Source organism: Panicum virgatum, chromosome 5K (assembly GCF_016808335.1).
Source record: "Panicum virgatum strain AP13 chromosome 5K, P.virgatum_v5, whole genome shotgun sequence".
NCBI classification, from domain to species: domain Eukaryota; kingdom Viridiplantae; phylum Streptophyta; class Magnoliopsida; order Poales; family Poaceae; genus Panicum; species Panicum virgatum.
Genome location: NC_053140.1, coordinates 7,038,337 through 7,106,911, shown reverse-complemented (window position 1 = coordinate 7,106,911; position 68,575 = coordinate 7,038,337). Strand labels below are relative to the sequence as shown.

The following is a 68,575-nucleotide window of genomic DNA, read 5'->3' as shown; positions in this document are numbered from 1 at the left end:
GCCCTGTACTCGAATGGTACTAAAAAATTTGGTCATAGCTCAACGAAATGCATGAAACTCTTTGTCTCATTGGCAAGCCTTAAATTTATTTATGTGCAGTCGTGGAGGTTTGAAATGTTTCGGAATGCCCTTGCTAAAGGCAGCCTAAGTAACATATAGCTACGTTTTGCCTCATTGGCAAAGCTTTAAATTTACTCCGGTTGAACTGTTGAAGATGTATTAATTTGAAACGAGTACCTGCTAGAACTGTTTACTCCGGTTGAACTGTTGAAGATGTATTAATTTGAAACGAGTACCTTCTAGAACTGTTAATCTTTCCAGCAGTTGATGTTCTTGGGCATAATAATTAAGGCTATTAAAATTGGCAACGGATCATGTGCAAATCCATCCCTTCGTGCAAACTCTACAAACTTCTAATCTGGTCCACAAGATGTTGATCCAATGGAGCATGCAGGGGAGGAGTGGGAGGGGGGATTTGCAACATGGTGTGGCCCATTGGATTAATATTTTGTGGCTCAGATTTAAGTTTGCACAGAGAGGTTGGTTTGCACATGATCCGGTGCCATTAAAATTGACAACCTTCTCAATTCATGTCCTTTCTTAATACAAATTGGGCAGACACATCAAACCCACATGGCACATGGGTTGGCCTTATAGCTCGTCTAGAAGAAATTTAATTTAATTAATTAGTGGGGTTGTGCATCATCATTGGTGCCAGAGCATCGTTTAAGTTGGGATATTTAGAGGGTGTTTGATCCAAGAACTAATTTTTAGTCTGAGTCACATTGAATGTTTGGATAACAATTAGGAGGATTAAATATGATCTAATTAGAAAACTAATTGCATAAGAAATGACTATTCCACGAGATGAATCTATTAAGCCTAATTACTCTATCATCAACACATGTTATTATAGCACCACATTAGCAATTAATGGACTAATTAGGTTTACCGTCCACGAATTAGCCTTCATTTATACAATTAGCTTTGTAACTAGTATACATTAAATATTGCTAATTGACAGCCAAACATTCGAGGCGAAAGGGACTAAAAATTAGTCCATGTGATTCAAACGGGCCTTAACCATCCTGATACTCACACGCACGCCATCCTGATATGGCACATAGCAACCTGCTACTGCGACATGTTCCCAGTCCCACTGGATGGCACAAGCGCTCCTGATCCTGATTTGCTTCGGAAAAATCATGAAGTTGCCACACAATTGTCAAGATACTGTGCCTACTTGGTGGCATTTCATCCAGAGTTTCTTCCGGAGCACAGCCTGACGACGATGGTTCTGCTTCAACAAGTCTTGAAGGAAGCCAAAGATCTATGGGTCTGCCCCGTTTTACACCTCCGACCTTTCCGACGGGTGGATCCGGCATGAGGAGTACGGTGGAGAACAAAATATAAAAAAGGTCAACCAATCATAGAATAAATAGATTATGTCAAGCCCTATCTCTTTCTCACCGGATAGTTGTCAATGTGTAAATTGCAATTGAATCGGATTGAGTAGGAACCTGTGTTGCAGCAAGGAGGAAGGCAGCGGCTCGGCGTCCGCGAATCGGATTGAGTAGAAACCTGTGTTGCACCGAAGGAAGGAGGAAGGCAGCGGCTCGGCGTAGTGGCTCTCGCGTTCGCCGATGGCAAGCAAAGCGGCAGCCGAGACGGCGGCCGTGCGGTGGACTCGCCGACTCGGAACTCGGAACACGATTCGACGACTCCAACCACAAGGCCGGTCCACCGACGGAGAGCTGATATGCGTGCAGCGTGCGTGATGGCTGATCGCTGATGGGCCTGCCCTTGTGGCTGTTGGCTGCACTACGTGATTTTCTGCTGGGCCTGCATGCTTTAGAGAGGCCACTACTACTTGATGAGATATTGATTATTGGCTGGTTTAATTAGTGGGCTGATGGGTATCGTGTGGCCAGGGGGGGGGGGGCGGAAATCTTATATATTTTTTGAAAGATTTTTTCTTTCCCACCTTACAGTGTTTGAGATTCGTACAAATTATCTCATTCATTGCATCATCTTAACCCTATCTTCTTCCTCCTCCTGGTCCCTTTTCATCATGCCGCCGCCATCCAAGCTTGCTGCGCCGCCGCCCCTCGACGCGAGTGCTGGGCCCGCCTGCGGGCCGCGCGCTGCCGCCGCTGCGCTGCGCATGCTGCTGCTTTGCTGCTCATGCTTTGCTGCACATTGCATCCTGCTGCGCCGCGCGCCGCCGTCGCCGCTCCCCGCGCGGAGCCGGAGAAGATGGATTGAGAAAAATATTGATCTTTGTTGAATCTATGTTCTTGAGATGTTGAAATAGTATGTAACAAATATTGAATCTACTATTTTCAAATGTTAAACTATTTTTCTAAAATATTGAAACTAATTTAGGCCTAATGAGCTTTATAGATGTATAGGTTATGTATTTTACAGAAGTTATATAGGAGCCCGGGGGAGGGGGGTGGGGGGAGGCCCCTGCTCGCCCCCTGTCTCCGCCCCTGCTAGAAAACAATCTTTCTTTGAGTAGTTAAATGTCAAGGATGTAGCTCCTTGAAAAAGAAAGTACATATGAGGCACTACATTTAGCATGTCACAAATTGAAATAAGCAGAGAGCATAGGTGAATAAGTACATGTCTGACTCTCAACACCACTTGAAGGATAATGTGCTTACTCACCTTGGTGGGAGCTCATAGCTTCATGTAGCTCAATAAGCTTATAGCATCCAACAAGTGATTAAGAACATCCCCTCAAATTTTCGCTCGTATCTCTCATTTTCCTGTGTTTATCTCATATTTCAACATGTCATTCTCTTGTATTTATCTCATTTTTGTGTTTATTTATAGGAGTTATCTACTCTTATGAGATTCTTGACAGTGCTCAAAGGGCAATGTGTTTATTCACTATGGAGAAAGCTCCCAACTTACAACATTCATCAATTGCACTTTATCAAGTACCATCATTCATCCATGTATTGACCAAACTACATAGCAAATTCACAATGTGCATATAATCTAGCCAATTCATCCATTGTGTATACATTCATTCATATCATTTATCCCAAGCATATTCTACCAGGTATCCACATAAGTGGACACAAACTAACGTCAGGACCAGGAAGAGGTTAATGAGGGGAAGCCGACACTACACTACAACACATATGGGTTTTTTTGACGTATAATTTATGTCATAGAAACATGTTTTCTCATCATATGTCAGGAGGACAGGACAGGAGCGGAGGTGTTGGTCGGGGTCAGGGAAGGTGAGGCTCCAGTTGTGTTTCGACGGAGGTGGGGAAGGAGGGGCATCTATCTGGCAGAGAAGGGACGACAGTGTTGGCCATGGAGAAGGGGGCCAGCGCCAGTTGGGGTGCACGGGATGCCGGCTCTAGAGGAGTAGCCATGGGTGGCGAGCACCCCTTAGTGGTGGAGCACGGGAGTGATCTTCCTTTAAGGTTGCACACAAGCGAGTAACATTACATGACTTAGGCTCTATTTGGATCAGTTTCAGTTTTTAAAAATTTGGTTTCTACATATGGTTTCTAGTAGTTGTTTTATAAGAAAACTAGATAGGGATGTTTGGAGCCTAGTTTAGAAACTATAAACCATCCTTTTTGAAGTTTCGAACATGCTCTTACGTTTGATTGCGCAAGACAAGAGGAAAAAAAAGGTGGTGTTGGCAAACCTTGTAATTTTTCCTTTTTTTAGGGCAGTGGGTCTTTTGCCGGATAAACCGATAATCTAATTTTTAAAAATCAATTAAAAAACAAGCTTGTTTAGAGGCCCTTCAGTTTCTAGAATCCAGTTTCTTAAAATTTTAAGGGCAAAATAAAGTAGAATCCTAATGAGGACCAGTAGTGGTCACCCCTGGTGTGATGAGTGATTGATAACCGTTGCGTGTTGATGCTTGTCTTGGTTGTGAAGTGCAGGTGCAGGGTGCGACGTGGCGGTCGACGGCGCGTGGTGAAGGCCAAGTGAAACGTTCGGGAGTGAACGCGAGTAGACTTGGGCCGAGGGACTCGAAGATGCCGGGCGGAGTCACGGGCGGCCCACATAGTGCACGGATCGATAAGAAAGCATGAAGGAAGGATGCGGCGATGTGGGCCGAGTCGGCGAGGACGATGGCGAGTCAAGTTGGCGGCCCGTGCAGCGAGAGCGCGCGAACGACTCGAAGGCGTGGTCAAGGCGCGGCGGGAGGTCCGACACGTGCCGGCATCAAAGAGGACGCGTGGTGGCCAAGCGGAGCTGGACGGTTTCTATGATTTGGGCCTCAAAACCATCCCGGTGGTAGGTTTCCCGGTTTCGGCCGCAAAACCGGGGGCGGACTTGGCGCGGTCAAAGTCCGGGCGGAGGGCACGCGGCGTCATCTCCGAGCTTGCTTCGAGGCGAAGGGAAGTCGAAGAGGAGCCTAGCCCGTTCGATGCTTCTACAAAAATCTGGATCATTTTGCCCCTGCGTGGGTAGTTATCCTAGAAATATCTATAGGGGTAGTTTAGTTTTTTTAGATGGAGAATTAAGGGGATAAGAAAGGGGTGGCTGCATTCCCTCCCTCTCTTTTTTCCTTCCCGTCGCCCCCTCCCCCTGTCGGTTCTTGGTTTTTTTGTTTCTTCTCCTCCCCTTCCTCTCCTCTCTAGATCTAGGATCTTTTGAGATGAAATTGTGAGCTATTTGTACTGGATTGAATCAAGGAATGGAGGCCTCATCCTCCTGTGCCCGCTGGGGTTTTTGATTCGAGTTGTTTCGTGTTGATCTTGTGATTGGATTCGAATTATTTTCCATGGCCCTTCTTCTGTTCTTGTGCTTCTCAGGCCGGGAGGGCTTGGTGTTCGCTTCGTTGGCCGGCAGGCAGCAGGCGACAGCGCCAGGCATCTGCTTTGAGTGCGTCGGAGGCAGCGCTGTGCTAGCCCCTGCGTGGCAGGCAGGCCACCAGTGGCAGCAGCCGGCGGCGGCGCTTGCCGCGGCAAGCAGCAGAGGCAGGCCGGGTCGGCCCCTGCCAGGATCGGCAGCGCACGCGGCGTCCAAGCGCTGGTGGCACGCGCGCCAGCCCCTGCAGGGAGCGCTGCAGCGGCGCTCGAGTCGACGAGCTCGCGTCGCAGGGCAGCCAAGGCATCCGCAGGCTCTGGACTCGTGCAGCGATCCGCAGCGGGCTGCCCGACAGCGGCAAGCACGCGGCGCAGAAGCGGAGCTCTCAGCGGGCGGCAGCTGCACACTGAGCAGCAGCTTGTGCGGCACAAGGGAGCAAGGGCACGAGCAAACATGCAGCCAGCAGTGGAGCAGGGCGCACTGCACCCGTGAGTGTATTGCAGGGAATTGATTTGTGTGCACGAGTATGCCTGGTTTTTGGTTGTTTTGCAGGCTCTTGGAACTAATGTGCGTGTGGGAAATTCAGGCCTGGTTCAGTTTCCTTCAAAATTTTAAAATTTTATAAAATTTCCCATCACATCGAATCTTTTAACACACATAAATTATTAAATGTAGCTAAACAAAATAACTAATTATACAGTTTTTCTATAATTTGCGAGAGGAATCTTTTGAGCCTAGTTAACCCATGGCGGAACAATAATTACTAAATACAAACGAAAGTGCTAAAGTGTTTTACACCCAAAACTTTATGCATCTTGGCCTCAAGAGTGGAAAGCAGGTCGTCCACAGCAAGGATCATCAATGCCCATCAGGTGGTTGTAGTAATGCCACACAAGTCTTTCCCCTCTCATTTATTTTCTGCGTGTTAGTGCTAATTTTGTTCTAGCTTTGTTAATTAGCTTGTGTTAAGGATAAGTTAAATTCAAGAAAAGCAAAACAAAAATTAGTTTAGTTGTTCTTGTGTTAGCTAGATTTAATTTCAGTTATTCTAGTCTTTGTCTTTATCAGTGCACTAACATCCTGTCTCGAGTTGATGAGTTGCTTGGCTTCCCGATGGCGTTTTTGCTCGTGAGTTTGTGCGTCTGAGGTTCGTTCGAGTTTTCAATGCCTTACTTCTGCTGTGTCAAGGGTTCCTAATCATTCCTAGGATAAGCATGTCACCAATTGACTCGTGTTATCCTGGCGATTAGAAGAGAGGGCTTCTGGGATGTGATTTGGAGTCAGCTTTTTCGTTGTGTTTTTGAAGGCTCACATTCACCCCTCCTCTGGTCGCATGTTTCGGTTCCACACCTAATATAAGAGAAAAATAGAAAGCAGTTGTGCATGTGTGTTACGAGCGACGAGCTACAAGGACCGTCACCTATAACATGTCATAGGCAATAGGATATAGTTGGGCCCTCCAACACCATGCCTTGGTGGTAAAACACATTTCCTGTCTATCGGTCGGCTGATTTTTTGCCCACAATCGACCACCTTCACGATTTGTGTGCAAGAGGCATTCCACGGTCGGGATTTCTTCTTTCTAAGTCGCACACCTTCTCCGCCGCACTCACTAGGGTTCGTGCACTGAGACACACGCCAGTGCAAACACACTGCCCAGCGGGCGGCGGTGCTCCAAGCCCTCCCGTGCGGCGGCCCTCGGAGCTCGGTCGCGATCCCTGTTGACGCTCGTTATTCTCATGATTTTAGTGCCATTTGTGTAGAGTTTTTGGACTAATCACGACACCAACAACCACTTTGCATATAAAATAACATTGTTTTCGCATGTGTGTATGCTTTTGGGAGATTTGTGTTTACATAGGTTTTTGGGTGAATTTTGGAGCAATTGTGAACAATCATCAAACCCAACCATGTGAAGCAATAAAGCCCATGGGCCAAAAGGAGTCCTAGGCCTGTCAGAGATCAAGGATATGGAAGGAATCAACCCACAATGCCCAGCAACTGAAGATAAGGTAGGAGAATTCTAGAATCGGGGCAACCGACGAGAGAAGGAAAGGGCTCAAGCAACTCGCGCAAGAAACCGATGTTCCACGGGCTTCCAGAGCAGGAAACAGAGTCATGAAGCTTCTACAAGTCGCGCGGCCAAATGAGAAAAGGGGGGCTGCCATATGGAAAGAGGTCGGCCAACCTTTCCCCATATAGGTCGGTCGGTCTTTCCCCTTTTGGTGCTACCTCGTCTTTTCCTTTTTACATGATGGACTCTAGAAGATTCTATGTTGATTACCATAAGCATATGCGCATGGGACTCATATAAATACCTCTTGAGGCTCGTCCAACTCGTGCAATTCAAGAGGAGATACAGAAACTCATCTACAACTACCATTGGACGCCAGAGCCCAAGAAATTAAAAGGTGAGGCTGGTTTTCCTATTTTTTTTCTTTCATACCCTCTTTTTCTTCTTCCTTCTCCTTTTCTTCTCTTCCTCTTCATCCATGGTATAAAATTGTAAAGGGGGCTCAAGAGGGCATACATCCATGGACTGCATGGAGTAGGAGGGCTCCAGCCCCCACACTGAATCCATCCCTGTCTATAGGCAAAACCATGTTCTTTTAGTGTACTGGACATAAATAATGCCCGAATTAGACTGCCATTTGAAACATGGATGGCATATGTGCATGAGTCCCCTTGGTACACGTACAGGGGCGGACAGAGGCCACGGTCCTAGGTCCAAAATTCTTCTTATACTGTGTATAATTTTCTATAGCTCAAAATGCTCTTTTGTAGATTGACCCTATGCGCGGCCCAGCAACACCGCATTGCCTAGACATCTAGCTTGTTTAATTGCTAATGCAACACATTAAACTAGTCCTGAAATGCTACATACTAAATCAGCCTAGGAGCGGAATGCCTCCTCCCTCGGCCCTCGCGTTGTCCCCACTCACAGCCTCGCGCAAGCTATTCCTGGAGTTAATTCCCTCAATGCCATCAAAATTTAAGCCAATATCTTGAATGCCATCAAAATTTAGGCCATCCCTTCATTGCCACTGAAATTTTACTCCAATCCCCTCAGTGTCATTCCGTGAGTGTGCTGTTAGATTGACTGTTAAATAAGGGAAAAAAGACGTTAGTACCCCTGTAAGGCATGGATGAAATATTTGTAACGCCATCCCTTCTATGCCATTGCAGAGAATTAGAAATGTATGTACATATCCTCATTGATGATAATTTTTTTGATAGAAAACAGCATATATAGTAATACATATATAAGTAACCAGTCAAAGCAACTATTAGTACACATATAACCATTAGTGCTGTCCATAAAAGCAGCCATATAGGTAGACATTGATGTCCATACATACATATTCCCATTAACCATGGCTGTCCATAGGAACAGTCATATATGCAAAGTGCTAATATCTCTCACAATACCTAGCAAATGAACAAAGAAGTAGCAGCAACCAGTAGCTGACATTGGTTCGTCCGGTGTAAGATGCCAATGCCATCCAGCATAAATCATGCTCCTGCAAAGCTACAACCAGTGAATCCATTACTCACTCGCTAACTCCATCTATGTTGCAAATTGCATCGAGTATATTAGCTCATTCAGTTAACTGTAACACGGTGTCAACTCTCCCTCAGTCTTCCTCGACTGAACCGCCATCATCAGCACATCAACTCCTCCTCAAAGCAATGATCAAGAGGAGGAGCGGACGGTGACAGATGATAACCGCTACCGACTCCATAAGCCGAGCCTGTGTCCGGGCGCCATGCCGAGACCGAGTAGACAGGCCACGACCTCCAGCACAGGAACAGGCATCCCCTGTGCTCTCTGCTCTCGCATCCCCCCACGCCGCACCTCCCCAGCGCGTCCACCCCCCGCCTCAGCGCGGCGTAGCTCAGCGGCACGCCGAGGAACCCGGCGGCCTCCATGCGCCGAGCCCACTGCTGCAGCCGGTCGTGACGCTCGCGCCAGCGGGCGCCCTCCCGCAGGAGCACGTCCCGGACCTCCTCGCCCAGCACCGCACGCTCCACCTCCGCACACTCCGCGGCGGGCCGCCGGCGCGCCGCCGCCGCCGCGTCCAGGCTGTCGTAAGCCGCCGCGTAGTAGCACAGCGCCTCGGCGAACCGCTTCCGGAAGGAAGCGCCGTTGTGGCCGGCCTCCTGCTCCGCGAGCACCACGATCTCGGACGCCGCCTCGCTGGGGGCCTGCTCCTGGCGGCGCCCCTCCCGCTGCTCCTCCTGTAGGCGGGGGCACAGGCCTCGCAGCCTCCACTGGGTCCTCGTGCGGCGCCCCTCCCGACGGGCGCAGGGGGCTCGTGAGTCGCCCCTCCTGGCGGCGCGGGGGGTTGCTGTGCGGCGGTCTGGGAGGGGAGGTGGGGTTGGGAGTTAGGGATAGGGTTCGTGGGGGTAGAATCAGAACACAAAAATTGTATAGATCGAAGTTTAATATTTGTGAATAGTTTTTTCACGGTAACTGTTTGGAATCTAACGGAAATGGCACTAAGGGGATTGAAGTAAAATTTCAATGGCAATGAAGGGATGACCTAAATTTTAATGGCATTCAAGGAATTAGCTTAAATTTTGATGGCATTGAGGGAATTAACTCCTATTCCTGAGTCACGTCCTTTGTCTCGTTCGTGTTTGGTTACTAGCCAAAAAAATTTCGTGAAAAGAGAATCTTTCATGCATGGAGTATTAAATGAAGTCTATTTGCAAAACTTTTTCACATATAGGTGTAACTTTGCGAGCCGAATCTAACGAGCCTAATTAATCCATGATTAGATACAGTAATGCTACAGTAACCATACTCTAATCGTCCTCCAATTATGCAGTCAAATATCTCATTAGCTACAGTATTGCTACAGTATCCATAGCTGTGGAGGTGCTTCTGTGATTAGATTTCATTTAATATCTCTAATTAGTAGTCAAAGATGCAAAAAGTTTTCGCGAAAATTTTTTCACACCTAACCAACACACAGCCCTCGTGAGTCGCCGCAATCCCTAGCCCCGCCACTAACCAGCGATCGGTCGACCGCCGACGAGCCTGCACCACTGCTCGCTACCCCTCTTAGGCCTTCAAGATTAGTCGTGGTGTGCAGCCGCTCTTGGGCATGGGTGCACTGCGCACGCCGTAACGCCCAACCGGCCTGAGCTTGGTCGGCGGGCGGCGGCTGCGCTACCTTGGTGCCAATAACTTCTCCAAGCTCTAACGCTCTTGAAATGGCTGGGTGGTGTGGTATTTATAGCTCCAAGTCCAAAAACTAGTCGTTGTGAGCAAAGCTGCAAAAACTCGGTGAGGACCAACTATTGTGGTGCTAGTAATTCTAGGAACGCAATAATCGTTCTCCACTTTCCATTGAACTCCAACAGACACTGACAGTGAAGTACCGACTATTGCTCTGATTACTTTGTAGTAGGACTGCAATAGTCTGTCTGTGCAGTAAGGTTTTGGCATTTTTCAATGAAGGATTGACTATTGCTCTGCTGACTTTGTGGTAGTACCGTTATAGTCTGTCTTCTCAGCAAGGTAGCACCAACTGTTGCTCTGCTAGCCCCGATTGTTGTTGTGCTAGCACCAATTGTTGTTGTGATCCAATATTCCATGTTTTTGTATTGTTTCTTCGTGCATTCTTCTTGGGCTTCATTTGTATGATGTCTTGAGCTTGTTTAAGGTCTTCTAAAGTCTTCATCTTGTACTCTTAACCATGTTTGATCTTCCAAGTCCATCTCCTTGCATCCATGACATTAAATCCTTTTATACTAGCAAACGTTGTTTGTTCAATAGGTTGTGTTGCCATACAATCCCCAAAATCACTAATGGCCTATTGTAGGTTCATTTTCCTTTCACGGTGTATAGTACACTCAGCGTAGTTTTTGGCGTACAGGTTACACAGGGAGTTTTGCAAGTTGAAGTTGGACTCCTCTACATGGTGTTTAAAACATCAATGGGCGCCGTTGTTTCAAGATATGAAGGGATCTAAGCAGTACAAAATGGTCCTACTATTTAAATACACTTTGATCTGACTTGGGAGTTATACACCGCCGATATATACACGGTTTTGAAGTCCACCATTCCAGAGATGGAGAAGTGGTTATCTTTAGTGAACACGTGATTTTTAGTGGATAAAGGGCAAGCTATACTCTTAGTGAGTGCTTCAATATAAATTAGGGGGGCAACTCCTCGATTTATTTTAAGCATTTACAACCATGCAGTTCTCTTCACTTCCCCCATTTATTTTAAGCATTTACAACCATGCAGTTTCTATCTAGGATCTTGCTACTATAATCTTGTTAAGGATATATCTTATTGTTTTCTTAGCGTTCCATTTCTATCTTGAGTTATAGGTTTGAGTAACACTAAAATTCTATGTTAAGGTTGTTTTCCTTGTTCTAGAAATTGAAAAAGTCACAATTCAAACCCTTTCTCTTGTGCAATTGATCCTTTCAAACATAGACCTCACATATATCCGCACTCACCTCTACATACACAAAATTTGGCCGGGTGGGGAAAGACTGCCCCACCGGTATTAAGCTAAGAAGAAGCCTCGGCTTCCCCGATCAAGAAAATCCCCGAACCCCAGCCCCGCCCTGACACTGTGAACCATAACCCCTGGGAATTGCCTGGGCCATACACGGTCCTCAGGCCGACCTGGGCCGGCTCTAAACCAGTGCTTTGGCACACGGGACCGGCGAGAGGATTTTTTTAACCACAACCTGAAATTCACTCCCACGAGGATTCGAACTCAGGACCTGTGGAGTGCCGCTCGAGTGTCTTAACCGCTAGGCTAAGCACCCTTTGGCCTCACCTCTACATACATGCATGTAAACATTACTGTTATGAGTACCTCCAAAAAAAAACTGGGCGGCAAATCTCAAGATTGGTGATGCGTAGTTGTCAAAGGGTTAATTCCTAAAATAAATCTAAGAAAATGTCAACGTTTGTACAGAGTTAAGAACCCGGCACCAACAGATCCACCACAAGAAACCTTACCAACCAACCTAATCCTTAGTTCACTACTCTTATGCATCTCATATTTAGTTTCCTCTTAAAATTACACTAGTTAAGTACCCACGCCTCATGTTCGCTACTCTAGTTAAATTCATAGACTCCAAGTATATCAATTGACAATTGTTCACCGAATGTGGCTTGTCCTGTTGTGCATCAGATATCTTCCCCTTCATACATACATATCTAGCTCTAGCTGCATAGCTAAACTAACTACTGCGTACTTCAGAAGCCAAAGTCGTGTTTCCCATTGTCCTAGAGAGATATATATACATATAAATTAAGCCAGTGTTGGCTTCCACATCACGTTCACATTTTTTTTTGAAGGTCACCGGGGGGAGAGGGTCCCCCACCTGAAGTTCACATTACAAGGTACTGCCCAGTAAGTTGTAACTACCACATGTATAGTGCCACTTTGTCAAGGATGTGCATCTATGTAACTGTATAGAATTAGAATAGCAGAGCCCCACTGGTTTTCCCCGTTCAGAAACGAAAACGAGGCCAGACTTCAGACTGGCTGCATGATCTCCTTTCGTCTAGAAACTGCTCTGCATAGGAACAGTAGTTCAGTAGTTGGTGGGTGCACATACCTGTCAGCTGATATACGCTGCACCGGATCAATAACTTCAGTTTTAAAAAAAAGATCGGCGCACACATAATAGCTCCTGTGAGGATTATCCATTTATACAATTATACGTAGCCGGTCTGCGTCTCTGCACTGGTTTCCGGCCGGTTGCGCCATATATCCGATCCTTCTTATCGAATCTCTCCAGCTATCTAGCCTCACCTATCCAATTAAGGTCGTGGAAGAGATGTACGTGTAGCCCTTCGATCTGAACGAGATTATTTGCTCGAATTATTTGCAGGTAACATGCCATAACTGCCAAGATGTGATTGTATAATGGGTATGCGCTCGCGGACCGACACCTTTCTTTCCTCCATGATTCGCGCGGTGGCCATGTGACGCGACGGACCTCGCGACCTAGCTCCTCCCCTACCAACGCGGGCCAGGCACGCTGTAACGAACATGACCCGATTAGGTCATTCTTTTGTGATTTTGGTGATCGATGGACAATGCAATTAATGAGACTAATGAATTTGTCAAGCGAATATTTCTAGATCCCAGAGATGAAGCAAAAAGTCCAAACAAAACAAAACAAGAAAAAAGAACTCAAAGAAATGTCGAATTGGACGAGTTCTACACAAAACAGTAGCACCGGTTGAACCGGTAGGCTTTGGATACACCGGTGCTCTATCACCGGTACAATGGGCCATGCAATGCCCAGCCAAGTGAAGAAGTCTAAGAGGCACCGGTTGAACCGGTGGTGCCAAGATGAGGCATCGTTGTAATCACCATACTATCTTTCAGAGACGATGTCGAGCAAGGAAAAGCAGTTTCTTCAGCACCGGATGAACCGATGGGACACCGGAGCAAAGCACTGGTGCAATTCCACGTCAGCTGAGAAGAAGATGTTCAGGACTGGTTGAACCGGTGCACCACCGGTGCAACTCACCGGTCTAACCGGTGACAGCCACATCAGCTGTCAGGAAGCCCAACGGCTAGTGCCGAGCTGTGAGTGACCGGTTACACCGGTGCCCCCTCACCGGTCTAACCGGTGCACTGCGCAGAAAAGGTTCAACGGCTAGTAACGGCTCTATGGACTTGGTGGGCTATATATATGCCATCCCCCGGGCATTTGAAGATTGCTGGAGTTCAGGAACATCACACCCACACCCAAGAATATTTTCAAGTCATTCAAGAGTTTAGTGATCATATCTTTAGTCCTTAACACATCCTTGAGGGTGTTAGTGCTAGGTTAGCTCCTTAGAGAGTGAGAGAGCAAGGCTTTGTGCCCTTGTGTTGTGGTTTTTTCGTGAACCAACAAGATATCTTGGAGCGCCGGCCCCTTGGAGCTTTGTGGCTCACCGGCAACGTCAACGACCCTCCGACTTGGTGTGGAGCCGCGTGGACGATCTTGTGTGGAGGACGTGGAGACCCCCTTCCTTAGTCGAGAAGCTCCTTAGTGGAACTCGGGATCAAGGTGACCATGGTGACGCGGTGTCCCCGGAAGAGACTTGATTACCGAGAAGCAATACTCTTAGTGAGTGCTTCAATAACGTGGATGTAGTTGTGCCTTTGTGGCCAACCGAACCACGGATAAACATCCGCGTCAAGAGTTTGCTTCCTCCCATCCCGATCTTTACGTTTCCGTATTTCATACTAGCAATTCTTGTGTGCCTTTATTTTCATAGAGTAGTAGTTTGATAAGAAAGACTATATGTTGCTAAACTCCTTTGGATTAGGGGTTTCACACTAGCAAAACCATAGTTGCACATATAGATAGCATATTTTAGTTTAATATTATGCAAATTAGTTTGAGCCATAGGTTAAGGTTTTAACTTGCCTAATTCACCCCCTCCCCCTCTTAGGCTAGAGTACCCGATCCGAGTTTTCAATTGGTATCGGAGCCGGGACTCACTTCTCTCACAAAAAAAACCAATTCCATTGGCAATTTGTGTTTACCGGCTCACTTGATCAGTTAGCCTTCACTGCCTAGTAAGTTAACTCTTTGGAGAAGGGATGGATTCATTAGGACCCCCTCTACATTTCGACAGCACGGGCTTCCAACGATGGAAGATTTTAATGCAATCATATCTCCAAGCAAAGGGCCAAAATGTTTGGAGAGTAACTAGTGAGGGAGTGAAGAGCAATAGTCAACAAGAGAGGCAATATGATGCTATTGCAAAATGTGCTATTTTGAGCTCTCTTACTGACACCGCGTTTAACCGTGTTTTTGCTTGTCAAAATGCTAAGGATCTATGGAAAACTATTAGTGAGAACCATGATGGCACAAAAGATGTTGCAAATAAAAAATATCATGTTCTCATTGATAAACTTAATAGCTTCAAGCAACTTGATGATGAGAATACTGAATCTATGTACTCACGGTTGAATATTCTTGTGAATGAGATTAACTCTTTAGGTGTGAAGCAAATTGATGACACGGAGCTCATTCGCAAGATCTTTCACTCTCTACGAAGGCCGGACTATAATTTGGTAATCACAATTCTTTATGAGAAGGAAATCAACACATTGACGCCAAATCAAATCCTCAACAAAGTGATCATCTATGAGTTACGCCATAACATCAAACCAAGAGTGCCATCTTTTTCACCAACACATAGCGCACTTGCATGCAAGCAAATCAAGAAGTTGAAAAAGATGGCTATCAAAAATAGCTCAAGTGAAGAGGAAGAAGAGGAGGCATGCCAAAACTCCTCAAATGATAAAAAAGAGTCAATAAATCCCAACCTCTACAAGCAAGTCAAAAAGATGAACAAATGCTTGAAGGAAATCAACTCAATGAGGTATATGACATTCCTCAAAGATGGGTCTCATCACCAACACATGAAGGTTGAGAAGAGGTTCAAGAAGAACAAAGAAAAGAAGGAGAAAAAGCCTCAACATGAGTCCTTCGCCATTTTTGGTGAATGGATAAGCGGTAGTGAAGAATCAAGCACAAGCTCAAACAATGAGTCAAACAAGAGATTCACCACCCGCACCAACATGGGTTCATCATCCAATATTTGCCTTATGGCCAAATATATGAAAAGCGATGCAAGTGATGACAAATCCGACACTCCTTCATATGAAGAACTTCTTGAACTAGTTCATGAGCACCAAAAAGTTATTAAGAAGCAATCAAATGAAATTGAAAATCTTAATGCTCTTAATGATCTTAATGTTATTTTCGCTACAAATTATAAAAATTTATTATGCAAATTTAAATTGCTTAGCGAGAAGAATGAAGAGCTCCAGTTGAAAATTGAGAGAATTAATGATACTAATGATTTTTTTTGGAAATGAACCAATCTACCTCTAATACAAGTTCAAATTTTAAAATAGATGCTTCAACTTCTTGCTTTGATTCAATTGATGAATCTAACCCTTGTAATGAGAAATGCTATGAGAATATTATTGTAGAATCATGTGATGATCTCATTGCTAAGGAAAATGATGAGCTCAAGTAAGAAGTGGAAAGGCTCATGAAGGACTTGGCTAGATTAAAGGGCAAGGGCATAGAAAGTAATGTCCAACATTCTCAAGATAACCGTGAAGACATGGTGAAGAAGTTTGAGAAGAGGTCCACCGTGACTTGCTCTAAGTGCCACAAAAAAGGCCACAAGTCCAACAAATGTCCTCAACCAAGAAAGAAGCTTCCGGATGAGAAGAACAAGAAGAAGCTCACAATCAAGAGTTCTCTCATCTACACCAAGCCCAACCGGAGGAACAAAAGTAATAGCACCTCCTATGTGATCAAAAAGAAGACCAATGGCAAGGTGGTCGCTCTCAAGGTTGGGAAGAATGAAAGGAGTTGGAATCACTCCATTTGGGTGCCCAAGGATATCATCACCAATTTGAAGGGGCCTCAAATGGTGTGGGTTCCAAAGGAGACTTGAAGCCCAAGAATAGCTTCGGGGGATTTGGAGGCCTGGCCAACTAGAAGATGACGAATTCAAGCTAATGAAGCCAAGCTCACTCCTTGGATATTTGTTGCCTAACTCCCCCAAAAGATAATGGTAGTTAAATTTTAATTCAAGCATCTTGTAGCTCCATTACTCTTGCTAGGTTGTTTGCATGCATTGCATTCTCCTAGTGTTACATATGGTGTGTTGCTTGTGTCATGATTCTAACCCATGAGTAACTTACACGGTTTGATAAGTGTGTAGAAAGCTACACAAAGTTACCCTTTATAGTACATGGACTTCATGAGGTATGTGTTTCATTTGTGTACCATGAGCACAAACTTTAGGGTAAACTTCTCATTGTTGTCATAAATAATGTGCATACATTTGGCTAGTGATTCAAACACTAAATGCACACATTTAGGGAGAGTCTATCCTATGGTTTGGGATTTTGGGACTAACATGTTTGCAAGTTTTATCTTTTGTAGTCTCTTTTCGGAGTTAACACTCTAAGAGAATATTGTTCACGCTCAATGTAAATTAACAACTTTATAAGAGTGATTAGATAAAGTAGTATGCTTTCATGCATATTGAGTCATGCTCTATTGAACTTAAAATTCCATATCTAAGTTCATAGGCTATGTGCTCATACATTTGCTCACCTTGGTGTACCAAGTATTCTTTAAAAGACTCTCAATTGGTATCTAATTTTGATTAGTATCTGTTGACGTAAATCTCGGTCAACACACGAGAGCACTCGAACGTGCGAGTCGCAAAGGGACCGAAGAGCAGCAAGGCCACACGGACCGGTTAGACCGGTTGAGCAAACCGGTCAGACCGGTTTCTAGGGTTTCGCTGGAATCGGTCGTCTCGAGGGATAAGTATCACACTTACGTGGTGAAGAACGGCAAGGTTTACGAGCAAACCAGCAAAGGATAACCAACGCTCTTACGTGATGAAGAACGACTAGTTTACGAGCAAATTAGCAAAGGCTGTCGAAGCTCTCGCCCGGGAGGGACCCCGTCGGGGCGTGAATGTCGCCGGACGTGCCCTAGGTCGACCAGCGAGCTTAGGACGCCATCAATGGCCGTGGAGATCACGATGGACAGCAAGGGAGATTGGAAAAGACTAGGGTTTAGAGGTAAAAAGTAGATGTATTTTGTATTGTTCGATTGGGTATGTCTCAATCGGCCATAGCCCTTTATATTTATAGAGTGGGAAGGTATGTACCCGTGGGAGGTCAAAAATATATTACAAACCGACCTAGAATCAAATTACAACTCTAATTCGGACTAATATGCTAAAAATCGGTCAGACCGGTCACCAAATCCGGTCAGACCGGACTCCTCGTGCTGCACAGCAGCCAAAACCGATCAGACCGGTCCCCAAATCCGGTCAGACCGGTTTTGCCCAGATAGGCGAACTTCCTGGCGCCATAACTCCTACACCCGGACTCCGAATTAGGTGATCCATATGTCCGTTTCTATCGTCTCGACGAAGGCTTCATCTTGGTGCATTAAAACCCATGATTTGACCTCATCTTGATGCCTTTTTGTGCCCATCTTTGTCTCATTAATGAAATCATATCCAGAATATCCCAAAACGATCTCCATATCCAGCACAATGGTCATATATGCCAAATTTGCAAAATAATAAGAGTTAATATTGAATTGGCTATTTTGGCCTTTATTTTACCTACTTCAGGTCATGCCAATTTTGAGTATCAACATATGCCCCCATGTTTCTTGGTAAAGCTTGCGTACCAAGAAATATTTCGCCAAGCCAAAACTGCACTGAAACAATGAGAAGCACTTATGCACCAATCACATCTTGTCTCTAATGATGAAGGAATCCGATTAACCACATATCTTAGTTTGGCTCAAGACGATGGTTTCACCTTGCTACTCATATTCCTGCATTTCCTGTGAGATATAAGCCTGAGTACACACCACCTCGGCTATGATTGTTTGAAATATAGTTCAAAGTCAATCTCACACTTCAAATGATCATGGATGCACAAATTAACTCAATTACAATGAATAGCAATTGGTCTTTGCAATGTCTTCTAGAATCAAAACTAAGAGCGTATAATGAATATAGATAGCATCCACCAGCTTTTTATCCATGAATCATAAACCTCTTCGGCATCTTGATGGCATAACCCATCATCAAAATATAGCTGAATATGAAATGCCAAACCTCTATACAGCTAGAATTCTGCTAATATCCAACAAATATATTTTCTCCAAACACTAACCTCAGCTGTCTTAATATTTTGGGAAACCATAGCCGATTTAGTGACTTCTGCAGGAAAGCGGTCAGACCGGTCCTTAAAGCGGTCAGACCGGTCTAGGAATCCGATTAGACCGGTCTCAGAAACTGGTTGGACCAGTTTGTTCAGAAGGCATACCCTGGCAACAATAAACATCGGCCTTTTAACACGTAAGTGACCTTTGTGATCATATAGCCTGATGTCTAATGTATCAAAGTATTATCTCTGTCATTGCCACACCCAAATATATGATAAATAATATATTCATGAAGTACAATCATCATATCTAGACGTCTTGCCCCCCGAGCATCAAAGCCATCAATATGACCACAATTGAAATCTTGCTGGGGAATCACCATCTTGGCACGATGACAAAAAACATTCATCGGTTATATATATTGCTAAGGTCGATAATAAAGATACCGGCCACATAGAATCCATCCACAAGAATATGAAATAACCAAAATAATTAGAGAGAAATATTAATGCGAAACTGAATCATAACAATCTCAAAAATATTTCGGCTTTGAATTAATAGCAACATGTTTGCAATTAATATGAATATCAATTTGGTGGCAATCCTCCATTATAAAAAGACCCATATGTCATCCGAGGATCAAAATAAGAGTGTGAGGGATAACCAAACATATTTATGGATGAATTCCAAGATATAGGCGTATATAGTATTTGTGAATCAAATGGATGATGTACTGACCAATAATTTTGATGATTTGATGTAAACCTCATATTTGAAGATCGTCTCTTGGACCTTCTCTTCTTCTTTAATTGCATTTCACCTTTTGCTTGGCCATCATCCTTGTCTTGAATTGGAACGCTCCCTTTAGGAACCCACGCCATGTTCCTTTCTTTCAGCTCTTGGGCACTAAGTTTCTGGAGCTTCCTCTTTTGCCAATTTGATGTACTGAATGAATGGCTCAATTTTGCTTCAATTCTGGACAGCGGTGATCTTCTCTTGACTTTGGGCTTCTTCAACTCACCTTGTCCAGATCTGATGTTCGGAGTATCAATAGCTGAATTTTTCTTTTTATTACCATCAATAGCCGAAGTCTTTAACACATTAATCGGCTTTTCATCAATTGTATTCAAATCTGAACTTGTATCTTTGCGGCCATCTCTTTTCACAACATAAATCTGCTTGACAACCTTTTTCTTCTCATGCACCCTAGACCGATCCTTTGGCTTAAGTCGGTCATTCCTAATATGTGATTGTCTCGCATGCAATGATTCTCTTGGAGCCGCATACTCTACATGATATGGTCTAAGATACGAAGGAGTATGTGCCCATGAACTATCCCACCCCAAAGATGAATAAGGATGAAGACTAGTGGGATGTGGAGCATATGGAATTGGCATTGATGGTCCCAAAGGAGAATATAATGCTGCTGGATAGAAAATTTTCCTTTGCCAATTCCAACTTCCAGAATTATGTTTAGGAGGCATTCTTGATGATTTAACATCATCTGACCGATTAGCACGTTTGGCCTCATTCTCTTTTAGATATTTAGCCAGAAGTTCATCAAAACTGAGCTTCGGCTTTCTGTTCTTGTGCTTATTACGGTCTTCACCTCCATTTATCTTAGGACGCTCTGATTTTAGTATTTTTGGGCGTCCCTGATCAGAACCGGTCTGACCGGTTCGAGCAACCGGTCTGACCTGTTTGGTACCGGTCTGACCGGTTGAGCAAACCGGTCTGACCTATCTTGTCAGCACAGCAGGAGTAATCGGTTCTTGTTTCGATTGTGAAGAACCAGTTTGCCCCCCCCCCAGTATTTTCTAGATTTTTATTAAGCTCATCGTCCTTCGAAACATCTTCAATTTGGATGATGTCTTCTATATCACTTGAGGGCTTAGAATCTTCCTCCTCACCAATATTTTTCTTGTTACATGGACTGGCCGATGTTGGCCAATTTTGTAACTTCTTATCATCAAGACCAATTGATTTCAATTGGTCATTCTCTTGTTCATGAGCAAATTTCAATCGTCCGGAGTTAATGGCCGATTGTATAATTTGGCGAAACATATTGCAATTTTGAATACTGTGATCAAATGAATTATGCAACTTGCAATAATCTCGCTCCTTTGCATCAAGAGATGATAGCAAGACTTTGTGACCAAAAGGTTTAATAAAATTCTTCTCCAGCAATATATCAAATAAATCATCACACAAAGTCAAATCGAAGGTATATTTTATTTTCTCTAACCGGCGCTTTTGTGGAGAAGGTTTTAAGGCTAAGCAAACGAATGGTTCAGATTTCTCATTAATCCATTCGGCTATACCTTTCCTTGTGCTTCTCACATCCGATACTTTAGAACTTATCACTATATCATCATCGGATTTCACAATGCTTTTCGGTTTTGGTTTCTTGTTTTTAATCCCAGAATGACCACAAGTAAACCATGTAGAGAAAAATTTTGGCAACGATGACGGAGCGAGTCTAAATGCCAAAATATTACTATTATCGACATTTCTAATTTTCACAATGCACTGGCCGACACTATCTGAAATTATTTTGTTGCTAGCAAATAAATTACCTTCCTTAATCGATCTTCTAGGATTATTCACAATCATATCTCTAGTTGATGTATCGACTGAAATCATATGATCTGATCTGGAATTGGGTAAATTACTTGAAAAGCGTACCTTGTCAAATATGCTGGAGAGGCAAGGAACCTTTATGTGGATGATATCACGCCTTTCCTCCCGATGACCACCTACAGCACTTCCTGCAGGAACCGGTCTGACCGGTCGACTTGACCCGGTCTGACCGGTTGTTCCAGCGCGACTGGACAACTCTGAATGTTGGCCCGTCAATATCTTGTCAATGCTCCTGAGATAATGGTCTCTAGTATCTTGATGTATATCACCGACCAAACTCCGTTCGGTCATAAATTGTTGCTCACTATTGCACTTGACAAGGCTACTTACAGATATGGGTCTTTTAGCTTCCGAAAAGTCAAGCATAGCTATATTATTGAATTTGGTAGGTTTTTGTACAGCTAGACTTTTCTCTTTTAATACAATAGATTCAGGACGATCTTTATTCAATTCGGTTCTCACCATAACCGAATTGCTACCCATATCGAAATTATTCTTTCTTCCACTACTAACCGATGATGTAACCGGCTTTGTAGCTGCAAATCTCATTTCCTTGAATATATCGTCAATGGATGGTGATTCCATTACTTGAATAAATCCTTGCTCTGTTTGTTGGAAACAAGATTTATACAATCTTATTTGTGTTTCTGCAAATTCTCTAAGCTTCTCCTCAAATTTCTTATCCTTGTTAAATCTTTTAATCACATTATTCTTAAGCTCAGCATGTTTTGCATCCCACAAAGTATTTGGCTTTTGCAATATAGTAGAAACACTGTTCGGTGCAGCCTTTTGTGCAAAATCACAAGCATGAACTTTCGGTAACGAAAAATGAGTAGTACCGAAACTATGTGATGATGCATGAGATGAAACACATGAAGAATTAATCTGTGGAGATGAATGTGATCTTGCTAAATTCTCATTAATTCGGCTATAAGTATTGGAAACATCTGGAACCGAAGTATGAGTATTAGTATTTGTATATGGTGCTGAATTTATACATGCATCTTCCACTCTAGCATATAATGGTTGAGAATAATTGGCCGGATATCTAAAATCAGCATGTCCAATTTTCTCATTCATCGGCATGCTTTGAGTCAAATATTCTGAATTTGTTGCCGATGAATAAGCATTTGAAACACCTTACTGAACAGTATTAAAATCATTAGCGCATGATGTCTCATAAATATTGGCCGAACTCACTATGTTAGTTTGGCCTTGATAATTGTTCATCGGCCTGTGAACTTGTTCTGCTGCCGATGTATGAAAATATGTATGTTGTATGTTGCTAGTAGCATCAAAATTCAGATTATGCATATTATTTGGCATGGGCTGTTGCAAGCAATTTTCTGAATTATAAGCAGCATAATTAAAACTATCTGAATAATTACTATCCGATGCAACATGTATACCACTATTATGACTAGCAACATCAACATGAGAATTTATGGTACTAGCAAAATAATCAGTAGAAACATATGATGTACCTGCATGCTGTACCTCAGGCGTGGTGTAGTAATATTGTTGTGGTACATATGAATAACCCGACATGTATACTTCTTAGTAGGTCTTGATGCTTCTGGTCTTGTAATCAATAAATCCAGATATATTTGATAATCCAAGCAATCAATAACCAACACATTATCCTTTCTTTTGATCTTTGATATACAGCAGCATGCAAAGTAGAGTGCAATCGGCTTGAGCAGCCTGATGCAATACCACAATTATATTTGCAATCGGTCTAAAGAGACCAGATGCAATAACAAGGGCGAACCAAAATAGTAGATCAATTAACACAGGGCTAGGGTAGAAAAATTCGGTTGCTTTAATAACCAGAATTATCTTCCCCAGTGGAGTCGCCAAAATGTGTTGACGCAAATTTCGGTCAACACACGAGAGCACTCGAACGTGCGAGTCACAAAGGGACCGAAGAGCAGCAAGGCCACGCGGACCGGTTAGACCGGTTGAGCAAACCGGTCAGACCGGTTTCTAGGGTTTCGCTGGAATCGGTCGTCTCGAGGGATAAGTATCACACTTACGTGGTGAAGAGCGGCAAGGTTTACGAGCAAACCAGCAAAGGATAACCAACGCGCTTACGTGACGAAGAACGACTAGTTTACGAGCAAACTAGCAAAGGCCGTCAAAGCTCTCGCCCGGGAAGGACCCCGTCGGGGCGTGAATGTCGCCGGACGTGCCCTAGGTCGACCAGCGAGCTTAGGACGCCATCAATGGCCGTGGAGATCACGATGGACAGCAAGGGAGATTGGAAAAGACTAGGGTTTAGAGGTAAAAAATAGATGTATTTTGTATTGTTCGATTGGGTATGTCTCAATCGGCCATAGCATTTTATATTTATAGGGTAGGAAGGTCTGTACCCGTGGGAGGTCAAAAATATATTACAAACCGACCTAGAATCAAATTACAACTCTAATTCGGACTAATCTGCTAAAAACCGGTCAGACCGGTCACCAAATCCGGTCAGACCGGACTCCTCATGCTGCACAGCAGCCAAAATCGGTCAGACCGGTCCCCAAATCCGGTCAGACCGGTTTTGCCCAGATAGGCGAACTTCCTGGCGCCATAACTCCTACACCCGGACTCCGAATTAGGTGATACATATGTCCGTTTCTATCGTCTCAACGAATGCTTCATCTTGGTGCATTAAAACCCATGATTTGACCTCATATTGATGCCTTTTTGTGCCCATCTTTGTCTCATTAATGAAATCATATCCAGAATATCCCAAAACGATCTCCATATCCAACACAATGGTCATATATGCCAAATTTGCAAAATAATAAGAGTTAATATTGAATTGGCTATTTTGGCCTTTATCTTACCTACTTAAGGTCATGCCAATTTTGAGTATCAACATATGCCCCCCTGTTTCTTGGTAAAGCTTGCGTACCAAGAAATATTTCTCCAAGCCAAAACTGCACTGAAACAATGAGAAGCACTTATGCACCAATCACATCTTGGTTGATAAAATATTTCATAACAACATATCCCTTGGCAAAGTGAAAGTAATGATGATATATAATTTTAAACAACCTATGGCCCTGTTTGGGGGGAGCTTCCTGCAGCTTCTGCTACTCCAAGTAGCTGGAAAAGCTAAAAGCTCCCCCAAACGGGGTTGCTTCTCCCACCAACGAGCAAACCCAGAAGCCCATTTTTGCCTAGCGACGAAAAGCTCGGCGAGAGGAGCTTCCCGAGCTTTTGCTCGTCCCGTCGTCCGCCTCCTTCCCTGTTCCTTTTTCCCCTCCGCGCTGACCACCGCCACCCCTCACCTCCCCTCCACGCCGGCCATCACTGCCCCTCATCTCCCCTCCGCGCCCCACCCCTCCCCTCTGCTCCAGCCGCCGCCCCCTGAGTCCTCCGCTCGCCGGCCTCCGCCGTGGCCCCCTCCCTCTTGCCAGCACCGCCCCGAGCTCCCTCCTTCGACGACCTCCGTCTCCCCGAGCTCTCTCCCGCTTGCACGCATCCGGCGGCCTCCTCTCCCCCTCCCTCGAGGTCGCCGCCCCCCAGATCCAGCGCGCAGGGGCTGGCAGGGCCTGAGCAGTGTGGCGGGGCACGGCTCAGCGGTGTGGTATGGCGGGGCTCGCGGTGCTCGGGGCTCGGCGGACCTCGACGAGGTGCAGAGGGGCTCGGCGGACCTCGTCGAGGTGCGGAGGAGCTCGGTGCACGGGCTGCAGTGCCCGCGCGTGGCTGGGCGGGGTGCGGCACGGCCAGCCGGGCCCGGCGCGGCTGCAGGTCCGGCACGGTCGCCGGGAGGTCGGCACGGCGGGCGGGGCTACACGTCGGGAGGCGAGCAGGGCGGCAGAGGAGGGCGAGCACGCCGATGGTGGCGGAGGCCGACGGGCAAGGAAGGAGGGAGGAGACACAAGCTGATGGTCAAGAAGCTCCGCCAAACAGACCTCTCTAGCTTCTCTGAAAAGTAGCTTTTTGAACTAGCCGGTGGAGCTTTTCCAAGTGAAGCTTTTGGAGAAGTTCCAGCTCCCCCAAAACAGAGCCTATACAAGTCTCAGCTTAGCTGCTCTACAGTTCTTTGAGGAAGTCTTTTGTTTTCTAGTTCTCTCTCTGATAGCTTTAGCTGCTGGGGTTTTTTTTCACGTTAGTGCCTATCATTTGTTTTCATGCATTATAAAATGGCTTTTCATCAGGTTCTCCCATCCTTTTGATCCCAATAGCTGTCTGCCCATTTAGCTCTTCCTCCAAACGTTGATCATTTCATCAATGAAAAACATGAACCAAATGATAGAGAACACTTCAAGTGCATTGTAATTGCTAATGAACATATAGCATGAGCAGTACCCTAATTAGTTATTTCCGGGCTTGTTGTAACTCGTCGTTACTTTCACGCTCTTTCCTCACAAGAACTCCACTCAAATCTTCCAGGGTGTCATTTTTGTCTTCCAGCAGCTCATTCCGCTTTGTTAGGGCACAATTCTTGGTTTGCAGCTTCCCATTCCACTTGCACATGCAGTCATTATTGGCATGTAAGTCCTCATTCTGCTTGACCAAGCTGACATTCTTGGCCTGCAGCTCCTCAATCTTCTTCGTCAGGCCATCATTCTTGGCTTGCAGCTCCTCATTCTGCTTCTTCAGGCCATCATTCTTGGCTTGTAGCTCCTGATTCCACTGTGTTAGGCTGCCATTCTTGGCTTGCAGCTCGCCATTCCACTTACCCATTTTCTCTATATTGGTTCTCAGCTCATCATTCTCCTTCACCAGGTCATCATTCTTGGCTTGCAGCTCCTTATTCTGCTTCGCCATGCCGTCACTCTTGGCCTGCAGCAAATCATTCTGCTTTCTCATTCCATCATTGTTGAGTTGCATCTCCAGATTCCACTTGCACATGCTGTCATTATTGGCATGCAAGTCCTCATTCTGCTTCACCAAGCTGACATTCTTGGCCTGTAGGCTCCTCAATCTTTTTCGTCAGGCCATCATTCTTGGCTTGCAGCTCCTCATTCTGCTTCTTCAGGCCATCATTCTTTGCTTGCAGCTCCTGATTCCACTTTGTTTTCTTGGCTTGCAGCTCTTCATTCCGCTTACCCATTCTGTCTACATTGGTTCTCAGCTCCTCATTCTTCTTCACCAGATCATCATTCTTGGCTTGCAGGTCCTTATTCTGCTTCACCATGCTGTCACTCTTGGCCTGCAGCAAATCATTCTGCTTTCTCATTCCATCATTGTTGAGTTGCATCTCCTCACTCTGCTTCCTCAGGCCCTGCATGTCTTTTACCTTGAGAGCCAGCTCAGCTCTCGGCTTCTGATTCGCCTCACAGTATCCAAGCTGTTTCACATCCTCATCTAGTTCAGCCCTCAGGTCTTCGATCTCCTTTGAAATCCTCTGATTATTATCGCATGCCACCTTATGTTCTGCCCATGGGTGACAAGAATTAAAACCCTGGCATGAAGAAAAGTGTTAAATATTTAAGCGTGTTTTCATACCTCCATTCCCATCCAGATTTATCGAATCGTTGGACGTAACTGCTGGTGTCATCTTGTCAATACCAGATTCTATCCCAAGATTCTGATCTGCTGCTGCAGCAAAAAACAAAGAATGCATTTCCCTTCAGCAAGTGTATGCAAGATCGCCCACCACAGGTACAGCAAGGTGAGTGAAAAATCACATTCTGTTCATGGGAACAGTACACATCACGGTTGAACACAAACAAATATTATAGTAAAAGGAATGAGAGAATGAGATAATTGAACACAAAATGATTTTTCAAAAAAAAATCTAAACAATAAGATGTGCCAACAAAACTGATGATCCAAGCAACCAATTAGAGTTGACATATCCTGGCAGGCTGCAGAAACTCTGCATGCTGTATTTTGACTAACTGTCACAGTTGATTTCACTAGAAATTTGCCCTAATTCATGTGCAGTTATTCCTTGGAAACTGCATCACGTCAATATACTCTATTCCTACAAGTCCCCAAGACGACTCAGATAGTCGGATTATAGCACTTGAAGACCGAAAGGCTTGTGCCTCCAACTGAAAAAAGGTCGCAGCTTGTGGGGAAATGAAGCGAAAGAAATCAGTAACCTGGTACTAAACTGAAGGGAAATAGTACTAGGATTTCAGGGGCTCAAGGCGCCCTCGCAAACAAAAAGGAAATAGGATAGGTAAAAGAAAAGGAAAATCATGGCTTCTCACCACCACCATCACTTTGATCGTTGCCATGGCGCATGGGCGCCGTGCCGGACTTTCCTGTCTCGTCGCATCCGACGGCGGGGGGCATGGTTACGGCAGCGGAAGAAGAGCAGTGATGAGAAGAGGGGGGTTTTTATCTTTCTTGCCTCGCTTACTAACGGCAGGAGAATGGACAGGGGGTTTGTGTGCCTCAGTCCTCAGCCCCTTGACCTCCTATAATAATACTAGGAAGATTGGCGCGCAACGCCGCGCCCGCCCCGAAACAGCAGTGGTTTCTTTGTTGTCTGAATGTTGAACATGGTGAATGAGTCAAAGCAAGCAGGGTACATTGGGAAGATATGATGAGGTAGTACTATTAGCCGCCAGTTGGGTATTATCGACTTATCGTATCAGGAGAACATGTATGCCAAGGCAACAATAATTCTTTCATATTAGAGTATGGAGTAAAGCACTTTGATTGACAGAAGAAACACATCAAAACTGAAACAGCAAAGGAATCAGGGGAACTCGAAAGAAACTTATTGTAATATTTGAATAGTTACACATGGTTGCCATGCGGAAGAAATTAGGCCATATCAAAGAAGATGTCTTATCACAGTAGAAATATGCGAAGTCAACAGCCATGTATGTGAATATTTTATATGTTTACTGATAAATTACTTTTAGGGGCTAAAGTATCGTATATGTATCACAGCCATTTATTTTATAGGTCATCTGAAAGCACAATAAACATAAACAAAAGTATTAAATAACATGCAATTTCAACTTTACAATGACTCATATTGTTGGTTAATTTGTTAGATAAACTGTCAAGAGTAACTTGAAAAAAAAGGGCTTTGTATAAGCAGAAACATATCCCACTGTACAAATCAAAATTAGTCCTACTTATACTACATGAACACACAATTTAGAAACTACTGATTACTGTAGGTAGGGGCAGAAAAGATAAAAGAGAAGAAATATAATTGATGTGATCAGGACCATGGATGCCTGCACTTCGCACTTTGAACATTGATGAAATTAAGCCTAAGTGCAACACCTAACCATTGTTGGATCAATACACTGCTTACCCAGCCATGTTACTAATCAAGTTTTGCGGACAATTTCATGCAGGAAATAGTCAAATAGATAATTAGAAGGAAAAAAAAGTGCATTTGATCATGTGGAACTAACGCAGCATCTATCTAGCATGAGGAGTGGAAGACCTCTGAATGTATTCATGAATGCTATTCTAACCATCTATCCCTGATTTTGGAGAGGGGCTATGCAAACAGAAAAAAAGATTACTACCCTCCAAGATCAAATCAGATCAAGCAGAGAGAGGGTCACTCACACCCACCATCGCTGTTCTTGGGAGCAGTCCCTTTCATCTTGCTGGCAGTGGAGCTACGAAGGTTGGGATTTGTGTGACCTCATTGATGTCAGTCCAATCGAGAGCTGCATGCAGATGAAGGAAGACGGGTCGGTGAGGAAGCTGGAAACAGTTGGGCGGATGAGGGGCTGCGACCTGAACTTTGGCCGGCCTTTCGACCTCGTAGGGAATGGCGCAGCGAGAGGGGAGGCGCGAGAGGGGAGGCGCGAGAGGGCGGCAGCGACCCCCTCGGAGTCGGCGACGACGGCGAGGAAGGGGAACGGCACGGAGGAACACAGGCGCTTGCCGATTTTTATCACGAGCCACCGAGGCAACCAACGGCCCAAGCCCAGCAGGCCACGCGACCTGGGCCGAAGATGCTAAAAAAAAACTAAAAATAGAGAACGGACCCGCATATACCCCTGTCGTTTCCTTTTATTCATCGATAAGAGGATTCAGCATGTATTCGGATCTTTTTTTTTTCCTACGAAATGACGTGCAGTTCTCGTAAGTGTTACAAAATATTTTAGCTGCCTACTAGTAAATCAAAAGAATTACAATTTCTACTGCGTGACACGGTCTACCTCCACAATCATTGTCACTCTATTTGTGATCGTGCACAGCCATTGTTCTCGTGGGAACATTTTCTAGGATAACCAATTTGAAATGGATTATGTACTCACACGAAAAAAAAAAGTAGAAATTGCCTGCACTGAACTGATTGAATGTAACATGAGTCCCCACAGAAGCAGCTCACAAGATTACATCATTCCAAGCTAAGCCCTCCGTCAACATTCATCGTCTTCAATCTTCAGACAGAAGTTCAGAAAGAGTTCTTAGGCAGTGGTTTTCCAGGGAAACGCAGGTATCCGTAACGTTAGTTGACAACTAAATGCTCAGCTCACATCAGTAGTCAGAGTTTGCTCCTGCAAAACCCATCACCGCATCATATGAGGTACAAGCATCACCAAACCCACACCAAGTGGCTAAATTATGGAACAAATGCTGAAAACAGGCAGCATGGTTAACCGATTACGGCCCAAGGCACCTAAGAAGAGGACGAACGGTTGGTATATTCACTTCACCAATCACATCCGTAATGGGAGATAAGAGCAATTCCAGTTGAGTGACTAAATTTGAGTGACTAAAACTCATTTTAATTACCCACTTTTCAAGTTTAGTCATCTAAAATGTAGTCTCTGCTCCAACATCACCGATTAAATAGACTAAAAAATGGTGGGCTTTACTTTTGGTAGCCTAAGTAGAGGGTGACCAAATTGAGAGGGTGGGAGAGGAAATTTAGTCACCTCCTCATTTTAGTCACCCAAATAGAGACCCTGCTGGAGATGAAAATTTAAGCAAAATGACTAAAATATAGATTTAGTCACCTAAATAGAGACTCTGCTGGAGTTGCTCTAAACTAATGGCATGCACGCAGGACTCAGCTTGGGGCGGTCAAGCAGACCAGGGTTATGGGTGGGCACAATACCCGAAACCCGAACCCGAAAAAACCCGAGCCCGAACCCGAAAAACCCGAACCCAAAAAAATCGAACCCTAATTCGGGTTCTAACCCACGGTACCCAAAATTATTACGAGTAATTCGGGTATTAGACCACGGTACCCGAAGTACCCGAAAAATAACCCAGCCCAAATATATTTATTCATTGCAGCCGAGCCCACTAAACCTCTAAACTCTAACCCTACGCAGCCGCCCAGCCCCCGCACCCCCGCGCCTCTTCCAGGGTTTACCTAACCGTCGGTAACCAGTCCGGTTTGACCGGTTACCGGTCAAACCGGACCGGACCGGTTCCGGTTTGATCCGGTATGAAACCGGTCCAAATTTAAAATTTAAATTTAAATTCAAAAAAAATGAAAAATTCCCAAAAAAAATTCCTAAAAATACTTCAAGGTGCGACGAATCTAATGGTGTCAAATTTTCTCAAAAATTCGTTCATTTAGTATAGTTTGCGGGGATTTGAAGTTAAATAAAAAAACGTGCATACAAAAGTATACAAATATAATGTAAAAGTAGTACAAAAGAGGGTTAAAGGGTTCATTTAGACTAAAATATGTTATACAAACATTTATTTAGTATACTTTGCGGGCATTTGAATTTAAACCAAAAATAAAAAAAATGAATTTGACCGGTTATCAGTCAAACCGGCCGGTAAACCGGTCAAACCAGCCGGTATACCGGTACGAACCGGTTGAACTGCGCCATTTGAATTCCACCGGTTCCGACCGGTAACCGGCCAAACCGGACCGGTATACCGGTACCGGAGGGCGGCAGTTACCGGTCTCCGGTCGGTTAGGTGAACCCTGGCCTCTTCACGCACCCCGCCGTCCTCTCGCGCCGCCTCACCCCAAACACCCAGCCTTATCCACCACCCTGCAGGCCAGAGCCGCCGCCCCTTGACGGCGCATCTCGTCGCGGACGCCAAAGCCAACGCCCACCGCCCACCAGAAGCGCCGCAGCAACAGTGCGCGCCGGCCGACGGCGTCGCCTCAGCCCCGACCTCCTCGTCAAGCTGCAGGCCTGCAGCGGCTGGTCTTCCATGTCGGCATCCAGCGGCGCTCGCGAGGGGGCGCATGCTTGCTGTGTGCAGGCGTGCAGCAGTGCGGGCAAGGAGCTTTTCCGGCCACTGACTAGGAAGCCGGAAAGGCACCAACGACGGAGGAACACTACACAGGCTGAGACGAGTTTTTTCTTTACTAGCACTAGATACACTTGATAAATGCAGTGACAAAGAGTTTTTTTTTTCATTCGATAGCGCTTCTTCCTTTTCTCCCTCCAGATTTCTCCTGGCCATTGTTCAGCTGCTAGATTAGAACAACATCAAGTAGAAAATCGGGTAGTACGGGTAATCCGAACCCGAAATTATCGGGTACCCGAAATGTCGGGTTTTGTTTATTTTAAATAAATTTCGGATTTCAGTTTTTAAAACCCGAAATTTAAAAAACCCAAAAAACCCGACCCGGAATTTTCGGGTAACCCGAACGCCCATGCCTAACCAGGGTTGTGCCTGTTTAGCCCCTCCAGCGCTTGGTCGTCGTCTCCATCTGCCTGTGCAGGTACTTGAGCACCTCCTTCATCGTCGCCTTCCGTCCTTTACTGAAGTTCCAGAGCCGGGGCACCACATACCGCCCACTGGGGTTGTACTCGTTTATCTCCATTAGCGTCGTCTTCACCGCGTCGCACACCTCATCGCCATGCACAATCCGCAGGTACTTCAGTTTCGCATCATCGTCATCTAGAACTTCCTGCAAAGAACAAAGATGGCCATTATTTCCTAACAAATACTAGTGTCTCTCACTCTCTCTAAAGAGAACCCAATAGTCGGATAAAAACACAGTAAATAAAGAGCTATTTTATGGTGCACAATACTACCCAGGGGCGAAGCCAGATAAAAATGTTGTTGGGTTCTTTCCTATTTCCTGCCGGGGTCTTTACTTTTAAAAAGTAGTACAGAACAGTGATTAGCACTGATTTTGTAGAAATCCATCGGGGTCGGCCGACCCCAACGCAACCACGCAGCTCCGCCCCTGATACTACCTCTTATTAGTATGTAGTATAGAGAAGATCTAACTTTTCATTAGTTAGGGTAATTTAGTAATTAACATCAAGCTATAGTTAGAAGGGAATTTTTTTGGTGCGGCACCCTACCCTCCTCCGAGCACCCTTTTTTCCGCGTCGGGATGCCACCGGCCCGTCGCCGCCGCATGCATCTGATCAGCGATTGCCCCGTCTCCTCCTCCGCATGTAATCTGCTATTGGTCCATCCCCTGCTCTGCCTCCTCCCTATGCTCGTCGGCACATGACTGTCGCAGCCGTCGGAGTCGCGGGGGGCGTCGTGATGCCATCGAAGTCGCGGGAGGATTAAAAAGAAATATGGATACTAATCTTTCACACAATATTCTTATTCTACCTATACTATCTAGCTATACTACCTTATACTACTAACCACTATTGCAGTAGTATAGAATAAATCTTGACCGTCCGATATTTACATACTAATTCTTTTCAAACAGTAGTATATGATAGTATTGTGCACCGTAAAAGTCCTCGTAAATAATACCTTATCTTCTCCTTTATCCTGGACAACCTTAAAAGGATGCCAGGATGGCTTCTTCAGCCCCCCCTGCCAACTTGAGACCAGCCGTGCAGCTTTGGTTTGGTAATCATATTTCCCGTATTTCCTCCTGCATGCATTTTGAAATGGCTTTTCGTCGAGTTCTCCCATCCTTTTGATCCCAATAGCTCTCAGCCCATTTAGCTTGTCCGCGAAGTCCTGATCATTGTGATGATCATTTTCATCAATGAAAAACATGAACCAACTGATAGAAACGAACACATCAAGTGCATTGTAATTGCTAGTGAGCATATAGTATAAGTAGTAAATTAATAATTTCTTCCCGGGCTTGTCGTAATTCATCATTACTTTCACGCTCTTTCATCATAAGACATCCACTCAAATCTTTCAGGGCGTCATTATTCTCTTCTAGCTCCTCAATCAACTTCGTCAGATGGTCATCCTTCGCTTGCAGAACCTGATTCCACTTTATTAGGCCGTCATTATGCTTCCTCAGGCACTGCATCTCTTTCACCTTGAAAGTCAGCTCAGCTCTCATCATCTTGCATCTAAGCTTTTTGACAACCTCATCTCCTTCAGCCCTAAGGTCTTGGACCTCCTTTAAAAGCCTCTGATAATCATCGCATGCCACCTTATGTTCTGCCCATGGGTGACAAGAATTAAAACACTGGCATGAAGAATAGCGTTAAATATTGAAGTGTGTTTCCATACCTCCATTCCAATCCAGATTTATCAAATCTTTGGACATAGCTGCTGCTGCTGTCGTCTTTCCAATACCAGATTCTGTCCCGAGATTCTGATCCGCTGCCCCTGCAAAAACAAAGAACGCATTTCCCTTCAGCAAGTGTTGCCCACCGCAGGTACAGCAAAGTGAGTGACAAATCACATTCTGTTCCGGCGGTGAGGCAGAGTGAGTGACAAATCACATACCGGTGGGCAGGGCAACTGCGGCAACGTCAGGTTAGCGCGGGGCAGCTGATGGTCGCGGATCCAGTGGGAAGATTTCTAGGAAAACCAATTTGAAATAAATAGGCAATTTACTCACACGAAAGATGTAGAAATTGCCTGCACTGAAATGACTGGATGCAACATCGAGTCCCTGTTACACCCATTTTTTAGGTCTCTCGAGCCATTTCATCTCTTCGGTCTTCAGAGCCAGAAGTCCAGAAAGAGTTCCTAGGTGGTGGTTTTTCAGAGAAGAAAAACGCAAGTATCCAGAACGCTATTTGCCTTCCCCAGTTCAGTCAGCCAACTTAAATGTCTAAATGCTCAGCTCACATCAGTAGGCCACAGGGTAACCTCATCAGAGTTCGCTCCTGCAAAAGCCATCACCGCATCATATGAGATACACCAAAGCACGCAAAACGGCAAAAATGCACTAATTCAGCCAGATTTTTCAGAACGAATGAGTACAAGTATCATCAAACCAACACCAAATGGCTAAATTACGATACAAATGCTGAAAACAGGCAGCATGATTAACTGATTATGGCACAAGGACAGCAGTTGCAGTACTACATATGTACAGACACATAAGAAGCGCACCAACAGGTTGGTATTATTAAGTTCACATCCGTTTTTAGGATGTAAGCAGCAAGCACCACATGCACATATCACATAAGCTTGTAATCTCCTGTGGCACCAACTGCACCAACAGCGCACAGAGGATACATCTCCTAACGAGGGGATCGAGCAGCACATGACTCCCACAATGGAACCAACTGCGCGCTCATGGCACGCACACACGACTACTTATTGGCTTGGGCCGGTCAAGCAGCCCACAGCACCTATTCAGCCCCTCCTGCGCTTGGTCGTTGTCGCCATCTGCCTGAACAGGTACTTGAGCACCTCCTTCATTGTCGCCTTCTGTCTTTTACTGAAGTTCCAGAGCTCGGACACCACGTACCGCCCACTGGGGTTGTATTCGTTTATCTCCATCAGCGCAGTCTTCACCGCGTTGCACACGCCGTCGCCATACTCAATCCACAGGTACTTCAGTTTCGCATCATCATTATCTAGAACTTCCTGCAAAGAACAAAGATGGCTATTATTTCAGAACAAATACTAGTGTCTCTCTAAAGAGAACCCAATAGTCGAATAGAACAACACAGTAAATACCTTATCTTCTCCATTATCCTGGACAACCTTAAACGGATGCCAGGATGGCTTCTTCAATTCCTCCTGCCAACTTGAGACTAGCTCTGCTGCTTTGGTCTGGTAATCATCTTTTCCGTATTTCCTCTTGCATGCATTGTAAAATGGCTTTTCATCAAGTTCTCCCATCCTTTTAATCCCAATAATAGTTGTCTGCCCATTTAGCTCCTCCTCCAAAACCTGACCATTGTGATGGGTCATTTCATAAATGAAAAATATGAACCAATTGATAAAGAGCACATCAAGTGCATTGTAATTGCTAATGAACATATAATATGAGCAGTACCATAATTAATTCTTTCCGGGCTTGTTGTAACTCATCGTTACTTTCACGCTCTTTCCTCAAAAGATCCCCACTCAAATCTTCCAGACGCTTCTTCTCATGCTCTAATCTTTTGCTCAACTTCACCATCTTCTCATGAATATCCCCATCATCATCTCCCTCCAAATGTTTCATTACTTGGAGTAACTTCCTGCATAATGGTAGGCCCTGCATTCATCTAACCAACCAATAATCGTAGCTCTATATAATCCATGTCCAATACAAAAGTATGAAAAAAAAACTAATTTCAGAACTTCTAACATGCAAAGTGTCCAGAGAAAATATTAACATTTGTATGCAATACTACAAGACAGAATTAACATTTATGGATCTGCTCCGTTACACATAAGTTTCACAGCCATGACTATGTCACACATGCAGGCAAATCTAAACCATCAAGTAAAGTCAAAGGAAAGGAAGCAAAATTGCACATATTACCTTCATTGTATGCCTCATGTAGCTTTCGGTTATCCTCTTCAAGACGTGAGATAGAGAGTTCTGTCGCATTCTTCTTTGTCTCCAAATCATGCAAGTATCGGTTCTTTTCCTCGATCTGAAATGCCAGTCTCGCCACCATCTCCCCTGACTTCTCTGACTCAGTCTTGGAGACCTCATCTATTGTTTTCAGGATGGTATGCTTCCTCAAGAACCTTCCCACCACAGTTCCTCCATTGTAATCCCCCTCTTGGGCCACCCACCCATAAACCTTAACCTCACCTTCACCTCCCTCCCCTTCTGCAGCACCCATACCACTACTCCTTGTCTCAAATTCTTTCTTCCCCAGCTTATTCACGCTGAAATGGTTCTCAAGCGTAAGTGCATCATTAAATCCACTCCAATCATTGGTAAACCTCACAATTCCAAAGGTTCCGATGCCATCCATCCCATCAAAAAACAAGGCACAACCTCAACAAAACTAAACATGGCTATTCTACCAGCAAACTCCTCGGCATTGAAGCCTGCGCCGGCTGCAAGAACACAAGCCCATGGCCAAGCATACCTCTCAACCTCCATCGGCAGCACCTCATTCTCTGCCGGCACAGAACTGGATCTGGCAGGAGCAGCATTGGCTTTGGCCTCCCCAGTGGCACTTCCACTGCCATTGGAGTTTGCAGGGGCGGGTTTAATGGCACCGAGGATGCCAGTGATACCCACCAGGTCGTCCGCGAAGGACGGATCTGTGCGCACGTAGCGGGCCAAGGCGCGGTGAGATGCGCGCTCGCGGCCGTGGCGGCAGTGCTTGCTGGAGACGCCAATGCCGTCGGTGTGCTGGAGGAGGTCCTTGATCTTGTACCCCTGCTTCTTCTTGCCGGGGCAGAAGGGGCAGCGGAAGGTGCCGTCCGGGTTGCGCACCCGGTGCTTGCCGGACGTGAGGAGGCTGAACGACTGCTCCTCATAGTCGCTCTCCGCGTCCGAGTCGTCCTCGTCGGAGCCGCCGTCGGAGTCGTCGGCGTTGGGGCCAGCTATTCCGGCGGCCTCCGCCGCCGCCTCGGCCTCGGCCTCCTCGTAGGGGTCGATGTAGTCGCCCATGTCAAGATTCATCCGCGGAGCTCAGGGATTCAACAGAGACAACTCCTGAACACAAATACAGCGATTCTTCGTCGAATCTTTAATGGAAAACGCGATTTTTCTCACAAATCCTCAATCCAAACACGCAAAACAGGAGCGCAAACGACTCACCCTTTACCCCTGAACCGGAGCACGATCTCTTGCAAAATTGCAGCAAGACTGGTTGAAATTGGACAGCATTCATTCCACTCCTGAGGTTTTGGGGGATGGGGGGCGCACGGGAGAGAGGAGAGATGCCAGTGGTACGGGGTGAGAGGATGACATGTGGGACCAGTTTAACCAGGCGCTCTGACACTTTAACTCCTTTGGGAGGCGTTACGTGGGCCCGATTAATGCGGCTCTTTAACTTTAGGTCACCTCTGGATTTTTTGATCGTTTGCCTGCTGAAATGGCCTCTCTATCCATATTAAAATTCTTGGGAAATGGTTTAATTTGGTTAATGAATTGATTGATGATGGAATGGAAGTTTTCCCGTTTTCATAGAGGGTATCGTTCGTTGACAGAAGAGTCTGATGCTCCGTATTTGGAGAAAATTTACTGCAAAATATTTCATTTGATCTTCCAATTGAATCTATGGTTAAAAGACTAAAAGGTAGTACTATGTAGATTTTCTCCCTTCTCTAGTTTCTAGAGGATGGAAGTCACGCTTAGCATAATAAAAGAGTAATAATAGTTAAATATGCTTGTATGCAAACCAACTTAGTTGAAAAAAAAACAGCACCCTGCACACAACTATCAGCAAGAGCAAATGATCCTTGTGTGTTATATTCATGATAAAGGTAATAGTTAAATAAGTTTGTATACAAAGATAGTAACAATGGAATAAGATTGTATAAAACTCATTTGTTTAATATATTCTACCATTACTCTGAATTCCCTTCGTCCACAGTCTTAGCATTTGAAGCACTCAAATTTCTTCCCACAATGTAAGCATTTGTACAGTCTTGTGGGCCTCACACATTGGATTCCCCCACCAACAACATATCAGGTGTTATCGGTGTTTAGGGTGTTAACAACTTTAATTACAACTAAATTTGTGCATCGAAAATTTATCCAAAAATATGAATGGACAGAGCACACAGGCATCTACCATCATGCAAAGTTTGAGGTTAAAACAAAAATTTGTGCAAGAAGAAACAAAAAGGAGAAACTTGCACTTGAATAGTTATCGATTGCGAATCATCCCTAACCAGTTAAATCCTATTTGAGGCTAATGGCGATTTGTGGATTGCCACCACTCGTCGGGAACGACGGAACATGGAAGAGATGCAGGCGATATAGCAGCGGTGACGTCGTATCTGCTAGACGAGAAATATTAGATCAAGCAAAGAGCATAGATATACTATAGATCTTGTACTGTTAAAATTTGGAGGCCCTCCATTTTTTGAGTACTCCCATTTTTTAAGAGCCCGGAGCAGTTGCCCATCTCACTCATGGCCTTCAACGGGCTTGGTGATAAGAGGAGGGCGCTTCGACCGCCAGGGAGCAGCAATGAGGAAGTAGCAAAACTAAAAAAAAAAATATGAAGATATTTCATATATACACACTGAAAAAAGAAGTATTAGTTTTTTTAAAACGAAGACGTATTAGTTTTATGGACCCTAGTTTTATCAATAAGGTACTATTGTGCTCCTTCTTTTATTTATTTATTTATTTTTCTCTCTACGGGATGGAACACAACTCCGACAATTTACATCGTGTCACACGGTAGTAGTTCACGGTTCACGCCATTGTCACCTTCACCGCACAGGTGCTGCAGCAAACACGCCTCGACCAGAGCAAAATTTAGCACGCTCCGAGCGATCGATGGACCGAGACCCCGCATGGGTCGCGCGCTCACCAGACGGGCAGCAGGTAGCCGAACTCGGCGTCGTACGGCTCGACCTCCACCATCTTGGCCGCCGGCGCCGGCGCCGGCGCGCCCCTGCCGCCGCTGGCGCCCAGGACCTCCCTGATGGCCCGCCTGAGCGGGGCCGACGCCCGGGGCAGCTGGCTGTGCACCCACTCCAGCAGCGACGCGGCGTCGTCGGCGGCGAAGTCCCGCATGTGCCAGTGCAGCAGCCTGGGCACCACCACGGCGGCGCGTTGCCTCCGGCCGCTGCCGGCGACGCGCACCGTCGACTCCAGGTACTCCACCTTGGCGCGCTCCAGCTCGTTCGACACGTCCTCCGCCGTGTACACGCGCAGCTGCCAGTTCCAGGGGTCAGTTTGGGAAGAAATTAGAAAACGCCGGCAGGAGCTGACGCCGGCGTGACACGCCACGTACCGCCGGCGAGGAGCGGCTGCCTCTGCACAGCGCGAAGACGACGTTGGGTTCAGGGTACCCGAGCCCGTACGTGCGCAGCAGATCCCTCTGTCCTTCGTCCATGATCCCCTTATCATCAGGTTCAGGTTAAGGATTTACTGACAGGGGACGATGTTTGCAGGTATTCTGCAAGAGTTTATGATTGTTGAATGGTGTAATAAGCTAATCTTGCATACCTGCTTGCCTTCGGGAGAGTGCCTCAGGATGAGGTGCTCGATCGACAGCACATTCAGCACTGCTCCTCCGACGTTCACTGAAGCCTGATGAACAATGTCAGTTTCTGTCAGCAGTGTGCCTACAGATTAGGGTAAAGTCCGTTTTCCAATCCTAAACTATCACGATCGTCCGATTTTGGTCCTTGAACTACGAAACCGGACATCCTACACCTCGAACTAACGAAACCATTCGAAAAATAACCTTGGACTCAGCCTAAGGCGGTTTTGCTACAGTACAATTTTCGAATTTCTAGAATTTCACCCCTCTCTCAATTAAACAATAGAGAAAGCATAGTTAATGTTGTCTAAAAATCATGATATTTTGCTGGGAGGTAGATCAAGAGACAAGGAATTTATTTTGCCTAGACGTGATACATTAGACATGACGGAATTTGAATTATAAAATTTAAAAATGGGTAGAATTCAAAATTCCTTGAATTTTTTAGGGAGCCTAAACCTTTGATAAAAAATAATTAAAAATATGATAATACATAATTTTTTATTTAGTTTAATAAGGTATTTTTTATTGTCCCAAGTTCTATAGAAAATTCACAAATTAAAATTTGAGGAAACAAATTTGAGCGTTATGAAGGAATTTAAAAACTTTCAAAAAAAATTTGGAGCAACAAAAAAATACATTATTAAAATAAATAAAATAAAATATGAATTATCATATTTTAATGCATTTTTAGAAAAGGTTTAGCTGACCTAAAAATTCAAAGAATTTTGAATTCTACCCATTTTTAAAATTTTATAATTCAAATTCCATTATGTCTAATATATCACATCTAGCCAAAATAGATTCCTTGTCTCTTGTTCTATCTCCCAGCAAAATATCATGATTTTTAAACAATATTAACAATACTTTTTTATTATTTAATTGAGAGATGTGTAAATTCTAGAAATTCGAAAATTGTACTGTAGCAAACCCGCCTTAGGCTGAGTCCATGGTTGTTTTTCGAAAGGTTTCGTTAGTTCGAGGTGTAGGATGTCCGGTTTCATAGTTCAAGGACCAAAATAAGACGATCATAATAGTTCAGGGTTGAAAAACGGACTATACCCTACACCCTACGGATAACGGGTTCCATCTGAAGCATCAAATTTTGTCGATGGAAAGAACACTGCACCTGATTCAGCAGCGCAAGAAGCTTCTCTGGGGATGGGGGTAAACCGTGCTGAAGAAACGCCTGAAACCATGACGGAAGAATATCTTGTCCTGAATTAGCTTCGGTTTCGAGCAATTGTTCGTTCGTCAAGCTACGCCTGAGATGGAATTAAGGGATACTAGCTTACAGTACATGCATCACGCAGAAGTTGTAGATGTTGATCCAGAACGCCAGCTTCTGCTTGTTCGTCAGAAGGCTCGGATCGGCAGTGCTAAGCTTTTGCATCAATCCTCTGTCAGAACGCAGAAGCAAAACAAATTGTATCAGGCCTGAAGCTTCCCCTGATCGTTGAACAGCACAGCACGCACAGATGGGGAGATCATCACCTCAAGTTCTTGATGTCGACAAGGCACAGCGAGATGCGGCTGGCATCGACGGACGCCCTCGTGAACTCGACGAAGCTCCTTCGGCACCCGGCGGCGGCCTCCTTCTCCCTCCGGTTCTTGAGCGGGCTCATCGCGGCGGCGCCGTGCGCGGCGACCCTGGGCACGAGGCTCCTGGGCCCGATGCACGAGATGTTGAGCTTCGACGACGGGCCGCTCAGCTCCAGCTCCAGCTCCCCCGCGGCGCCCGCCGCCTTGTTCAGCTTGTGGAAGATGGCCACCATCAGCCTGATGAGCTCCTCCGAGAGCTTGTTCGGGCTGCTCAGGCAGACCTTCCTCTCCGGAGGAGGCGCCGGCGCGGTCTCCGACGACTTGCAGTGGCTGCTTCTCCTGGCGTGCTCCACTTCATCTCCTGATCAGAACATCAAGATGATCATGTGGCACGTCAGCATAACTGAATCCCTTACGAATCCGATGAACTCTGAATTCATTCACATGTGTTTTGCTGAACATTTCGTCGTACCTTTGGCGGAGGCGGATCCAACAGAAGCCTTGCTCTCACATTCGAGAGCTTCATCGCTGCCTGGGAACGGCAGCTTGGGCAGCTGCTGGGCGCCCTGGAGCTCCCTCCTGGACACGGAGTGCCTCGGCTGGCGGTTCTGCGGCCAGCTCTGCTGCTGCTGCTGCTGGATGCACTGGTCCGTCCACTTCTGCTCCCGGCGCAGGCGCAGCCGCAGGTCCTCGACCTTCTTCTCCAGGTAGAATATCTCGTCCTCCACCATTGCTAGCTCCCCGAGCAGGCCCCTAACCTACACCAATGCAAATAAAGAAAGTAAAAATTCAGGGCACGAGTAAGTTCAGTAGGACCTTCTGATCAGGTTCCAGCAGCTATTGGGATGAGCAGATAAGCAGCACAAATAAAGTTACTGACAGTAGAGCTTTATAGCTGATACTGGCATGAGGATTACAATGTGGGCCAATGTGGTTAAAAGGATTACAATTGCATATGAACAATTGCTCTGAAGCTCTTGTTGTGCCATGCAGGCCATTGATCATCACCTCATCAGTCAGGTAATGCAGGTACAATAATGCAGGATCCAAGGAAACCAGATCTGGAAGATTAGAGGTAGCGATTGCCTGCGGGCAATTCGGGACGGCGACACTCCAGATCAGACACAGTACTTGTGTGTCCTTGGTTCAGAAGTCAGAGCCAGGTGACATCGGATGAGACATGAAGGGAGGCAGGAATCCAAAGGACATCCTGTACCCGCACCTGGCCGTGCTCACCCAGTCACCCGTACGGGGATCCCTGAGATCTTCAGCCCGTGGTCGTGGTGGGATCGAAATGACCGTGACCTCAGACTACATGTTACCATGGGGGATGCGATTATCTGGATGCAATTGCGGACACGCCGCGGGCATCCGTCCGAGGGTGACAGCGTCACGTGTGCAAACTTGAGACGAGCCGCGGTGAAGTGAAATGCTATGATGGCAATTCCTCTGCGACTGCAGACTGCAGTGATGGTACGATGGCCATCATGTTTGTTCTCCGTCGTCCAGACTTCAGACTGAACAGTTTCAGCTTTTTAAGTGAGCACAGTGTTTAACATACGCAGAGAGTATCCTATTGTCGCATAATCTGAATTGTGAACATGTAAACTGTAATATGCTAACATGAAAGAAGAACATGTGGAGACTGCAAAGCAGAATTTGGTCGAACAACACTTCTGCGGAGATAAGTTCAGTTTATGGATTAGCTCAATCCATGAGCTCGCACCGTCAGACACCCAGACTGACGGGACTGAACATTTAGCATCCGCGTGCAGGCATGAAACAGAAGAGATGATCGGATGATCGGAATTTTGAGCGGAGGATGCATGCTTACATTGGTTGGAACGAGCGTGGCGAGGCAGCAATGGCAGACGACGCGCCCCTGCAGCGAGCACTGGAGGACCCTGCCCAGCCGCTGCTCCTTCTCGAGCACCGTCTCCAGCTCCGACACCTGCGCGCGCGCACCGTCAGTCAGTTGATCAGGCGAACCTCCGGCGCCCAGCAACGCGGTCGATCGTCTATCCTGACCTCGAACTCGAGCTCGAGGCGCTTCTCGCGCTGCTCGTCCCGGTCCATGAGGAAGTACATGAGCTTCATCTTGCACCGGCGCGCCCGCGGCCTTCTTAAACCCGCGCCCGCGCCCGGCCGCCCCCGCCGCCGGTGGTGCAGCGAGGAGGAGGCGGCGGCGGTGGGGCGTAATGGCGTCGGCGAGCTCATTTATGTGGACCCTCTCGGTCTCTCTCCGTGCGCGAGGCAGGAAAAAGGAGGAGACCGAGGGCGACGGCACGCGGCTGCTGTGCCGCGAGAGCCCCGGGCGGAGGGGTTGCCTTGCCGCCGCTTTCGGGGCAGGCAGGGTGGGAGGGAGGAGAGGGATAGGAGGCGCGGGTGGGAGGGAGGCAACGGTGGCGAGAGGAGGGGGGACGCGTCGGCGCCGCGTCACGCTTCCCGTGCGCGCAACGGAAATGGCTGGCCCATGCAACGCATGACCGGCTTAAATTCACCGGCGGTTGACGCAACGCGAGCGGCGGCAACGCTCCGGCGAGGAGGAGCTCGATCGGGAGCTGCAGCTGCTTACCGAGGGGCTGAGAATTTATGCCCGTGACGGGGTCAGTTACCGAGGAGGCTTTGATGACATGAGGCTCTCTACTCTTCCCTCAGTTTTTTTTTTCCTTTTTTGAGGATTTACGGGATCGCTATTTTAGGCAAAAAAAACATGAAATTTGAATGTGGAGTTTCGTATTTTCTTCATCAGAAACAGGAGTGCCTATCGACATTCTGCAACCTGCAGTCGCTTGTTTTCCATTTAGATTGTGGAAAAACTGGATCGGGAAAAAAAATGAAGGTTCAGAAAAGCTCGTATATGTTTGACAATCAGGATTTTGAGTGCGTTGGGTTGTTAGGTGTGGATAGCAAATGTCCACAGCACCTTCTAGGGGTTGACCGAGTGGGTGGGGTTGATGGAAGTATGGGTAATTTCTCATCAAGTTATGTGAGTAGTTTTGAAAATATATATGATCACAAACAAGATTCCACAATCTAACAGGATGGGACTGTTACCAAATTTAAGCCAAAAACGTTAGGCTATTATCAATGAAAATTTTATTCTCATTAATAGAGTATCATGTGAATAATTTTCATAATGCGGCAAGAATTAATTAACATAGCACCTCGAAAGTATTCTATTTGATTTCTCGAAAGTGCATTGGCCAGGGCAGCTTCATTTTTTTTTTCTTCCAAAAGCGCATTAGCCAGGGCAGCATTGCTAATCCATTTCATTTGCCCAAAAATTGCATTTCCAGTGCAGCATCGCTAATCCATTTCATCATTTTTTTAATCCCTTAGCTGTTCCTAAAAAATGATATTGGTTTGAATTAAAAACAACGATATTGACTTGATGGTGCGCAGGCGAATATAAACGCATCATTCCATCCTGATACAAATCTGATGCTCCGTCCCAATCATCGAACACATGGCAAAGAACCCATTAGCGTCGTATGCTTGTGGAATGATGACGAGTGTCGCGCCACTGATTGGCTGCCTCCGTGTAGAGATTAGCTGACCCGTTGCATTCACAGGCCCGCCTCATCAGAAATGATAAACACAAAAGACAGATAATCCAACCAGATCCAGTACCACTGCAGCCAGATCGTTTGGCCAGAGCGCCGGCATCCACTCATCATGAGGGAGGGCAGCACAAGGTTTGCCAAGCTCAGTGGATAATGTATCGAAACAAAGCCTCGTGATAAAAATCTAAAGCTCAATGTAAAAGAAAAAAAAAAACAAGCATAAGTCAAACACCTAGTGCAATGTGCCTCATCACAAAAAAAGGGGCTAACCAAAAAACATTATTGGTATGTTCAGAGTTAACATTATTAGCAAGATCAAGCTGCAGCCTCAGAGCTGAGGATGAGGGAAAGCAGTATATGCTCCAGCGCAAAATTACTAGCGTACATAGCATGGGTAACAAGTCTGTTCCTCTAGCAGATTCTCCACGTCCGGGGTGGGAGGGGGTGGGACATCTTAGGCGGACTTCACGGTGGCCGAGTTGATGATGTCAATGAACTCAGGCTGCAGACAAGATAGGGGAGAAGAAACAGTCAGCAACTAGAGCTGTTGATAAGGCCAAACACTGTCATTTTGTAGTATCTTTGGTTTACAAGGGAACAGGACATCAGCTGTCTTCCTGGATTTTTCGTTACCTTCAAAGAAGCACCACCGACCAGGAAACCATCAACATCGGGCTTTGCCGCCAGCTCTTTGCAGTTTGCACCAGTCACAGAGCCTGTACCAAGAAGACCGTGAATACTCATGTGCCAAGATGACGTAGCAGCCGGACCATATTTATAGGGCAACTGCTCAAGAAGTGTATACCTCCGTAGATGATCCTGGTAGAATCGGCGACCTCAGGGCTGACATTGATCTTTAGCCAATCTCTCAGGGATGCGTGCACCTACAAAGATAATGCAAATCTGAGTGTTTGTGCAAAGAAAAGGATAATGCACTGCAGTAGGTAAGGTTATTTGTAATCGCAAGAGCATAGCTCAGTGTTGAAACGAAGTGTGAACCAGTAGAGAGTTGTTAGTACTTAGAAAGACTTACTTCCTGAGCCTGATCTGGGGTGGCAACTTTGCCAGTTCCAATGGCCCAGACTGGTTCGTAGGCAATAACCACGTTGCTCCAGTCCTTGATCTTCTCTGTAAAACAAACAGTATTTCATCCTTTAAGACTGAATTTTCATATGATACCAATATTTTAAACTCACCAAATTCAAGCATGCCACAAAGTCCACATTAAATAAATAATACAGGCAAACAAAAAAACAAATGTTCTTACAACCAACAGGGACACACAGATACCACTTTCTGAACTTACAGCTGCTAGAGAAAAACAGTAATGTCTGAAATAGACACGCATAGATTTTTCTAATCAAACTGAACGCCAAGATATAATTGCATAAGATGTGTGGCTTTCTTTAAATAATCTTAAATTTCTATGCTGCGAGCTAGAAGTAGAAGTATTTGAATATGATTAATCAACAAACCATCATTATCATAAAAAAACAATAACAGTGAAAAGTATAAAAAAAAGATCATGCATAATCATAGGACTGAACGTAAATGTGAAGTACCAGCAATGGCTTTTGTTTGTGCCGCAACAACATCCATGGTTGATCCAGCTTCCCTCTGCTCAAGGGTCTCACCAACACAAGCAATGACCTTTAGTCCCTGAGAGAGTGCATAGGCAACTTTGTCTCCCACAAACTGCCATCCAAGCAGAAGAGTAAACCATTAGATGTGAACATTCTTAGGACCACGGTGGTTATGGTTCGCAAATATGTGGCATCCAAGGGAAGGACTAATAAAGAAGAATAACTAGTCCCGATTGGTAATATGCAACGCAAATGACACGAAAGACATGTTGCATAAGATGCAACCTGGAGCATACCTCATTTGATTCTCCCAACAGAGCCCTCCTTTCTGAGTGTCCAAGGATGACCCAGGGAACACCAAGGTTGGCGAGCATCTCAGCACTGCATTAACAATGCCTTGCTTATCGACCAATATAAAAATTGGAGGAGAAATGCACCGAAGCGCAATCTTCAAACAGCTGAATAAGGTTACATATGCAAACTGCTTGACATAGCATCAGCAGTGTGAATAACTAAAATTGTGTGAAAGCCTGAAAGGTGACTTCAAAAGACTATGCATAATTATCAAAAGAACATAAGCTTATTGCGTACGCTGCATGAATTTGCATTTTAGATTCGACATTAATCCTTCCTTGCAAAAGGAATTACAGCATATGGGGTGGACAGCCAGGAGAGAATTGAAGACTAACCTGACTTCACCAGTGAAAGCACCTCCCTTCTTCACCCAGCAGTTCTGAGCAGCAACTTGGAACTCTGGGCGCAGCTGGCTCTTGACCACAGGAAGGAACACATAAGGAGGGCTGACAACGACCTCTGCAATGCAACAATTCCAAAGAGCTAAGTACATCATACAAGTAAACCTCTCAGTAGTAACACAAATCTGTGATGTTCAAGGTCAGTCCTAAAAGGGAATAGTCCATACCAACAACATCTGTTGGCGGAACCTGTCCTTCATTCAGAATTTTGACAATCTTGTCAACCTGATCAGTGGTTCCGTTCTGCACAAATCAAGATCAACCACGTCAATGATCAGTTAAAAGCAATTCACTAGATATACACGTCTATTGCATGAGAAATTGGGAAAGCGACAGGCTCTTTCACCACCACCACATTCGATTTGCAAAAGAAGCTCCAATCTAAGCCTCAAACCCACCATCACAAGAACATCTAAAATTTACCGAGCTCCACCAAGACAAGAACATCAAGGTTCCAGTCACTCTAATAAGCATTGCATGATCCTATAACGATCCAGCGAGAAATATACAGTTTGGGGGAATAAATCGTGTCGCAGGTGAATGGATCTCCAGTCAGAAGTTGGCAGATCGAGCTTTAGAGCGCTCCCGGCAACATGCATCACACGGAACTCTGTACCTGAGCAGGGTTTTACGATTTGTTCTGCGCTGGGAGCGCGGGAGGGCGGATTGCAAGGAACACGCAAGGCACCTCTAGCTAGGTCGAAACATACAAAGACCATCAACATCACGCTATCTGATGCCGTACGAGGATGACCAAATCAATTATCCTCCTGACCGGATCTTAAAAGAGAGAACCTGGAGGCAACACATCCCAGCCCTTCCCAAGCAAGAGCCCACAAAAAGAGAACATTCTTACGGCGATCTAAATCGAGATCAATAGAACCCACCAGTAATTTCCGTTTTCTAATCCCAACAACCGCTACCTTAACCGCAAACAGAACACCGACGGATCAGGGGGGGGGGGACCAAACTTTCCCATCCGATCCACGCCGAGAAAAACAGGCAGTCAAAGGAGGGGAGAGAAATTACGCATTTCCAGTTGCCACCGACGAAGAACTTGCGGCCCATCTCGGCGAGCTAGATCGGGTTCGGGTCGGGGGGCAGAGAGAGGGGAGGGGAACTTCTAGATTGGATTTCGCTTCTTGGGGAGGAACACAAGGGGGGCAAGGACAACATAAAGCCGGGCGCCGTGTGTGGCTTCTGATGTGATCACATGAGGGGGGTGCTGAGGCCGACCGGCCAGGACTGACAATGACAGGTGGACCCCACTGCCACCATCGAATTTCTGGGGTTTTCCTCCTTAAAAAAAATGAATCTGTATCTTTAGGCAAAAGCTAAAATAGTTATGTGTACCAAGAAAGCTTACTCGAATCTTTGCTTATCAGGGGCTCGTATGATTGCTTCCAAAGCTAAAGTTTATAGCTAAAATAGTATGCTACATTCTCACTAAATCACTGTGTTCGGCTAGTCTACTCTCCTCCAGCGCTACAGTAATTTCCTCTCACACCACTTCAGCCACCAGCTTCAGCTCCAGCCAGCCCAACAGTATTTTTCTCTCACAGCATTCCAGCTCCAGCCTGCCGAACGCGGTGAATATAGCTAGAACCATCCCAATTCGGCACTCTCTCTTTTTAAATTGAAAAAGGAAAATCATTAAGACAATTCTTTGAGTTCCTGCGCAATTGGGAATAAATTGAACTAAAAGCTTCATCATATTGCTATAGCTTAGTAAGAGGTTAAAAATAGAAATGCCATGATCATGTTGGTCTCTTGCGTGGCCCAGCTAGGACTAGGATGGACACAGGGACGCGGCTGCAGACGATCCCCGCGGCCATGGCCCATGGGTGCGGGTGGTATTGTGGGCACGGCCTCTGGCACAGCGGCGCGGAACAAGGGGCGGCAGATCGCGAGTGCGTCAGCGTGGCTGCAGCTGAATCGACGCGCACCCCCCGCCTCGGCGATTCCGCTTTCCGGCTTTGCGCTTGCTGCTTTTTTTTTTTGCGCTCGAGATTCCTGGAACTTTTTTTCATACTCCTTACATATTCGTTAATTTGACAAAAGCAAGTGTCTTTTTTTACAAATCGATAAAATATACATTTCTCTAATTGACTTTGGTAAAATTCTCTTGGTGAGGGTGAGAGATTTATGAATCACCCCATCCCAAGACTATGAGGTGGTTGCCGTCTTGTTTCTTAGGCGCAAGGTTGTGTGTCTTCTAGATAGAGGTCTTCGATCATTATCATCTTAATTAATGTAATTGTTACAAAAAATATTAATTCTTTATCATTTCGAAAACAAAGATTACGTGAAGGTGGGCCATTTAGCAAACAGGATTATAATGGCATCGCACATATCAAAATCTCACACATGAGCATCTCCAAGAGCTCTTTGTATCTTGGGTGAATTTTCTAAAAAAAAAAGGAAGACAAAAATCTCTATCCAATAGAAACTCTATCTACCTCGTCTTCTATTCTCGTTTTCTATCCAGGGGGTGCCGCTAGACATATTTGCCTAGCGCTGAGCGCTAGCCATTCCTTTTCGGATTTTGGAGAAACTGTTGGATTTCATTCTTTTTCGCTAGCTATTTCGTTTTATATAATAGCTATATTAGGATTTTAGCTATTCATAAATACAAGAGTTCTTGGAGATGCTCTTAGAACTTCCTAAAACTCTATTAGTGCGGAATCTGCATTCAGATGCGAATATATCTTAAAAACAATATTCTTTTTCATAGAAGCTTTTTTCTAACAAAAAGGAACTGGCATGAGAGCTATCCGTTGTATTAATGAGAAGATAGTAAATTCAGGAAGCCACAAAATGGGAAAAAAACTTTACAAAAAAAGCTCGCACTCCACCCCTAATTAGGCATGCCAGGTACTACATAGAAGCTTGGAATAAGATAAATTTTATAAAAAAAATTTAATAACAAAATCAATAAAATTACAGCAGCAAGATTCAATAGGGCCCACCTCACTGTGAGTAACGTACACAGAGAGCAGCCACAAATGATGGTCGCGAGTTGATAGCTTGAATGTACCATGCGTCCTATCGTGTGAGCCCTTAAATTGAGAGTTGTTACTCGACTTATATCTTTTGATCTGATTTCTTTCACTTGAGTATAAACGCATTTGTCGAATTTCAAGATAAATTGAGTATGAATCCTATTGTCAAATCTCATGTCAGAGGCCTAGGATAGACAAACGTTATGGTTGGGGCATATGCTCCCGCTTAATTTTTATATAGCACTCTAATCATTTGGATTTTGTATTTTACATCTAGAATTTTTTTTTTGAAGTTTTCTGTTCTTCTGCAGCCATAGAGAGTGATATCCTCATCTTATTTCATTATTGGACGTGCCTTGAATCATAATATATTGAAGAATCACGTAATAAAGGCAATGTAAGTTGAGACCACTTCCGTCTGTATGAGCAATCGAAATATTTCACTATTTAACCTGAAACATTTATGTGTAACCTTTTCCTTGTGTCTATACCCAATATCTGAGTTACAAGCACACGGCAGTACTTGCTATTCAGCTCTGGTAGTGGTAGGTCTGGCTGCGGGTCTCCATCCGTATCCCATGACACGTGGAAGTCATCTATTAGCTTCCAGGGGCTGGGCCTTTCTTTTCTTATTTTTTCGTCAACATGACAACGGACCCACATCGAGAAAACGGAGTCGTTTCCGCCCGATTACTGCTCCGTTCTATTCTTCCCACTCACTTCAAAGATACTCACTCATTTAGCATACAACATCAAGGAGCTTGATATAGCTGGGGTATAGCTTAATCTGTCTGACAAGGAATGACAGGAGCAAGCTCGAGCTCGGCGTTGGGTTGTTACGAAAAAAAGGGCCCAGTAATAAAGAGAGACAATAGATGAATTCCACGTGTTAGGGAATACGGACGAAGACACACAAAGGAGATAGGCAAGCCGCAGCCCTCCCCGCTATCCTGACGGACCCAAGAAATTAGTATTTGGATGATATTAACTATGCTAACATAATTATCAAGTTAGTTGCGGATCTAAGGGGGCTTGAGCCCCCCTACCTTCTCAAGATCAATGAATACCTCTGAGCTCCCTCTCCATTGTTGGGAAAAAAGAATAAAAAAGAGGAGGAAAAGAAGAGAAAGGAGATGAGTCCTTTCTTCATATGTAAACTGGATTCATCATGTTGGATCAAGTGGTTATAAGAAATTAAAGGAGGGGAATCACACAAAAAAAAGAAATTAAAGGAGGGGTCACCCTAAATTCTTCTAGAAACATTATTAGCAATGAGCACATCTCATCAGTAACCACCAACTATCCTCGCCATTGGCGCCTTCACCTTTACAGGTTAGCGTTCGACGTGATGGTTACAGGCTCATTCGCTAGCAGCAGGATTATTAGGCTTGGTATCTTGTATTCACTCTGTTCGCTATGCTGTGGCTGGTGACTGGTGCTGATTTGTTGTGAGAGAAAAGTACTGCTGGCTGGCTGGTGGCTGGTGCTGGTTTGGTGTGAGAGAAAAATACTATTGGCTGATTGCAGCGAACGGAGTGATTGTTGTCGATGTTCTTTTTCCTAACCCGATGGCAATTTTGATCTTAAAAACATAAACATATGACCTCTTTGTCCTTCCTACCCTAACCACGAAACTTGAAGACGAGTAGACGACCCGAGCTGATGAGCCAACCCTCTTTGTCGTTGTTTTGGTGGCCTCTTTTTTCTGCCTGCCCTGCAGAAAAGGAGTTAGTATCAGCAGCTTTCGTCAAGGTTGGCGAGATCGGCTAAGAAGCTTATGTCCTTGGTTGGAACGTGAATAGCATGTTTGATATGTTTTCAGTTCCATCAAAAGCTTCTGGTGTTTCATTTTCAAGATTCAGATGGGTTTTGTTTGTTGGTTAGTTGGAATCGTGTGTGGAAGTATTGTCAATACTAGTGACCTGCTCCCTCTCTCTCTCTCTGTGTGTGTCCCCTTCTCACAATTGCCAGGGACCTGTTGTCCTTTAGCGGTCACTGAAAAGCTAGTACAAATTTAAGATCACCCGGTCATCCACAATCCACATGTCATCATTTACAGAAAGAGGGCAATCCCAATCACCAACCATGACCTGAACTGAGGAAGAAGGTTCTCCCTGCCGGGGCGAGTCATCGCCCTTGGTGTCACGCGATGCGACCTCCCGTAGCCGCTGGACCCTGGGACAGGGGTGCCGGTTCAGTTCAGACCTCAAGACTCCCACCGCGGCGTCGTGTTTCCGGCTTCTGCCTTTTTCATGACTGCAGGCTTGCAGAGGCCTCCACGAGTCGAGTCACCGGCCGCCGTTTCATCAGCTGCAATGGAGAATTTTTCTCTCCAGAGGAACCGACCGCATGTCGGCCAACGAAGGTTCATCGCGTCCTAGGCTTGGTGACGGCGACACATCCATCCATCGACATCTCTAGCCTGTGCTGTCGACGTTTATCTGAAATTCTGAATCCAATCGTTTCGAATCATCGATGACTGACCTTTTAAAAAACCAACGATGACTGACTGATCTTTCAATAAAAAAAACATCTATGACTACGTTGCGTCCTGAAATTGGAGGAGGCAACGATATTTTCACAAGTTCTCTCTCTGCAACTTGCTCCACGGCGAAGAAAATCACTGACACGACTATGAAACTAATTACTTCATTATTCCCTCCATCCATGTTCATTTAGCCTTTAAAATTTGTCCCACAAAGATTGTAATGAGAGTTATCAAATTAAAGCAATGTCACCAAGAAACTATTATGGACTAGATGCTATTTTTCTATTTTCAATACATTTGCATTTATTAAGGATCTCAGGAACAAACAAATAACACGTTTTTCAATTATAACAGCTATAATTAATTAAATGGTAACATGGTCATTTCTCACTACTAGTATTGTCTCTGAAGTTTTCTAAACCAACGGTATTTGTGGGATGGAGGGAGTAGGACTTGATTTGAACTCAATTAGGTTGCATAACTTGTCTGTAAGACTGTTCTGTAAATGCTGGCAAAATAAATTATTGCCAGGATTAGACTGAATACTGTACAGAACTTTGTGAAGCTTGTTATTGTCAGTATTTCTTTTTTCGGCTACTAGTAATTCTTCCAAACGGGCCGGGCCGGGCAAACCATTTTCTGGCTAAAGTTGCTGGACCCCACCTCGCAGCCGCAGCCACACACATCACGGATTTGCTGCCGCCGGGGCCCACTAGAGTGCGGGGCCCACTTTCAGTGACCACCACCAAACGAAGCCGCGCGGATCCGCGCCACCCCTCGGCGGGACCCACTGGGCAGCGGGCGAACCACCACCCCTCCTCTCTGCTTCGCCGCGACGATAAGCACGCGCCATCCCGTCCCACCACGAAAGCCGCCGCCATCCGCCATTAGCCTCTTCCATCGCGCAATTTGCAGGAAGAAAAAAAAGGAAAAAATTAGAAGAAGGGAGAGAACACCGGCGTGCACGAATCGTCTCGAGGCTCTTCGGCGAAGTTATAAATAACCCCCGGCCGCGGCTAGGGTTGAGGATTTTCTTCCTCTTCGCCTCGCTTCGCCTCTCGCGAATCGCCGGGCGCGGGAGGGAGGGAGGAGGAGGAGCGGGCAGGCCGAATCGGCTCGGCTCGAGGGGGGGTTCGCGGCGCGGGATCTGCGCGCGCGGGCTGGCGGCGGGCGTGATCCGGGAGTGGCGGGGGGTTTTGGGCGGGCGGGCGGCGGTGACGGACCAGACCGGACCCCGGCCCTCGGGCGGTTGATTCCGCGGCGAGGCTGGGGCGCGGGGGCGGGCGATCGGGCCACTGGAGCTGCGCCCACTGGCTGCGGGCCATGGCCGGGATCGACGCCAGCGAGGGCGCGGCGGCCGCCGCGCCGCCGCCGGAGATGACGCCGGCGCAGCGTATCCAGCAGGTGCGTCGCGTCCCAGCCTGGTCTGGTTACCCTACCTCGTGGCGCGCGCGATCCTCACCCGCTCGTCGGCCCCGTGCGGCGGTGGTTGCTTGTCGCCCTCTGGGTTTTCGTCTCGTGATTGGTTGGGAGTATGCTTTTTTTTGTTTTCCGGTAGTCGATTGGTTGGAATTGGTTCAGCTGGTGATTTAGCATTTTGGCGGCCGATGGGCCGTGGCATTCGTTGCTCTCTGCTGGTGCTTGCCAGCCGCGATTAGCTTTGCTGGTGCGGCAATTGGTGTGTTTGCTGTGACGGAAACGGGTGTAGGGATTTTGGGGGCAGCTCCTGTATTTTAAGCTATTATTAAGTGACGCTTATTAGAAAAATTGAGATTGGATTTTTTAAACAATGTGTATTTTTTTTGGGACTATTCGTATGGCACTTTGGTGCTATGTTTCCCTAGTAGTGCCTTATAAGAAGAATGTGTCAGTTTTTCTTTCACTCATAAGATACACGCCTTTTGTAATTTGCTAATCGTGTGGCATTGCCCTCTCGCTGCAGAAGCTCATTCTCTATGGGGCACTGGAAGAGCAACTGCAAGAGCACCAAGAAGGCTTACTCATGTACGTAGAGAAGCACAAGGAGCAGATACCTGATATAGTGAGGCTTATCTTGTCAGCAGGCACTGATATTTTGGAGGCCCGAAAACCCTCCAAGAAGGAAGCAAGCAGCAGCAGCAGTGGTGATGCGTACAGTGAGAGTTTGTCTTGGTTGCAGTGGTTGATGTTCAACTATGAGCCAGAAGCGGTGCTTGATGATCTAGAGCGTTCCTCTGCAGGAGAGCGTGCTGTCTGTGGGTCAGTCTGGGGTCAGAGTGACCTTGCATATCGCTGCCGGACTTGTGAAAATGACCCCACATGCGCGATCTGTGTCCCTTGCTTCCAGAATGGCAATCACAAGGATCATGATTACTCCATCATGTACACAGGGGGTGGATGTTGTGACTGTGGAGATGCTACTGCCTGGAAGCGTGAAGGGTTCTGCTCAAAGCACAAAGGGGCTGAGCAGATTAAGCCTCTTCCAGAGGAACTTGCACAGTCTGTAGGACCTGTGCTGGATGTGCTTTTGCAGTTCTGGAAGGAGAGGATGTGCCTGGTGGAACCACCCCCTGCAAAGGGTGATGGTAGTAGCTCGTGCAAGAGGGTTGCTGAAGAGTTGACAATGTCCATTGCTAACATGATACTTAAGTTCTGCACTTGCAGTGAAAGCCTTCTTAGTTTTCTGTCCCTAAGGATCCGTGAGTGCCAAGATCTGTTGGATGCATTACTAAGATCAGAAAGGCTGCTTGACAAGAAGGTTGCTAAAAAATTGCATGAGTTGCTATTGAAGCTGATCAGTGACCCTGCTTTTAAGTATGAGTTTGCCAAGGTTTTTATACGCTACTACCCTGTCACATTTGGTGAAGTTATCAAAGGTGGCAATGATTCGCTACTAGAGGAGTATGCACTGATGCAAACTCTCTCTGTGCAAATATTCACGGTGCCTACACTGACTCCAAGGCTTGTGCGTGACCGTGAGGTTAATTTGTTGGGCGTTCTTTTTGGATGCTTGACAGATCTGTTTCTTTCCTGCATCGGTGAGGATGGTCGTTTACAGGTATGCTCGTGTCTTCTCTTTATAACTTGATGAAGAGTTTGATGTTTATGCTGAACTATTTTCTTGTAGAGAAAATTCTTTATTTGACACTACGAAGGTTGCTTATTCCTTCCTTGTCCCTCAAAATAATTTTCTTCCCTATTTGACACCAAATCCAAATTTGATTCCCAATTTGGCACTACCTTCAATTTACACATCTCACGGTGTTAAATCGAGTACGGAAGACCATTTTACCCTTTTGAATTGTATGGTGCGACGCAACCCCATTTTTCACAGGGCCTTCTCCTTCCCGTCCCCTTTCTCTCGTGCCTGTGAGTCCTCTCCCCAAACTCTAGATCGAATTTTGTGCGGTGGCGGCAATGTTGCATGGCCAGCAGTGCACGTGATGGCTGGCGTCCGGCGCAGGCGCAGGCCCTCCGTGCTAGACAGGCGGCGGGCGCAGGTGCGGCCCCCCCCACATGCGGACCGGGAGATGAGATCCTCCTTCCTGCTGATCAGCACTCGTATCTCCAATCACGCGACTTGTCCGCAACGAACCTGTCGCCTAAATTTTCCTCGCGGGTTGCAGGCGTGGGTGCTGTATCAGCAGGGCTTCCTGTTGTACATGGTGGATGCATGCATATAGGGCTACCCGGAGGAGGAGGTGCTGCGATACCTCAGGTGGGGCTGGCCTGCACGCAGGCGGCGCCCAGCAGCCACCCCACGATGGGCCAGGTGGTGGCCCTCCTATCGCACTGCACGAGGCGGCGATGATATGCCCGCCGAGCTTCGCCGAGCACCACAGCCACCGCGCGGCCCTGGATGGCCCGAGCGCAGTTGTGCAAACGTCGGCAGCAGCAGCCGCGTGCTCTGCCTCTTTCACGTACAGCAAGGTTGCCCCATGGTAGGCAGAGGGCGGTCAAAAGGGTAAAATAGTCTTTTCACACTCAATTAAACACCTTGAACTGTGAAAATTGATGGTAGTGCCAAATTGGGAACCGGATTTGGATTTGGTGTCAAATATGGAAGAAAGAATTTTGAGGGCCAAGGAAGTGATAAGCAACTTTAATAGTGTCAAATAAGGAATTTTATCTTTCTGGTATGATGGTACATCTTCTTGGATTTGTTTGTAAATGTTAGACTGACCATAATACCTTACGCTATTCCATCAATGATGTCATAGCGATATGGCATCTCCGCATCTGCTGTGCTTACCTAGTATCTTAAATTGCTCAGAAGAAAAAAAAAGATCAGTAGAATTTTCACTTTGATATCTGGGAATGGTTTCTGTTATTTTCTTTTGAGATGTGGACTGTGGAGTCCAAAGATATTTATGAATAAGATGCTTCACTGGTAGTTTTATGCCATTGTATATTCCAACTTTATGCATCCTGACTCATACAATGCAACTTTACTTTATTTATTGGTCATGGGAGACTCTTGTCACCTTGTTATTTGCAGACAAACAAATGGGGAAATTTATTTGACGCTTCTATTCGATTGCTGGATGATACACGCTATGTCTTAAGTCATGAGGAAGTTTCTAAGTATGTTGCTTATGAGAGGCCTGATCTAACAAGGTCATGGATTAAGCTCTTATCTCTTGTGCAAGGAATGGATCCTCAGAAGAGAGTGACAAGTATTCATGCTGAAGATGAGAATGAGCATCTATCTGCGCCTTTCGTACTGGGGCACTATTTTGGAATTGTCCAGAATCTTCTGATAAACGGATCATTTTCTCCTCCTGATCAACATGAATCAACTGATGTTACTGTTTGCTCCACTGCGATAAAAGGCATGGAAAGTGCTGAAAATCAGCGGCATGCAAAAGTTGGAAGGGTCTCTCAGGAGAGCTCAGTATCCAATCTAAGCTGCAGAGACAGTTCTTTGACATGTGGATTGCCATCACCTGTTGTCTGGTTAATGCTTCAATGCCTGAAAGCTATTGAAAGTTGGTTGGAACCTGACATAGCTCTGAGAAGCAAGCTGTCATCCCTTGATGCTAGCAGCAGTGATTCTCGTAATTTTATGGCTTCGCTTGAAGATCGGACTTCTGATAAGGGAACCAGTTCAAATACAAAGATTGGCGTGGCGGGTGTCAAGATAAGTGAAGGATCACAACCAGATGGTATTGCAGACTATCATGACACATCTAGTTCTCCTGTTCAAGATCATTGTGACTGGATGCAGATTGACCAAGAAGGGATACCTCCGGCTAGTAATAGGACAGGCAAGGGGAAGATGCTTGACAGCAGCAACACTACAGATATACAATTGCACACTGAGAATGCCATTACTTATACTCTGACTGATGGTAGCCTTTTGTATGCTCATCCTGATTCAAGAATTGAGGAACTAGGGATACTCAACACAAGAGGTTGGCCTCATGTCGTCTTTGACGTCAGTTCACAGGAAACTTCTTTCCATATCCCTTTGCACCGCATGCTTTCATTGCTATTGCGGAAGGCAATGAAGAGATGTTTTGGAGAGGATGCCAGGCCAGATGAACATTCAGCAGTGCAATCCTGTGAGTTCTTTTCTCATGTACTCAGAGGTTGTGAGCCTTATGGGTTTGCTTCAATTGTGATGGAGCATCCACTGAGAGTCAGAGTATTTTGCGCACAAGTGCGTGCTGGAATGTGGCGTAAGAATGGTGATGCAGCTATACTGAGTGCTGAGTGGTACCGCTACGTGCAATGGTAATTTTATATCAATCTCATCTTGATCCACTGTTCAAACGATGGTGCTAAGGTTATCTTGTTACCTATATTTCCAGGCTTGAACAAGGTCTGGAGTCAGATCTGTTTCTTCTTCAATGCTGTGCTGCACTATCTTCTCCAGAGTTCTTTGTGCGGACAATTCAAGAGCGATTTGGTTTGTCCAGTTATACATCTTTGGATCTTGCCGAACGGAATGAGTAAGCCCCAAGAGCCAAGATGCTTGTCATCTTTCTTTTTTCTTTCTAGTGTTGCTTCTTCGATTGCTGGCACTACCTTACATATGCGTAGGTTTGTGGGTTCGGTGCAGTCACTTTTTTTTTCTACCAGTACCTACTAATAAAGTTACTCTTCCAACCTGCCTTCCATGATCACTTTTTCTGTGACTATGTTTTGCTTATTTTATCTTCTGGTGCTAGACGCTGTTCTTTCCGTCAGTACATTTTATCTGTTATTATCACGAATAAGGAAAAACTGTAGCCATTTTCATTTCTTCGTGCCTTTTACTGCAAGAAACTATGATAGTGTTAGAGGAGTCAAGGGCCTATTGGGCCTTAGCCCATCAGGGTTAATTAGTCGCTTGCTTAGGGGTCAAGTAAACCTCTCTATATAAGGAGAGGAGATGTATCAATCTAATCAAGCAAGAGATTAGAAGGAAATCCCTTCCCTCTTGCCGGCCGTGGGCGAAGCCCCGCGGCTGGTGTTCCCAGCGCCCCCAACCCTAGCCGCCACTCTCTCGCCCTCGCATCCGTCGCCTCGTAAACAGTACCCGCGGTACTGTAGCGCGGCGGCAGCCGCCCCTTCTTCCTCCACAATCCTCTCAATCCCACCACGCTCATAACACCTGGTATCAGAGATGTCAGGCCCCCCTGCGACCTCCGCCCCCCAACCACCGCCGCCGCCGCCGCCGCCACCGTCCACCATGGCACTCGCGCTCTCTTCGTCCTCGACCACGCCATCCTCGTCGTTCCCCCAGGGCGCGACGCCCCCCAACTTCGTCATGACGCCGGCGCAGTTAACCGCCGCCGTCCTCAACTTGGGCCAACAGTTGGCCGAGATCCGCGACCTTCTCCTGCAGCGCCAGGTGGACGACTTCTCCGCACAGATGGCGGCCCTGGCACCGGTCGCGTAGCCGCCCTCGAAGCTTGTATGGTCGCCGCCGTCGCCGCCCGTGTGGTTGCCGCCCTCGACGCCCGTGTGGTCGCCGCCGTCGCCGTCTGTGTGCCCGCCATCCACACCCGGGTGGCCGCCGACGGCAGCCCTTGCGCCGGTTGAGTGCCTGCCGCCTTCCTCCATCGCGGCGACCTCGCACCAGTTGACGCGGCTGGCGGCGGTCAAAGGCACGCCATCACCCTCAGCGCAGCCGCCTCTGCCGTTAGATCCGGTTATCCCGGAGGATTTCGTCGCGCCGCAGGTCCCGCAACTAGCCTGCGGGCTCCTGGCTGCCGCGGAGAGCAGCAGCCCGGCGTCGTTGTCCTTCCCTCCTGCGCCAATCCTGCCGTTCACCGCCACCAGCCCCGCGCCACCATAACAGCACTGAGCACGCGCTTTCTTCGGGGGCGTGGATGGCATCCAGGCATCGGCGGCGGTGCGGCTGCAGGCTGCAGCACGCGACCTCCTAGCGCGGCGACGGCTACAGAAGATGCACTTGGAGATGCAAGAGGCGACTTTGACAGCGATCGACCTCGGCAATTGGGGGCGCGACCTCGGCAAATGGGGGCGTGACCTCGCCCCGTCAGACGGCCACCAGCGCTCGTGCCAACTCGCCGCTGTCTTCACGCGCATGCATGGTAGCGAACTCCAATTCTACAGCAGCGATAGGGGAGGCGCTTTCCTCCTTGACATCGGCGGAGGCACATTGCCTGGCGCCATCACGTTCCGTCACCGGCCACCATGAGGACGTCTCCGCTGGTCGCTGTCGCGACTAATTTCTGGTGGCCATACCTGTCCTCCTCTCTCGTTCCGATGGTCTCCATGGGATCCAAGCGGCTACTTACGTGCAGGTCCAGCACAAGGAGGGTGTCCGCCGTATCTTCAAGAGTCAAAAATAAAGAATTGCAGTTTATTTAAAATAAGCCGAGATGTAAAAGGCTTGTTCTTAGGTTTTCGGTTTGCGTCTAGTGGAGTCATCGTTAGCGTCATTGTTAGGTTGCAGCTCGAGGACGAGCTGCATGTCCAGGTGGGGTGTAGTGTTAGAGGAGTCAAGGGCCTATTGGGCCTTAGCCCATTAGGGTTAATTAGTCGCTTGCTTAGGGGTCAAGTAAACCACTCTATATAAGGAGAGGAGATGTATCAATCTAATCAAGCAAGAGATCAGAAGGAAATCCCTTCCCTCTTGCCGGCCGTGGGCGAAGCCCCGCGGCCGGCGTTCCCAGCGCCCCCCAACCCTAGCCGCCGCTCCCTCGCACCCGCCGCCCCGTGAACAGCACCCGCGGTACTGTAGCACCGCGGGTACTGTAGCGCGGCAGCAGCCGCCCCTTCTTCCTCCACAATCCTCTCAATCCCACCATGCTCATAACAACCACTTACTCCGTTCTGTTATTAATCAGTCCTACTTGTTTATGTTAAAGCCCAAAATTATAGGTCCAATGATAGCAGCTACTCTCCTTTTGAATGGAGTCCCAGAATCCGTGCTATTGGATTTTCTAATGTTTGATAGTCAATTTTTTTAAAGCATGGCGGCAAGCTAGAAAATGCTCTGTATAACTTTAATAGTAGCAATTGACAAAGTTAGGAAAGTGTCGGTCAAGGTCACATGTTGGAGACCATAAGAAGTCAAAAAAGCGTTGTTCATAAAATGAACGGAGAGATGATTTTTTTTAGTTCTATCCAAATTTATCAAAGTTACAAGGTTTGTTAGACATCGAGTTGAAATTCAAAACTACTTGTGTTCAATTTGGGCTCCACAATCCATGTCATCAATTCATGGCCTAAGGAAATATTATCCCCATCCTTGCTTTTTACCTTCTCCATTGTTCTCTCACTATATTCCTCGGTTATTCAGACTAATCGCTTACTGAAAATTTTCTCAAAAAATTGAAGATCTGTGCTGTGTGACGTGTATGTTCTGACAGTATGTTGTTTTCAGGTACGAATCAGTTCTAATGCAAGAAATGCTAACTTTTGTTATACAATTGGTTAAAGAACGCCGATTTTGTGGGCTTTCCACAGCCGAGAACTTGAAGAGGGAATTGATTTATAAGTTAGCTATTGGAGATGCCACTCATAGCCAGATTGTGAAGTCTCTTCCTCGTGATCTTTCATCAAGCGACCAACTTCAAACTGTTCTGGATTCGCTGGCAGTTTATTCTAATCCATCTGGCATGAAGCAGGTATCAGTCCATCAATTTCTGTAACATATTCTGCAAATTATCTTAAAATGCAAGATTAATATAAAAACTTATCACAGGGTAAGTATGTACTTAGCAAATCCTGCTGGAAGGAATTGGACTTGTATCATCCGCGCTGGAATTCTAGGGAATTGCAAATTGCCGAGGAGAGATATTACCATTTCTGCAAAATTTCTGCTTTTAGTGCCCAGCTACCTAGGTGGACTTATGTTTTTAGCCCACTGAGCAGTATTTCTAGCATTGCAACCTCAAAGGCTGTCCTTCAGATTGTTCGTGCTGTTCTCTTTTATGCTGTTTACAGTGAGGCATCGTCCACATCACGCGCCCCTGATAATGTCCTTGTGACGGGTTTGCATCTGCTTTGGTTGGCACTTGATATATGTGAATCAGAAAGACAGGTACATGCCAACCAGTATGGCATGGATGTTGTGCAGCATGATGATGAATCCTGGGTTGTTCTGTCATCGTACTCAGAGGATGCTTTTCCCATAATTACTTACTCTACTGAAGTAGTTTCCCCAGAGTCTGACAAAGTAAAGAAAGAAAGCTTATTGACCCTGCTTGTTTCATTAATGCACAAATACAAAGAAGAGAATGATGCCACCTTCTCTGGATCCAAATACTGTAATATCCCATCTCTAATTGAGAGCCTATTAAAGAAATTTGCCATGTTAAGTAAGGAGTGCATGTTTACATTAAGACAATTGGCACCACATATAGTCCCATCTAGACCAGACAGTTCCAGTATCAGAGAAAGCCTAGGAACTTCTTCAGATTCCATGGAGAAGAAAGCAAAAGCACGTCAACGCCAAGCTGCAATTATGGTAAACTATTTAATTTCGAAATTTGTATATAGTTTAATTACACATTCAACTTGTCTCAAATCCCACCCTTATTTATGTCTGTGGTTGTCTTTGTTGAATTAGCTTACAAAAAAAAGACAATTTTATCAATTTTCTTTGATCTAAAATACTAGTATTGTCTACACGCTACATTTGCCCTTGCTTAGGTTGTGAAGCTATGACTTTGACCTTTTTTTATAACTTGCATTAACCACAGTTTTCTTCTATTGGACCCTACTTATTTTAGGCGAAGATGAGGGCAGAGCAGTCCAAATTTGCTGAAAGTATGAAGTCATCAGAAAATGAGGGGCATGACGTTCCAATGTTAGAGACAGATGTGTCCAGTTCAACTGGTGTTGTCTCTGAGGAGTCAGTACCAGTTTGCTCCCTGTGCCGGGACTCAGATTCCAAAAGCCCTCTATGCTATTTGATTCTTCTTCAGGTAATCATTGTTGGCTTGACATTACCTGGTGATACCTGATAGGTCTTAAGTAGCAACTGTCCTTTCTGCAGTATATTGACATGTTGATATGACTTGAGCTTTCTAATGTGTTCTATAATTCAGAAATCCCGGCTTGCAACTTTTGTTGAGATGGGTAATCCATCCTGGGATAACCCAATTCAAGCTAACAAGACATCTGGATCAGTCAAAAAGGAAGATTCAACTGATTCCTCTGTCTCTGGTTCTTCAACTTCTGAGGAACTTGTCCATGACACAACAGTAGAGCCATCTTTTGATTTAGACAGCATGGAAGTTGATGCCTTTCTTGATTTTTCAAATGAGCAACATCCACTGATTCGATATATATCGTCTTTCCCAAGTGGGCATTGCAACGGCAATGCAGATGACACCATCTCGCTTGAGGCAATTGAAGCTGATATTTACAACTCTATTTTAGATGATCTATTTGTATCCAGTAATGCACATATTCAAAATGCTGAGCAAACGTCGCCATCAGCTGCTTCAAATATCACATTTGATTCCAAGAAAACAAGAAGCCCCAAGCGTTCTGTGCTGGGAACATATGTTAGTTGTCTATCAGCAAAACACCGGCATTCTTCTCTCTACGATGTACCTTCCAAATCTTCTGCCTCTGTTAGTACAAGTAACAGATTTGGTCCTATCAATTGTGATGGCATCCACATTTCTTCTTGCGGCCATGCTGTACATCAAGAATGTCATGATCGATATTTGTTTTCCTTGAAACAACGGTATGCTGGGTGTTCCCCTTCAATTCTCTTTTGTTTGATTGTAACTAGCTCTAGGCAGGAAATGAATTTCACAGTTGCGCCGTTTGGGTTGGTGTTGTGTTTGAATGGTTAACTTGCTGTTATAGGACTACAAATGTACACAATCGTCAAATTCTAACCTTTGGATTGGAAACATCTAATTTATGGGCAATCCATCATTTGGCGAATAGGTCCTGGTTAATGGTTTGCCATTGCTTGAGTCAGATTTTGCTCTAGCATCTAAATTTCCCCGCTGCATGCTGTTGCTAAAATGGCATGGTTTGATTTTTCTTTGAAACTTCAAATCCTGATGGTATGCAGGGGCAAAACATGAATTAGAAAGTTCTCCGATGTTATATGGTGGATTTATTCTTCGATGATCTTTCATCACTCTAATAGGATACATGTTCAGAGTTGGGGACTTGAAATTCAACTACACAACTTGTTTAGGATCCTACGAGTTAATAGATAACGCTTGCTGTGCTCATTCTGTTGATTGATGTTTGCAGAAACTTATAATTATATTTCCTTACAGATATGTCCGAAGACTCGGTTTTGAAGGTGGTCATATTGTTGATCCGGATCTGGTATGTATATTGTGTTTAAAACTTGTCTGATCTTTGTTGATCCTGTGCTTACACATTGCTTTGTGCAGGGAGAGTTGCTTTGCCCAGTATGTCGCAGATTTGCAAATTCCATTCTTCCAGCATCACCTGATTTCTCTAGTAAAACAATGAAGGTGAAACCATTTGTTGAAACCTTGACACCTGAAGTAGTTACAACTACATCACATGCAAAAACAAGTAACTTACAGTTTCCTCGTGCACTATCACTTCTTGAAAGTGCTGGAAAAATTGTTGGACAGAGCACGTTTCTTAAAGCTTTATCTGGGAAGCTTAATGACACTACAGAGCCAGCCTTAGAACCTTCTCTTCGAAGATTAGCTATGCTTTACTATTATCGTGGTCCCAGCGGTTTTTCAGCATCCGAAAGGAAAAGGCTCAATCCATCTTTGTTTCTCTGGGATACACTAAGGTACTCCGTGGTGTCTACAGAAATCGCTTCTCGTGGTAGGATGTTAAGCCAGTCTATCGACCCAAAGTCCTGCTTAGAATCTTTGCGTGGTGAACTTAATTCATCAAGTGGATTCATATTGTCACTATTGTTCCGTGTTGCTCATTCTGCACGAAAGTTGAATCGTCTGGAGGTTCTTCTGAGATTCGAAGGCATTCAACTATTAGCAGGGTCTATTTGCTCCTGCATTTCTGGTTATAAAGATGTTCTTAATGCTACTAAGCGAAAAGGTATATAGTGGGCCCTTTCCCACTACTTTTTTTAAAGCGGGTTTCCCTTCGTGTGACCTTCCTATGTTTTGAAGTGTCTTATTAATCCCACTTCCATTAGGAATCATGAGCTTTCTATTTCTTGCAGCTTGGAATTTACAACATTTACGTTTACAATTTATGAAATAGTCGAATTCATGGATTCTTATAAGTGAAATAGTAGAATCTTTACAGATTCTTATAAGTGATTTGATGAGTAATATGCAAAATGAATTATTTTATTGCAAGTGCACATATCTCCAAATCTGTTGTGGTATATATACTTTGGTACTAATTCACACATTTTTCATCTTCAACAGGTTCTTTGCCACCTATGGTTGATCCAGGTGAGGGGGGCCCCCTCTTCCCTGATGTCCAGTTTTGGAAACAATGCGCTGATCCGGTCCTGGCTCAAGATCCGTTTTCTTCTTTGATGTCAACACTTTTCTGTCTACCTGTTCAGTTTCTATCATCTGCTGAATTCTTCATCCCTTTTGTCCATCTGTTTTATGTTGTTTGTGCCGTTCAGGTGTGCCTTTTTGCATTGCTTTCTCTTGGGGTTTGCAGTTTATATGTTGTATTTAATTGAAAACATGCTACCATATGAATTTTCCTGTAGGCCATGATAACATGCTACAGAGAGGAAACATTTGACCGATCTAGCTTCAGTGACTGCCTTCTTAATGATGTTTGCAAGACGATGTCGGGATATGATACTGCCAGAGAGTATTTTGTATCCAAATATATCGACCCATCTTGTCATCCAAAAGATATGGTCCGTAAATTGACCTATCCTTATCTTCGAAGATGTGCATTGCTTTGGGAACTGCTAAGATCATCTGCGACATCACCCTTATATGACAATTCCAATATTTGGGAAGGATCACATCTTTACTTGAGTAATAGCATGCAAGATGGAAGTTCTTCACTGACAGTGGAGCTGAATGGAATAGGAGAATTGGAAAACCTGTTTCAGATTCCGTCTCTGGACCTGCTTCTCCAAGATGAATCTGTACATATGCTGGCCTTAAAATGGTCTCAACATTTCTGTGAAGATTACAGTTCCCGCAAATATAGAGGCACACTCTTTTCTACCCCTGCAGTTCCATTTAGACTGATGCAGCTGCCACCTGTCTACCAAGTTCTCCTAGAAAGGTTTGGTCTAAATCTTCTAAGCTGGAATGAGGTTTTGCATGAGCTGTGCCTTAATGGGTTAAGTTTTTTCACCCTTTCCGGAGCTAATGGCTTGTCATTTTTTTGGACCAGATATATCAAGATGCAATGCCCCGATTGTGGCATAGTGCCTGATGAACCAGCATTGTGTTTGCTTTGTGGCAAATTATGTTCACCTAGTTGGAAACCATGCTGCAGGTGTAGCACTTTGCTTTTCACAGTTCCAATTAACCTTGTTCTGGTTCTGATGTAATTTATCAAATCCTAAATCCTATTTTTTGTTTATTCTTTATAGGACTGGTAAATGCCTGAATCATGCATCGCAATGTGGTGCTGGTGTTGGCATATTTCTCTTAGTGAGGGTATGTATTAGCTTGTTACTAGTCATCACAGCAAATTGTTATGGCCAGTGTACTTTCTGTTCCTTCTGAGATAAACCTGCTTTCCTAATTTAATGGATGTACTGTGCAGAAAACAACGATCCTGTTGCAGCGATCTGCTCGTCTTGCCTTTTGGCCATCTCCCTACCTTGACGTGTTTGGTGAGGAGGTATTGACTAGTTTCCTGTGTTTTGTTGTTTTTATGGTCTTAGGCCTGTTTGTTATGATCTCCACCGAAATTTGCTCCTGCTGATGGTCCCAAATGTGAGCTGTTTTTCATTTTGATGCTATCCTCGTGTTTCTCCACGGAACATCTCAACAATGAAATATATACATGTTTCTTTTTTCTGGAGAAATTACAAGCAATATGAAAGTGATTTGAAATGGCTTGATGCCATACTTAATCATCTTAGACTTTAGATGGATTGATGTGGTCTTCAATGATTATGGTAGTTTAGGCCTAGTTCGTAGGGCAAAGCCACTGTTAAGTGGGGGTAACTGACATTTGTCCTTGCATAAGGCATACTGCAAGGTCGTCAGGGCATAATCCTACGCATGAAATTTTGCAATGATGTAAAGTGGGGTTTTCTTTTTCTTGCCTAGAAGTGAACTTATTCCCCTTCCCTTCGGGCTTGCTGGTTCAATGCAGGATCATGAAATGCAGAGAGGAAAGCCTTTGTACTTGAGTCAAGAAAGATACACAGCCCTTACATATCTGGTAATGGGCTTATACCCTTCCCTCTATTCTTTCTCGGCATGATGTCATTAGGAATTCCTTTTTTATAAATGGGATACATGCCCTTTTTATGTAACAGGTGGCATCTCATAGCCTCGATCGAACTTCTGAAGTCCTTCGGCAAACGACTATCAGCTTTTACGGATCTGATTGAGTGCAATTTCCAAGAAAGGTTTGGATTATATATATATGTTTGGCATGTTGGATTCTAGAGCATGGAAATATTTGCAGCTTTGCTTTCCCAAATGCTCGTTCATTGGTCATAATGGTTGGTTTAGGTGACAAAAAAAGTTTTATTAGTTATTAGCAAGGGGCGTATTTGTAATGTAGTCATTGTTTACTTCTCTTAGTGGGTGTGCACAAGTCTAAACATTGAATATAGATAGAACAGAGGGAGTAATATTATCATGTGTACTAGAACTAGATCTACAGAACAATTCAGCTGCTGGCAGATCACCCAGCGACAAACTAGTTTGTTTTGTCATGTCCAGTTCAAGGATTGAGAGTGGCCGATAAGAGAGGACTGGGTAACAAGACAATTAAATGGTGAAATAGGGCATTGCTTTACCTTCAGCTTGGAGAAGCTTTGCCATTGGCTTAATAATTAATGTACGTGGTTATATTGCATTGATCAGTACTGACCATTCTCTGTCATGCTGTCTTGAATTGCAACCGCAGTACATGATAATTTCCAATGAATCATCACTGATCACACCTTAAGCAGCACAAATTTCACATTGCAACGTGACACTTGGTTTACTGTTGATTTGTCATCTGCCCTGTCAGTGTTGGTTTATTGTTGATTTGTTATCTGCCTTGTCAGGGTCTTGTGGATGTGCATATCATGGGGAACTCTAGTGCAACTTGGTGTTCATATTTTCCGGTGGTAACAAAAGTACTACCTCTCATAAGGTTAAAAACTACAAGCTTATTCTACTACTGGGTGTAACCTGGCTATGCCTTTGTTTTCGCTTCTGATTACTCGCCCTCTTCCAGAGGGTGTGGATACCGCAGGCTTGCCACCAGTCTGTGCTACGGCGCCCTGCTGTCCTCTCATGCTGATGTACAGTTGTTTTAGCATGCTGCTTTTCTCCAAATAGATGATAGGTAGGCCTGGTGACCTGAAATATTTGATGATCGACTGCATGATCTGTCTGTACAGTGTATAACACCGGATCGGTGCAGTTTCCGATTATGAAAATGCGGCATGCAAGTGCCATTTGGTCGCCATTATGCTCTCTGCTGCTTTGTTATTTGTTTATTGATTATTGAATCTCTCGAGCCCTTGTGTTGATGAGAGCCATGGGCATTGCTCTGCTTATGCACATTGCTGAAACACAGGAATACGGGATCCTGTATTTTGTTGCGGCATCAGCACTCAAATAAGCCTAGGTGCAACTAACCGTGTGGAAAGCTGGTTGACAGTCCCTGAGTACCCGATCGACCGGTCTGCAGCCTCACCAAGCTTTTCTGTAATCTCGACGTCTTATAACTGATGATGGTTTCTCAAAGAGATACAAAGCAATGAGTTTCTCGGCGTAGTTTACCGA

At 45.4% G+C, this 68,575-nt stretch overlaps 5 protein-coding genes and 1 pseudogene across 19 annotated transcripts; 1 reads left to right on the top strand and 5 right to left on the bottom strand.

Moving 5' to 3' along the window:
* Positions 1–25,340: 25,340 nt before the first annotated feature.
* LOC120705991 (puff II/9-2 protein-like) lies at positions 25,341–28,950 on the bottom strand. 10 transcript variants are annotated; one of them, XM_039990547.1, is made up of 4 exons: positions 28,825–28,950; positions 28,651–28,754; positions 26,608–26,700; positions 25,341–26,535 (listed from the first exon to the last, which is right to left on the bottom strand). In XM_039990547.1, exons 2-4 carry the CDS (start codon positions 28,685–28,687, stop codon positions 26,036–26,038), a joined length of 630 nt encoding a protein of 209 aa, XP_039846481.1. In that variant the 5' UTR covers positions 28,688–28,754; positions 28,825–28,950; the 3' UTR covers positions 25,341–26,035. The 10 variants fall into 10 exon arrangements, with proteins under 10 accessions (XP_039846481.1, XP_039846485.1, XP_039846488.1 ...); XM_039990551.1 differs by having other exon boundaries at positions 28,657–28,754; XM_039990554.1 differs by having other exon boundaries at positions 26,608–26,697; positions 28,657–28,754.
* Positions 28,951–31,184: 2,234 nt separating this feature from the next.
* LOC120705994 (factor of DNA methylation 1-like) lies at positions 31,185–33,420 on the bottom strand. Its single transcript, XM_039990559.1, has 2 exons — positions 32,746–33,420; positions 31,185–31,930 (listed from the first exon to the last, which is right to left on the bottom strand). Exons 1-2 carry the CDS (start codon positions 33,103–33,105, stop codon positions 31,697–31,699), a joined length of 594 nt encoding a protein of 197 aa, XP_039846493.1. The 5' UTR covers positions 33,106–33,420; the 3' UTR covers positions 31,185–31,696.
* Positions 33,421–34,205: 785 nt separating this feature from the next.
* LOC120709629 lies at positions 34,206–37,076 on the bottom strand (annotated as a pseudogene).
* A 1,269-nt stretch (positions 37,077–38,345) lies between these two features.
* LOC120705987 lies at positions 38,346–43,410 on the bottom strand. Of its 3 annotated transcripts, none has more exons than XM_039990541.1 (9): positions 42,894–43,410; positions 42,700–42,816; positions 41,338–41,623; positions 40,818–41,226; positions 40,624–40,723; positions 40,453–40,512; positions 39,287–39,370; positions 39,072–39,158; positions 38,346–38,992 (listed from the first exon to the last, which is right to left on the bottom strand). In XM_039990541.1, the coding sequence occupies exons 1-9, from the start codon at positions 43,080–43,082 to the stop codon at positions 38,642–38,644; spliced, it is 1,683 nt and encodes a 560-aa protein (XP_039846475.1). In that variant the 5' UTR covers positions 43,083–43,410; the 3' UTR covers positions 38,346–38,641. The 3 variants fall into 3 exon arrangements, with proteins under 3 accessions (XP_039846475.1, XP_039846474.1, XP_039846476.1); XM_039990540.1 differs by having other exon boundaries at positions 39,072–39,179; positions 42,894–43,406; XM_039990542.1 differs by lacking the exons at positions 42,700–42,816; positions 42,894–43,410 and adding an exon at positions 41,746–41,883 and having other exon boundaries at positions 39,072–39,179.
* A 1,179-nt stretch (positions 43,411–44,589) lies between these two features.
* Positions 44,590–48,017, bottom strand: LOC120705986 (triosephosphate isomerase, cytosolic). Its single transcript, XM_039990539.1, has 9 exons — positions 47,799–48,017; positions 46,937–47,012; positions 46,704–46,827; positions 46,311–46,395; positions 45,994–46,126; positions 45,465–45,559; positions 45,237–45,315; positions 45,065–45,147; positions 44,590–44,933 (listed from the first exon to the last, which is right to left on the bottom strand). Exons 1-9 carry the CDS (start codon positions 47,835–47,837, stop codon positions 44,886–44,888), a joined length of 762 nt encoding a protein of 253 aa, XP_039846473.1. The 5' UTR covers positions 47,838–48,017; the 3' UTR covers positions 44,590–44,885.
* Positions 48,018–53,425: 5,408 nt separating this feature from the next.
* Positions 53,426–68,255, top strand: LOC120705985 (E3 ubiquitin-protein ligase PRT6-like). Of its 4 annotated transcripts, none has more exons than XR_005688140.1 (19): positions 53,426–53,663; positions 54,202–55,296; positions 56,737–57,974; positions 58,052–58,192; positions 61,081–61,324; positions 61,402–62,166; positions 62,432–62,626; positions 62,750–63,396; positions 63,950–64,001; positions 64,070–64,718; positions 65,057–65,265; positions 65,356–65,891; positions 66,003–66,107; positions 66,205–66,271; positions 66,381–66,458; positions 66,939–67,007; positions 67,105–67,197; positions 67,849–67,920; positions 68,022–68,255. XR_005688140.1 is itself a non-coding variant. In XM_039990538.1 (18 exons), exons 1-17 carry the CDS (start codon positions 53,583–53,585, stop codon positions 67,177–67,179), a joined length of 6,246 nt encoding a protein of 2,081 aa, XP_039846472.1. In that variant the 5' UTR covers positions 53,426–53,582; the 3' UTR covers positions 67,180–67,197; positions 67,849–68,255. The 4 variants fall into 4 exon arrangements, 1 of the variants encoding a protein (XP_039846472.1); XR_005688139.1 differs by having other exon boundaries at positions 67,849–67,937; positions 68,040–68,255; XR_005688137.1 differs by having other exon boundaries at positions 67,849–67,937.
* Positions 68,256–68,575: the final 320 nt, after the last annotated feature.

Bases quoted from the DNA above. Each gene is read 5' to 3' on its own strand.
- LOC120705991 (XM_039990547.1), bottom strand. From the start codon at position 28,687: ATGAAAGGGACTGCTCCCAAGAACAGCGATGGTGGGT. The intron at 26,701-28,650 runs GTGAGTGACCCT...TTTTTGCTGCAG, and splicing joins CAAGAACAGCGATGGTGGGT to CAGCAGATCAGAATCTTGGG. The intron at 26,536-26,607 runs GTATGAAAACAC...ACCCATGGGCAG, and splicing joins AAATCTGGATGGGAATGGAG to AACATAAGGTGGCATGCGAT.
- LOC120705994 (XM_039990559.1), bottom strand. From the start codon at position 33,105: ATGATGAATTACGACAAGCCCGGGAAGAAATTATTAATTTACTACTTA. The intron at 31,931-32,745 runs GTATTATTTACG...TGTTCTTTGCAG, and splicing joins AGGATAAAGGAGAAGATAAG to GAAGTTCTAGATGACGATGA.
- LOC120705987 (XM_039990540.1), bottom strand. From the start codon at position 43,082: ATGAGCTCGCCGACGCCATTACGCCCCACCGCCGCCGCCTCCTCCTCG. The intron at 41,624-42,699 runs GTAAGCATGCAT...GCATTGGTGTAG, and splicing joins CCACGCTCGTTCCAACCAAT to GTTAGGGGCCTGCTCGGGGA. The intron at 39,180-39,286 runs GTATGCAAGATT...CCTGATGATAAG, and splicing joins ACTCTCCCGAAGGCAAGCAG to GGGATCATGGACGAAGGACA.
- LOC120705986 (XM_039990539.1), bottom strand. From the start codon at position 47,837: ATGGGCCGCAAGTTCTTCGTCGGTGGCAACTGGAAATGC. The intron at 47,013-47,798 runs GTAATTTCTCTC...TGATTTGTGCAG, and splicing joins TCGGTGGCAACTGGAAATGC to AACGGAACCACTGATCAGGT. The intron at 44,934-45,064 runs GTAACGAAAAAT...TCTTGTCTGCAG, and splicing joins TCGGTGGTGCTTCTTTGAAG to CCTGAGTTCATTGACATCAT.
- LOC120705985 (XM_039990538.1), top strand. From the start codon at position 53,583: ATGGCCGGGATCGACGCCAGCGAGGGCGCGGCGGCCGCCGCGCCGCCG. The intron at 57,975-58,051 runs GTAATTTTATAT...CTATATTTCCAG, and splicing joins TGGTACCGCTACGTGCAATG to GCTTGAACAAGGTCTGGAGT. The intron at 66,459-66,938 runs GTATTGACTAGT...GGTTCAATGCAG, and splicing joins TTGACGTGTTTGGTGAGGAG to GATCATGAAATGCAGAGAGG.